Here is a 70,709-nt window from a genome sequence, read left to right as displayed (position 1 = left end):
TTGGCTGAATGTGTCCAGGGGTTTTCGCCTTCTTCTGGATCAACAGTTTTAGAGATAGGGACCTAATATAGGGATAGTTATTAGGGGGCTTAATCCAGGGTCCTAGGACTGATCGCCTTTTCCCGGGGTCGAGAAGGAATTTTCCCCCTGTGACACGAATTGGCTGAATGTGTCCAGGGGTTTTTGCCTTCTTCTGGATTAACAGTTTTAGGGATAGGGACAGGGATCAGGGGGCTTGATCCAGGGTTCTAGGACTGATCGCCTTTTCTCGGGGTCGAGAAGGAATTTTTCCCCTGTGACACGAATTGGCCGAATGTGTCCAGGGGTTTTCGCCTTCTTCTGGATCAAGACCTTTAAGGATAGGGATCTAGTTAAATAACATTACAAATATTAATAATAATAATATAGTCGGGATAATATAGCAGGGATAGCATTAGTATAATAGGGGGAATTATAGTAATAATTCTTGTAGTATATAATAAATAATAATAGGATAGTCATTAGTGTTAGTGTAGGAACCCACTTGAAGGAGGTCGCCTTGACGTGGCAAGTGGGCTTATACATTTTGTTAAAAGTGTAAACTAAGAACCTCCTGCCCATGGTTATAGCAGCAGTAGATGATGGTATTACGGTATTACATGTGGATGTGCGTTCCAGGGGATTTAGGTGATCTGTTGACTAATGGTGCGGTGCTTTATCTGTGGGGGGGAGGGCTGAGCCAAAAGGGATTAGCCTGGCAGCAGAGGTGCTATTGGACTGCTGTCCCCCAGGTGTAGTAATATAGTAATAATACTAATATATTGGGTAATTATATTAAGATAATAATGATAGGAATAATTGGTAGAAATAAATGAGCCGTTATCATTAGAACTTTGTGTTGTCTCCATTATTATTCAACATGCCTCATGTACGGTGCAATCACCTGATAGAGAAGCCGTTTGCTGGTTTGTCAGGTGATGAGATAATTATTGGGAAGGAATGTATTTGGCCATTGATTGGTCAGTCGTGGTGATGTGTGCGCCACGTGACACTTTCAGTCTAGAGGAGACGGTAAGCGGTGGACCTCGGAACCGGTCATTAATATCAGATCGGGGGGGTCCGTTAACAGCTCGGATCAGCTGCTTTGGACAGCCCCCAGATACAATGCAGTGGCCGTGCCGGGTACTGCAGCTCAGCTCATAGAATAGGAGCCCTGCCTCAATATGGTGACACCAGAAACTAAAGAGTTAATGGAGCCTTCCATACACTGTATAGTTTCAGCTGCAGTCGGATTGGTGGGGGCCCCAGCAGTCTGCCGCTCCTTTCATTTCAGGGTCTCTGTGGGATTGGTGGGGGTCCCAGCAGTCTGCTGCTCCTTTCATTTCAGGGTCTCTGTGGGATTGGTGGGTGTCCCAGCAGTCTGCCGCTCCTTTCATTTCAGGGTCTCTGTGGGATTGGTGGGGGTCCCAGCAGTCTGCCGCTCCTTTCATTTCAGGGTCTCTGTGGGATTGGTGGGGGTCCCAGCAGTCTACTGCTCCTTTCATTTCAGGGTCTCTGTGGGATTGGTGGGTGTCCCAGCAACCGGCTTCTCCTTTCATTTTAGGGTCTCTGTGGGATTGGTGGGGGTCCCAGCAGTCTGCCGCTCCTTTCATTTCAGGGTCTCTGTGGGATTGGTGGGGGTCCCAGCAGTCTGCCGCTCCTTTCATTTCAGGGTCTCTGTGGGATTGGTGGGGGTCCCAGCAGTCTGCTGCTCCTTTCATTTCAGGGTCTCTGTGGGATTGGTGGGGGTCCCAGCAGTCTGCCGCTCCTTTCATTTCAGGGTCTCTGTGGGATTGGTGGGGGTCCCAGCAGTCTGCCGCTCCTTTCATTTCAGGGTCTCTGTGGGATTGGTGGGGGTCCCAGCAGTCTGCCGCTCCTTTCATTTCAGGGTCTCTGTGGGATTGGTGGGGGTCCCAGCAACCGGCTTCTCCTTTCATTTTAGGGTCTCTGTGGGATTGGTGGGGGTCCCAGCAGTCTGCCGCTCCTTTCATTTCAGGGTCTCTGTGGGATTGGTGGGGGTCCCAGCAGTCTGCTGCTCCTTTCATTTCAGGGTCTCTGTGGGATTGGTGGGGGTCCCAGCAGCCTGCCGCTCCTTTCATTTCAGGGTCTTTGTGGGATTGGTGGGGGTCCCAGCAACCGGCTTCTCCTTTCATTTTAGGGTCTCTGTGGGATTGGTGGGGGTCCCAGCAGTCTGCCGCTCCTTTCATTTCAGGGTCTCTGTGGGATTGGTGGGGGTCCCAGCAGTCTGCCGCTCCTTTCATTTGAGGGTCTCTGTGGGATTAGTGGGGGTCCCAGCAGCCTGCCGCTCCTTTCATTTCAGGGTCTCTGTGGGATTGGTGGGGGTCCCAGCAACCGGCTTCTCCTTTCATTTTAGGGTCTCTGTGGGATTGGTGGGGGTCCCAGCAGTCTGCCGCTCCTTTCATTTCAGGGTCTCTGTGGGATTGGTGGGGGTCCCAGCAGCCTGCCGCTCCGTTTATTTCAGGGTCTCTGTGGGATTGGTGGGGGTCCCAGCAGTCTGCCGCTCCATTTCATTTTCCTATTGCAACGAGTTCATAGTAGGAGAGAAGTATAGGAGATGTAACATAGAGGTGCTCCTCTGTATTCAATGTATCACACCCGGGGGAGGGGGTCAACAGTTACCAGGCATGTCACCTGGGGTGCACATGAGAGGAAGTCACCCCCCCCCCCCCCATTCACTTAGTGCCCCTCCAGAGGAAGGGATGATAGAACATACTATATGCAAAAACCATCTAGCCACCTATGTCCCCCAATGATGGTATAGGGGGAAATATATGGCATCTAATATATGGTGGTGCCATGAAAGGACCCTGATTAGGAGCACCATCTTCAGATGTACAACATAAAATCACCTTCCTACATGTGTTATTCCTCCACTCTTGGTCCTCCTGTCCCCCATGTTATGGTTTACCGGGTACAACCAATAAAACATGAAAAAGAAATGCTCATTTTACCCCAGAAAGGACAGTCTGAAGCCGGAAAGTCCATTGGGCCTCTTTCTGTATAAGCTTTTTGTCAAAATCACCCCTGCGTGTGAGTCATCTAACAACTTTGAGACCTTGATAGCAAATTCAACCAGTGCCACCATGATGACTATCTACTACGTGGAGTGCAATGGTAGCATCAGAACGGTTTTGAACATCATTATGGTCTTGACCACAAGTACACGTCACAGGGTGAACTAGTCCACTTGTCTTACAGTTAATGGAGGTTTTTATGTGGAACGTTGTCTAGGTGGACATACTGGTAAAGGTGTTCCCCTTGAGGATAGAACTCCACGCCAGGCCAGATTTTAGCCTCATCCATGTTGGGGGAGACTGGTAAAAGCTGTGAACCGGCCTGTCCTTCAAATTATGACCCTGACCATAAGTAATAGCGGAAAAAGCTCAGCACCATATGTTCCATGTCAGGATCGGCTTGTAGGATGCCCTAATATTATGGTAGGAGTTCTCCAACCTCATTGTGGGCATCATCATAGGTTCCAGATTAGGAAGAAACCGCACGGCACTTGCCTTAGGACAAATCCACATTCTATTATTCACTCCACAACGGGTAGCTATCTGTCACGGATGAAGTTAGCAGATAGCTGGAACATATAAATAAACGAGCGACTGGCTTGATCCCAAACTAAGGAGCTCTTTAGGTGAGCCCTATAAAACCCTAAGAGCTCTCCCTGACTGCTATGCACATGCAAGGGTCTGTATGGTAGACGATTGCATGCCCGTGTACCTAATACTGTGTGACACCTGAAAACCCTATAATAGTGATACAAACCATCCTCTGAGAGCTGAATCCTCTAATATCAGAGGCAAGCAAACCCAGCTGCATGGCCTCCTCCTCAGAGGGGATTGAGAGAGACTGAGACCCCTGCACACTGAATGAGACAGCCCCACTGTCCTTGGGCTGAATATGACAGGAAAGAGTAGTCTCCTCTCTCTCTCTAAGACGCCTGTCAATACGAACAGCTAGAGACATGGCTGACTCTAATGACGCTGGTCTCTCATGAAAAGCGAATGCATCTTTCAATCTTTCCGAAAGACCATGGCAAAATTGACTTCGGAGTAGAGCATCATTCCAACCAGTGTCAGCTGCCCAGCTCCGAAATTCAGTACAATATATCTTTGCAGACTGTTTACCCTGGCATAAAAGACGCAGTTTAGATTCAGCCAGAGCAATACGATCCGGGTCATCATATATCTGCCCCAGGGCTACAAAAAATATTCATGCACCGCAGATGACACTAAACTGTGTAAAGTAATTAACACAGAAGAGGACAGTATACTGTATATATACTACAGAGGACAGTATACTGTGTATACACTACAGAGGACAGTATACTGTATATATACTACAGAGGACAGTATACTGTATATACACTACAGAGGACAGTATACTGTATATACTACAGAGGACAGTATACTGTATATATACTACAGCAGACAGTATACTGTATATATTACTATAGAGGACAGTATACTGTGTATATACTACAGAGGACAGTATACTGTATATATATACTACAGAGGACAGTATACTGTATATATACTACAGAGGACAGTATACTGTATATATACTACAGCAGACAGTATACTGTGTATATACTACAGAGGACAGTATACTGTATATATACTACAGAGGACAGTATACTGTATATATACTACAGCAGACAGTATACTGTATATATACTACAGAGGACAGTATACTGTATATATACTACAGCAGACAGTATACTGTATATATACTACAGCAGACAGTATACTGTGTATATACTACAGAGGACAGTATACTGTATATATATACTACAGAGGACAGTATACTGTATATATACTACAGAGGACAGTATACTGTATATATACTACAGAGGACAGTATACTGTATATATACTACAGAGGACAGTATACTGTATATATTACTATAGAGGACAGTATACTGTGTATATACTACAGAGGAAAGTATACTACTACAGAGGGATCTGGATTGACCGGAGGCTTGGGCAGATAAATGGCAGATGAGGTTTAACACTGATAAATGTAAGGTTATGCACATGGGAAGGAATAATGCAAGTCACCCGTACATACTAAATGGTAAAACACTCGGTAACACTGACATGGAAAAGGATCTAGGAATTTTAATAAACAGCAAACTAAGCTGTAAAAACCAGTGTCAGGCAGCTGCTGCCAAGGCCAATAAGATAATGGGTTGCATCAGAAGGGGCATAGATGCCCGTGATGAGAACATAGTCCTACTACTTTACAAATCATTAGTCAGACCACACATGGAGGACTGTGTACAGTTCTGGGCTCCTGTGAACAAGGCAGACATAGCAGAGCTGGAGAGGGTCCAGAGGAGGGCAACTAAAGTAATAACTGGAATGGGGCAACTACAGTACCCTGAAAGATTATCAAAATTAGGGTTATTCACTTTAGAAAAAAGACGACCGAGGGGAGATCTAATTACTATGTATAAATATATCAGGGGTCAGTACAGAGATCTCTCCCATCATCTATTTATCCCCAGGACTGTGACTGTGACGAGGGGACATCCTCTGCGTCTGGAGGAAAGAAGGTTTGTACACAAACATAGAAGAGGATTCTTTACGGTAAGAGCAGTGAGACTATGGAGCTCTCTGCCTGAGGAGGTGGTGATGGGGAGTACAATAAAGGAATTCAAGAGGGGCCTGGATGTATTTCTGGAGTGTAATAATATTACAGGATATAGCTACTAGAGAGGGGTCGGTGATCCAGGGAGTTATTCTGATGCCTGATTGGAGTCGGGAAGGAATTTTTTTCCCCTAAAATGAGGAAAATTGGCTTCTACCTCACAGTTTTTTGCCTTCCTCTGGATCAACTTGCAGGATGACAGGCCGAACTGGATGGACAAATGTCTTTTTTCAGCCTCATGTACTATGTTACTATGTTTATTACATTACAAAGAATATAGACGGTCATAGAATAATTAAAGGGGACAGAACCAATCAGTACTCAATTATGTAAAATACTCTTACAACACATCAGCCAAACTGTTTTACTGCTGCGCTGCCCTCTGGTGGAGATGAGAACAGACGTGTACCATAAGGTAGTGTGTTACAATAGTGATGACTAGGATTACTAAGAGCAAAAGGCAATAAAGTCTACTCACTCTGAGGCACTGGATGGTATTGTGTGTAGTAATCCAACGCATTTCCACCTCTCACAACCCAGCATTAGTGATCTACAGCAGAATGGGTTAAGCTTCATTTATATCATATACCACAGCGCCACCTAATGGCAAGAAATGCACCTACATGCTGTATAGTCACTGGACCAGCAGGAGGAGCTGTATATTTATAATTATCCTAAAACGTCCCCTGCCAGCTCCTTCCATTGCTGTGAGTTGTTTCTATATTTACATAGGGCTGTAAATAATTTTTTGGCCACTCATGTGCTGCTGAGAAATCGCCGGAGAGTTTACTTCACTTCTCATTGTGAGGAGCATCGTGTCTCCAGTCATGTCCAAAGCTACATTTACAGAATTGTACTTTCTACACACCTCCCAACCCTTGGAAAGCCCAGGAATGGACAATATCAGTGACAGGTGTAGCATGAAACCCCCATGAGCCCCCTCATAATAGAAAGCTCCCATAAGTGCTCCCCACACATTATGGGGCCCTCACAAGTGCTTCCCCCCACACAGTATGAGGCACCCAAAAATGCCTCCCACACAGTATGAAGTAACTATACGTGCCCCCCCCCCCCCCCCCCAAGTATGAGGCCACCATAAGTGCAGCCCCACATAGTACAAGGCCTCCATAAGTGCCCCATGCACACACAGCCATTGTGAGTCCCAATGAAGAATCTTCCCATTTTCCCAGTGGATCACTGGTGCATGAAGGCAGAGCCATGGTGACCTTAGCAGCAGAGGACTGATAGATTCAGGCAGAACATTGAATGAGATGTTCCCAGAGTAAGGAAGTCCCACTTAGAGGTCCATGGACACAGTGGCATATTGAAAGCAACCAAATCACAGGAACAGTCAATTTTCTGCCTTGACATGACAGGTTCTTACAAAGTGACCCACCGCAGTATATTGTGTCTACGCTGATGCTCCTCCTCAAACACTTTGACTCTGTGAGGGAGTCAAGGGAGAATGAAGAAAGGGCTTCTGGAACAATGGTGCCAGACACGGCATTTTCCTCTCTTGGGTCATCTCCTTCGTTGTTCCCTGAAACACATATTAGTCTAATTAGCTAATGAGATCAGATCATTAAGGGTATGTGAAAGGTTCGATATGTGTCCTCGCCTACTATATGCTATTTTAAAGTACTTTAAATGAACTCCAATTTTAACACAAGTCGTGGTGCTGGAGAATTTCTTGGACCAGCTCCGAAGAGAAGGTATAGAACTAGATAGCGTATTGGCCAACTGATTGCCCTGGCGAAAGCTGAGTAAAGCAGAACCTGCAGAAGCTGCTTGACAAAGCTCTTCAAAGATCTTATGGAAGGTCTCTAGGAATTGTTGGAGGTTATCAGTGAGAGAACCCCTTCTCTCCAAGAGGGGCTTGGCCCAAGCTATAGCTGCTCCAGATAGAAGAGACATTATGAAGGCAATTTTAGCATGGTCAATGAGGAACTGATGAGCCAGCAGTTCAGGAAGTCCTGGGAGGACTTAAAGTCTTCATCCTAATGTGGTAACAGGAGTAGGTGAGCTCCAGTACCACTGCAAAGCAGGGTAGGCTGTAGCAAAGGGGGCTTAAGCCGCTTATAGTGGAGTTGGAGCAGATGTAGAGACAGTCAGCATATCCAGGTAAGCAGAAGTGGTGTCTAGATATTGCAGTAGTTGCCCCTGGTGACTGCATTGATGGGTCCAGTACTTAAACACATCTTGCAATCACAGCTTTCAGCCAGTGGGATCCATGGTCTGAGCAAAATTTAACAAATGCAGATAAATTTCACTTGGTGTATGACTAAGGCTGTTCTCTAAGTGCCCCCCTTGGTTTTCACCCTTTAACCCCTGTACAGGAATTTGGTCTTCACTGCAGGGGTACCACCAGGCCACTACCTCTTGGAACAGTCAAGAGACACTGAACATTGAGAGATCAGGCAAAACCGTAGTCAGGGACATGCTGAGTATGTGCACTCCAGTAAACAGTTCGAGGTCAAGGCAGGGAGCTCAGGGTCAGTACAGAGATCAAGACGATTTCAAGTCAGCCAGGGAAGGGTCAAATCCAGAAGTCAGGCAAAGTTAGGACATGGAAAGGGGCAAACAAGTTAATGCCATGCCTTTGCAGGAAACTAGCATACTAGAACTTATTTCTCAAGCACCCTTCCACAGGGTGAGAGGAGAAGAGTATTGACAGGTCCAAGCCAACAGAGACCTGGAGCACCACAGCAGGTAAGCCATGACCAATGGATGAAGCAGAGCAGCTTCTGGTAGGGACCATTGCCATAATATCTCCCTTCCCCTCTCTTAGCAGGAAGTCACAGCAAACAAAAATGACAAGCCAATTAGCTGTATGTAACTGAATGGTTCTGGGATGATAAAAACCATTTTTCATTGAGTTAGGAGCTAAAAATGTTATAAATGTCGATGGTCCATCACATTGACTTGGAGAAGAAACTGCTTAGGCCATAGGTTTTCAGGGAGGAGGACAAATCTTGTGAACTTCCTGTGTGCATGGCTATTCTCATCTTTTATGATGGTGTCCGCAACTGACCAAATGTTCATATAGGAATAAAGTTTAGAGAAAATATATAATTTTTGGGTTGTTTTTGTCCTTCTGTAACACCCCATGGTGTCCCCAGTGAGGTGCACATGTCCTTGAAGAAGGGTTATATTGGGAGAATTCACATAATTTTGGGCTGTGACTTCATAGATCAGGGACAGCTGAGATCACCATGCAGGGACCTGGCCCTGGCAATCAAAAACAAGAGGGAGGGTTAGGTGGCAGAGGAAGCAAGAGGATCAAGGGTGCACAGAGTGGTTTGTGCCTGCCCTTGGTGCACTTAACTGCTCATTTGCATATGGATTCAAAGTATGTTTTCTTCAGAATGAAGCAATGGAATGGATGATTAAGTGAAAGGTATAATTATAGTAGTTCCAAATTATTTATATATATTTGGATTGAAAGTACGTGATCTCAGATTACCTGGATTTCTTCATTGATTAATAACAAATTCCCGATTATAGACAAACACAATTTAATAAATTTAGTAACAAAAGAGCTATTGTGCTGTTAAAATTTTATTGAACACCTTGAGTCTGGGATCTGCACTCTCCAAAACAAGCCCCTAAAAGTGAAGAAAAGTGCGCTGTTCGTGCGTGGTATGCTCTCCATTCTTCCCTATGGCAGTTCTAAAAAAGGCTTGACTATTTTTGGAACTGTCATAGAAATGAATGGAGGTCAGCCGCGGATGCGTGGCTGCTCATTTTTCACTTCGGGGATCCTTTTCTGGTGCTAGTCCCACCTCTGTTCTCTGGAGATAGATGTTGGTCCCACCTAGCGATATGCCACCAATGTCTCAGATGAAAGAACAACAATCTGCTTTGGCCATTCAGAAACATAGACCCATATTTTTAACAATTTAGTTGATTAACTTGTGTGCCTTTATTTTTTTTTAACAGCAAGAAAATAATAGTTACAAATCAGTGGAGTACATAGAGAAGTAAGGGCCCCATAGCAAGGATCAAACAAAGCCCCCGACACAGGACTGAAGGGTTTCCGCCTAAACCCCTTTCAGTGACCTTTGGGCCATTTTTCCACTGCCTCATTTGCCAAAAGTTGTTTCTTTAGAAGGTAGAGTCCTGACCAAGTTTTCACCCCAAGTAGAAGAGGGGATGATCCCAACTGGGCCCCCTCTTGCCCAGGGCCCCATAGCAGTCGCATGGTCTGCCGCTATAGTAGTTACACCCCTGGTTACAATGGTATATACATTTAAAGAGGAACTCAAGCTTCATCACTGAGGTTATTTCTACAAAGCCCCACAATGCATCCAACAAGACCTGGTCTTATAGGACCTAAAGGACTAGAAGTGACCTCCAGCCCATGCGATCTAAGATTGACTACATATTCTGGTCTCCAGGGCTGTGCCTCATGTGATCAGCTTGGCTTTTCTGATTCACATTGAAGGACGGGACAAACAATTTTTTTTTTTATTGCTTTAGATTAGGATATAATATCTCCTCTAGTTTTATCTTATGAAGATACCATACATTAAGGGGTACTTGTGAAAAGGGCCTCAGCCCTGGTTGCTTCCATCTAGTTTGCTACTGGGTGGAGGAAGCCAGTTCAGGATTTTCCTCCTCAGAGGACCTGATTGTTAGTAAAAAAAAAAAAAAAATGGAGTGGAAGGGACTTATTTTGATCCTTGTAATGTACACCACCTAAGGTATTGGTTCTTCCTAACAGTTATATATCTGTATATTTAACAAAGAATTATAAGTATTTGTCGATGTACAAACAGACAAATCATATAAATTTGTAAAGCACATTAATGGCATCAACAAAATGTCTTCTGGGGAGCAGAGGACACTACGGCTGTTGGCTTGTTAGCCACTTCACAATGAGTAGGCCCAGTATAATCGCAACAAGAATAGAACCCACAGATTGTGGGAACACATTGCTCAGCATAGTAACGACCAGGAGAAACATAAGACCAAGGAAACTTGTGTAGAAGACTCTGTTCTCAGAAGGGACTTGTGGCTCTAGAGCATTTTCTGGAGTTCCTTCACTTGGTGACTCTGCTACACTACAATCCCCAATACAATTCCCATCTTCATTGGAATCATCTTTGGAATCTGGATATACATCAAAATTTTCATCAGCAGTATCGCAGTCTGCTTTCTGGTCAGCAATATCTATTAAACCAACATCAGGAAGCTCAGCAAGAGATTCTGTAGTTTTCAAACAACCATCAATGTTTCCCTGATAAGTTGTTCCTGAGTCATTGTTGCGGTCAATCTTAGATTCAACACCACCTATACCCTCTTCACCACTCTTGTCTTCCACTTTGACTAGTTCACCAGGACTGCAGTATAGGTTAGGTTGTGCCCCTCCATATTCATCACTTACTGTTGTGAGGATCACCTCAAAGGAACTGATGCTATCATCTAAAGAAGTGCTTGAGGAAGATCTGTTACTGTCTACAAGTTCTGCTGCGGGTTCCTCTGGGCCTTCTTCTTCCTCGCTATCTGTAGTGGGTCGGTCCGCAATGGACTTGGCTATAACTGCGGCCAAGATGGCCACCAAAATACCAAAGCAACATACCACTTCATCACCCTCTAAAAATACTTGTGCACTTAACCACTTTTTGAACATTTCCTTTTGAAACTCCTTCAAGAATATCTGTTTACATATCTTGCTGCAGATGAACCTCTCAGCCAAGGTAGACAGTTCATGAATGATCTCCTTTCTTTGATTTTTTTCTTTCAAGAAAAGTTCTATCTTATTTCTCCACGTTGAGGTCATCTATAATAAAATGAGGAAAAACCAATGATTAAAAGATGGAACAAACAAAACAGATCAATATGTTCAAAGGTGGATGGGGGGATCCGTCACCATTAGGACAGTAAGCTTCTGAAGAACTTATGGAAATCTCCAGCCAACATGGAATTGGCTTGGGCAGAGCAATGGAGCTGATTGACAATGGCAATCAAAGAGGGAAGGAGGGATGCAACCCTAGAATTTGTATGACCTGTAATTGTACCAAACAGAAAAGTTCAGGTTCCAGACCTCCCCATCATCAATTTTCTGCAGTTCGGTTCCAATTTGCAGATCTCAACAACATAGGCGCTCTACATTAGGAAATGTGTATGTAACCAGTGCTACAAATTAAAATACTGGCATGTTGACTTCAGAGGTCCTTTGGGACTACTTCATGTAGGTCCAGGAACCTTGACTTTTGAGGACTAAGGTTATAGAGACTTCAGTATTTATTAACACAGAGCCTTCCAGGATAAAAAATACTTAGGTCCTCCTGTATGTAGACCACCTTGACAGCCAATGTAAGTGTAGGGTATCAATAGGTTTAAGTTCCCCTAGTATTGTCTCAAGATGTTTCACCATAAATAATTAGGGTGTGGTCAAAGTATCTGAATGTGACCAGGGCTTGTATATGAACCATTTGCTACATCTTTTGCCTTTTAGTAATCTTTAGACGGTTAATATGATGAACAGCATTTACCAATAAATGTTCAACTAAGGCAGGAAGGTGGAAGACGGAGATGAGGTCGTAGGATTCTTGCAAATTTTGAAGAAATTGTATCTGTAAAATAAATCGCTAACAATTTCAGGATATTTTCCATAACCACATAGACATTTTCTAAACCAAACGTTATTATAATAATATAATGTTATAAGAAACATAAAAAAATCAAAAAATCTTCAAAAGATGTAATACACGTTTAAGCTCTTGAGACCAGATATTTTCTTACGCATCATTTTCTTCCTGTGAAGTGACCTTTCTATGTTGAAACAACCAATACACTATTTCAACCTTCGGGGGTGGTGGCCATACTTTGGTAGATCTCTCAGTGGTTGTCACACTCTCTAGATCAGCCAGCTTAGTTGGTGTGAGAAGAGTGTGGATTTCATCCATATCAAATCAAAATTTAAATCAACTCCACAGTGTACCAGAGAGACACCAAGAAATTAATTAGCAGCTTTAAAACTTTAGGTGGAATTTCCCTTTAACAAATATCTATTTCCTGCAGACCGTCAGGCCCTTCCTGAAGCGAACGGTCGACCAGGTCACTTTCTTTGCCCATCCTGGAGGTCCAGAGCTGCCTCAAATCACAGAAGCCACGTAGATCATATGCATATGATAGGTTTATTGGCAAAATATACTGTGGCACCGGTTATCTTACCTCAGACTCTGCTTCAGAGATGGAAACCACCTTGTGACTTAATCCAAACACAAACGTTTCTCCAGAATGAGCAAGTGTCTTACCTCCCGATGCCTGGAGAGATGGGAAAAGCGGTGAATACCATGAGTCTGATTTTTAAAAGACAGAAAATTCTGTACAGATCTTCATGACACGTTACCCTTAAGTTGAGGCTGTTCTATTACCCGTTAGGCTAATCATGATGAAAAAGCACCACTATAGCCCACTCAACTCTGGACCACACCTATGACTCGGGACTGTTGAACGGAGAACATGAGGCTCCTACTTCTACAATTCAGTGCCGAGAAGGAAATGGATATTTATTGGTTCGTTGTATTGGAGAAAATCCAAATGACCCTTAATATAAATGGAGTCAAAACATTGCCCAAATCAATATGTCTGATTCTGAGAAATATATACTCACCCAGTTATCTGGACAGGGATTCCTAAATAAAATCTGCAACCTCTTTCTTTGGTGTGATACAGATAACAGATCCACCATCACATCGAAAACCTTGACCATCTCTTGAATCTAAAGGAAAAAATGGCATAAAAATTTATAACCAGAGTTGCCCGCAGTAGGTATTTACTGTGAATCATACACCATTGTTATGAATATCACTACAAGTCACTGGATTTGTTCTGTAAGAATCGGTAAATGGAAGCCCCGTTTAGATCTTGAGTCTCACCTGCTCTCTCTGATCCTCCTGAGTGTTTTCCTTCTTGGGTCTATAGTCAAAGCTCCTAGTACCTCCAGATGATGCCGCCAGCTCAGCAGCCACCAATGCCACCAGGGCTCCAAACACCATGGAGTTCATTTCCTGTTGACCAATATGTGATGCCCCAACTTTTTCAGTCAAGAGCCTATTGAGTTCCTTACAATAGTCATTGACTATACCGTCTTCAGTGAAGCTGAGGAACTGAGCGGCTGCCATGCAGAGCTTCTGCACATCACAAAGGGGTGATAGAGACTTTTGATACTCTTCCATTGTCTGCAGGTTACAAGAATGAAAATGTCACAGAGAATTGTGAAATCTACTGGAATTTAAGGGACGTGGTCATCTGACACACTTGCCATGAAGTCAGATCAAGTTCCTTGTCTATAATTTGGCTCTGGTATTGAATCTCAAGGGAATAGAGTTAAGCTGCAAATCCAGTGGAGTCTTGAAGAAGGCAGCCACATTTTTCTAAAGACATTCTGACCTGCTGGAAACTGCAGAACGGTGTCAGAGACCCGGGGGAAATAATTTAGCTCAGGCGCTTTTGATTGTTTCTCATGGGAACATTTTGGTGTTCTGGTTGAACCCACCAAAAGAATGTCAGGTAAATTACGGTGGAATTCTCCTTTAGGAGGGAGATTACTATTACTTAAAAAATTTGTATCATTCTTCTGATATACTCACCAAACAGGCTTTGACAAAACCTGTCAAGTTGAAGTTCGAGGACAGACGGGAAATTTCCAAAGGACTGAGTAAAACACGGACCTGTAAAGCAGAGAAAATAGGGTGAGACAAGAAGAGGACAGTTGGGTATTGCTGGATCTAGGAGAAGACTGAAAGAACCATGCCTCTCCTTTCAGAACGGATCTTCCCACCCTACATTTAAGTGCTGGCAATCGCACGGCATCGCTAGCATTGACAAACTCATCAGCGCGCAAACACGAATGGTTAAACCGCTCCAGGACCTGCAGAAGGAATACCCACATATAGTTTTCCCCTTTTTCCCGTACTTACAAGCGAAAAGTCATATCACTAAAGTAATTTCCGCCATGGCGGACTCCGAATGGAGCCCATATTTTAGACGATGGTTCTCGAACCTCAATAAGGGGAAGAAACAGATTTCATCAAACTACCAGTTCCTCCATGTACCAATTGACTACTCCGCATCTACAGCCCCTATGACTAGATGGCAGGCGGAGGTGCCACAAGCTACCCCATCAACGATACTCCGGGCATTGGAGTTCTCATACAAACATTTACCCGTAGCAAGATACACAGAAATGATCCTACAAATCTGCCACAGGTCCTATCTGACTCCGAGACGGGGGTTTAGAATGGGCATATACGATTCCAACAATTGTTTTAAATGTGGGGCTTCGGATGCAGGACTTTACCACTGTCTATGGGACTGCCCAATGATACAACAGTTCTGGGACAAAGTCATCACCTTCACTAACACACACTTAACCACTTTTACCCCGCGCGACCCACTTTGGGCGCTGTTCAGTTATTTAGATAAGGATAAATATAACTGTACCCCAGGGTGTAGGAAGTTGCTACATTTTGTGGCAGTAGCAGGAACTAAGGCGATCCTACAAGTCTGGCTACAACCCACAATTCCCCCCTTCAGATTGTTCTTGGAGAAACTCTCCTATATCATGCGTATCGACTGGGTGGAGGCCTCGCATCAAAAAGACAAAAAAGTGGAACACTTCTTTCAGGTGTGGGAAAGTTTTATTAATATTCTGCCGTTGCACGTCCGTAAGGCCATACACGAATGCTTTTCAGGGACTACTTGGTTCCTGCAACAGACGGTACTGGGCGAACTACCGATTCTACTGTCATGAGCTGGGGGAGGGGGGGCCCACAGCGTCCAGATACTCCCGAGCATCTAGGTTCTTGTTTTGGTTTCTTTTTTTTCCCCTTATCTGTTTGTGTTGTTCTATACATTACTTTCACGAGGTATCACTGCCCATTAGGTTAGAGAAGATTTCACTGCTTTGACCTCGGGAACCCACTAGGGACTGTATTTGGTTAGTATGTTCTGGTTTTCTCTGGGACATCTCCCGTAATATTTTGCGGAGATGATTGTCTGATACTGTTAGCTTCGTTGGACTTCTGTTACTATCCGTATGCTCATGGAAAAGGCATTTGACAAATAATTTTGCACTTGTACAAACGGATATTATTGATGGCGGTGAGACATCGCTCTTGTTTGTATGTTTTTTCTTCAAAAATTTTGAAAAAAACAGTTTACGAGAAAGAACCATGCCTGGAAGATGCCCATTTCTTGAGCACCATATCTTTGTGTCTCCTAGGCAAGAACTACACAGGTTACAAAATCTCATGATCATGATTATGGGAATGATTTTCATGAAATTTCACATCATAGTGCCAGACATTCGGATGTCGGTCCTCACCTCCCAAGCAGTCCCAGCAGTTGCATCCATTATGGAAAGCACCTTGGTCGACATTCCATGTTGGAAGATCGTCTTCTTTTGGAAAGCATCACCACCCTGTAAATACAAGAAGACATGATTATCTTAAAATGCTATTGACACCTTTGATCCCTTCACCAATGAGAATGACCTAATCTCATTGTGATATTTGCTGAATTGCAAATTGCCACAAAATGTAAATTTTACCTGCCTGAGACCCTAAGTATTGATGCAAGAATCTGCCCAGTTGTGGCATTCACTGACATGAAAAGAAGAAGCTTTTGGCCCAACCCAAGTTTGCACGACAATGGTGCCTCTCATGTAGATGGCAACAGCAGCTAATACACGCCGTGCCTAAGGGCCCGACAGTTGTAGGTGACACAAGTGCCCATTCTGTCCCAGGCACAAGATGGGCCCCAATTGAGGTTAGAGAGCCAAGGGACTAGTAGAAGGCAAATTTTTGATATTTGCACCAGCTCCCACTTTGTTTGACCCCGTCTTTGAGGACATATTCCGCGCACAGATCTCTTACCTCCTCTGGTCTTGGACTTCCCACTGGATGGTTGAGAAGATGCAGTTGAGTATTTTGGTTGGTGACAACATAGAGGCGACTTTTATTGACTCTGTTGAACGTCAGAGGAACCGTATGTTGTTTTACTGAGCAATCCTTCTGTAACTCGAAAACCGTGACCATAGAGTCCATCTGTACAGCAATGAGATGGTCAGAATGATTGACAGGCTTCATGTATGACCATTATCTGTGTATCTAATCCTGTGTGAGACTATCTACTGAGCTTTGTATCTCATCCTATCATGTGTGATACTGTCTGCTGAGCTGCTGTATCTAAGCCTATCATGTGCCATACTATCTGCTGATTCCTTGTATCTAAGGCTCTCGTGTGATACTGACTACCACTCTGGTGTATCCAAGGCTGCGGTCTATTGAGCTGCTGTATCTAAGCCTATCACTTGTGATACTGTCTGCTGATCCTGTGTTTCTAGGCCTCTCATGTGTGATACTGACTGCTGATCTGGTGTATCCAAGGCTGCTGTATCTAAGCCTATCACATGTGAAACTGTTGGCTACGTTGATGCACTGTATCTAACCTTATCGGGTGTGACACATCTGTACACATATACACTATAAATGGTCACACCCATCTGTACACACATACACTATAAATGGTCACACCGCACACATCTGTACACATACACTATAAATGGTCACACACATCTGTACACATATACACTATAAATGGTCACACATCTGTACACATACACTATAAATGGTCACACCCATCTGTACACATATACACTATAAATGGTCACACATCTGTACACATACACTATAAATGGTCACACCCATCTGTACACATACACTATAAATGGTCACACATCTGTACACATACACTATAAATGGTCACACCCATCTGTACACATACACTATAAATGGTCACACATCTGTACACATATACACTATAAATGGTCACACACATCTGTACACATATACACTATACATGGTCACACACATCTGTACACATATACACTATACATGGTCACACACATCTGTACACATATACACTATAAATAGTCACACACCGCACCCATCTGTACACCTATACACTATAAATGGTCACACCTGCACACTTATAATACACACATATACACAATATACACATACATGACCACACAGTGCACGCAGACATCCAGCGTCGTCGTGTTGTACACTTACGTCTCTTCTCGCTGTAAAGTCTGAAAGCAAGAAAATGGAAGCTAGAGGATGGCTCGGGGGCAGAGTTAGTTTCTCTTTCATTTCTTTTCCTGCACACGCCTTTAACCCTTTCCATACTAAGTGCAGCCTAAAAGGGAATTTCCAATACTTTATACTCAAATCTTCAGGATAGAGCGAAAACAAAAGACAGCGTTAGTCAGCAGATTCTGTAAAATGCGCATATAAGGTGCACGTCGCCATGGCTGAAAACACAACAGTACAAGAAAACACAATGCAGCAGAGAATACACAACGCTATATTCACCACATAGGTATATATTCACCACATAGGTATAGCAAATATTTTATGTGCCCACCCACCACGGCAAGGTGACCTCTTTTGAAAGGGAACCTACTCTATACATCTCTCCTTGTGCCGACTGTCCTCAAATTAAGGGGGTTATCTAAACTATAAAACATGTCCCCAATACCAGGGCCCCTCATAGCGATTATACTTACCCTGCCACCTACATTCATCCCGATTCCCACACGGCAGCCTCTGCATCTCCCCATTGCGCGGATCAAAACATCTGGAGATGGGGGGCGCAGCCAATAGCAGGCCAAGATGGGGAGGAGCCTCTCTAGCATTGCGGGTGCCGGAGAGCGGGGTAAGTATTATCTATATAAGGGACAGGTTTTATAGTTTGGATAACCCTTTAAATAAAGGTAAAGCAGGGTCCAGCTATACGCTGCACTAATTGACATCAGCCTGTGGGGAAGATGGGTTTGTTAGGATCTGAGCCGGAAGTACACAGCTCCGTCCATTTCTGATGTATACGGAGCTGCTTAAATATGTTTCTCACTGCACAACCTCCTAATACACACCTCAGCTGCTGCACAACCTCCTAATACACACTTCAGCTGCTGCACAACCTCCTAGTACACACCTCAGCTGCTGCACAACCTCCTAGTACACACTTCAGCTGCTGCACAACCTCCTAATACACACTTCAGCTGCTGCACAACCTCCTAATACGCACCTCAGCTGCTGCACAACCTCCTAGTACGCACCTCAGCTGCTGCACAACCTCCTAGTACGCGCCTCAGCTGCTGCACAACCTCCTAGTACGCGCCTCAGCTGCTGCACAACCTCCTAGTACACGCCTCAGCTGCTGCACAACCTCCTAGTACACGCCTCAGCTGCTGCACAACCTCCTAATACACACACCTCAGCTGCTGCACAACCTCCTAATACACACACCTCAGCTGCTGCACAACCTCCTAATACACACACCTCAGCTGCTGCCCAACCTCCTAATACACACCTCAGCTGCTGCCCAACCTCCTAGTATGCACCTCAGCTGCTGCCCAACCTCCTAGTACACACCTCAGCTTGGTACTTGAGTTCAGTACCAAGGTTTTTTACAGTAATAAATTTATTCACAAAGTTATTACACAAAGTCTCACGAAGTAATAACTTCGGCTCATCGGAGACAATACATTCTAAGGCCTCTCACACGGGCGAGTTTTCCGCGCGGGTGCAATGCGTGACGTGAACGCATTGCACCCGCACTGAATCCTGCCCCTTTCATTTCAATGGGTCTGTGTACATGAGCGTTGTTCTTTCACGCATCACTTGTGCGTTGCGTGAAAATCGCAGCATGTTCTATATTCTGCGTTTTTCACGCAACGCAGGCCCCATGGAAGTGAATGAGGCTGCGTGAAAAGTGCGGATGCAATGCGATTTTTACAGATGGTTGCTGAGGAGATGATGTTAATTAATAATTAATTAATTGTCCGTTGAGGGTTAAAAAAAATAAAAAAATAATAACTCACCTCATCCACTTGATCGCGCAGCCGTAAGGCTGGGTTCACACGAGTGGATGCCGTGCGTGACATCCACTCCGTGAATGACAGCCAAGACCCGATGCAGACTGCAGAAGCACTGAGCATTAACATGACTGATAATACTCCGTGCCTCTCTGTGACCTCTTTACTATGAAATCACAGGGAGATAAAGTTGTCACTGTGATTTCGTAGTAAAGAGGTCACAGAGAGGCACGGAGTATTATCAATCATGTTAATGCTCCATGCCCCTGCAGTCTGCATCGGGTCTTGGCTGTCATTCACGGAGCGGATGTCACGCACGGCATCCGCTCGTGTGAACCCAGCCTTATCGTCTTCTTTCTTCTTCTTGCAGGACCTGCAAAAGGACCTTCAATGACTTCATCGCGCTCACCATGTGCGATCAAGTGGATGAGGTGAGTAATTTAAAAAAAAAAATTTTTTATCCCTCAATGGACATTTTACTTAACTTTCTGTATTAAAGAATGCTATTATTTTCCGTTACCGTGTTATAATGGAAAATAATAAAATCTACAGAACACCGAACCCAAACCCGAACTTCAGTGAAGAAGTCCGGGTTCGGACCTGGTAACCACATTCTGTTTTTTATCACGCGTGTGCAAAACGCATCAAAATGTTTTGCACTTGAATGGAAAAACTGAACAACGCAACGCAATTGCAGACAAATTGTGTGCAAACTCACACGGGTTTCTCGGAACCCACCCGGCCCCAATCCGCTACGCCCGTGTGAAAGAGGCTCCTGCTCCGTACAGTATTACAACAAAGTTTTATGTGAATCCACTAAAGTGGGGAAAATTAGCTTCTACCTCACAGTTTTTTTTTTTACACTTCAGCTGCTGCAGAACTGCACACACCTCAGCTGCTGCAGAACTGCACACACCTCAGCTGCTGCAGAACTGCACACACCTCAGCTGCTGCAGAACTGCACACACCTCAGCTGCTGCAGAACTGCACACACCTCAGCTGCTGCAGAACTGCACACACCTCAGCTGCTGCAGAACTGCACACACCTCAGCTGCTGCAGAACTGCACACACCTCAGCTGCTGCAGAACTGCACACACCTCAGCTGCTGCAGAACTGCACACACCTCAGCTGCTGCAGAACTGCACACACCTCAGCTGCTGCAGAACTGCACACACCTCAGCTGCGACCCCATTCATTTCTAAGGCTGCACTTGCAGCCAGCCAGTCGCAAGGGCAACACGTGAGGTGCACGGTGGACCGATGAGGGGCCAAATAGTATGATACACAGTTGATAAGTTTACTCACGGTTAGCAGATAGCCTCCCTGGGCTGGCAGCACAGTGTTGAGGTGGACAGCATGAAATCCTCCGGGGCACGCTCTGTGGTAGGAATCATCAGCCAAGATGGTGGTTGAGGTGCCCTTGATGTTAAGGGTGCTTGTTGCAGCTGAGTCCCTTGATAGTTTTTGTCGTGACGCCAGTACCGTTAATGGTGGTACAATCGTTAATTTCTAACGATAATTTGTTTTCCCTTAGTCCCAACAGCAGCACAGATGGGGGTTAACTGCCCCCCGTGGACTAGTAGGACCGGCGGAATTTTTAATGAGCCCAAAGAATAACCAATAGAAGAACTCCAGCTCCCTTAAAGGGAGGGGTTCGCCACCCAGCCCAGCGTGTTTATACCAAGAAAAGGTACTTAGGGCGGGAAAATTTGTGTGCTGCTGTTGGGACTAAGGGAAAACAAATTATCGTTAGAAATTAACGATTCCCTTACGTCCCACCAGCAGCACAGATGGGGAGATAGCCCAAAAGCCGAAAACGCTGCTACCTTAGCATCTATTCTATAATGAGAGATGAAGGTTGATTCAGAGCTCCAGGAAGCCGCCTTACAGATCAACTCTAGGGGGAGAACACTTCTCTCCGCGACAGAGGTAGCTACGGCCCTAGTAAAATGGGCCCTCACAAACTCCGGAGGATCTAAGGATTGGGAGGTGAAAGCTTCCCTAATGGCTTCCTTGATCCAGCGACTAATAGTAGTTTTAGACGCCTTGCGGCCTTTAGACTTACCGGCAAACAGGATGAAGAGGTTCTCATCTATCCTGAATTCTCTGGATCTATCCACATAGATCTGGAGGCATCTCGATATGTCCAGTGGATGTCGGACTGGAACATCAGAGGAGGAGGCGGAGAATAATACAGGTAGAGAAATTACCTGATTGATATTTTGAAAAGTTGGAACCTTAGGTCTAAAATAAGGTAGAAATTTTAAAAGGACTCTGTCCTGTAAGAAAATGATGTATGGGTGTAAAGCGGAGAAAGCTTGTAGCTCCGAAATTCTTTTGGCTGAGGTAATAGCCAGAAGAAAGACCATCTTGAGTGTTAGAAATTTAAAGCTTGCCTCCTCCAAAGGTTCAAAGGGGGGAGATGCTAACCCCTTGAGAACTACTGATAAGCCCCATTGGGGAACGGGTTTCAGTATCGTAGGCTTCAATCTTTCTGCTCCCTTAAGGAAGCGTTTGATGAGCGGGTCCCGAGAATATGGCCTGTTGAGACAGGCCGAGATGGCAAAAACTTGGACCTTCAGGGTAGAAGGGGAGAGACCTCTTTCCAACCCATCCTGGAGGAATTGTAAGATCGCAGAGAGGGGCTGATCTGCAGACGCCACCTGGTTGGAACTACACCATGAGGTGAAGATCCTCATGATCCTGGAGTAGGCCTTTTTGGTAGACTCTGCTCTAGAATGCGACAAAGTTCTCAGGACCGACTCAGAGAGCCCATCCACTCTGGGAAGGGACTGATCAACCTCCAGGCTGTCAGGTTGAATCGCAGAGATGCGTGTCCGACGACACCAGGGTCTGCTCCGGGGGGAGTTTCCAATATTGTCCCCGACTCATCTGAATGAGCTGGGTAAACCAGGATCTCCTGGGCCAAAATGGTATGATGGCTATTACCGAGGCCTGATCCTGACGTATTTTCATCAATACCCTCGGAATCATGGAAAAGGGAGGGAGGGAAGATGTAAGCCAGCCTGAACCTCCACGGTATTGTCAGAGCATCTATCGCCAGGGGGTTGTCCTCCCTGTATAGGGAACAGAACCTCTGTACCTTGGCATTGAACCTGGTTGCCATAAGATCCACTTCTGGCATACCCAATTTGAGGACTAGCTGCTTGAAGATCTCCGGGTGCAGTGACCACTCCATGGTCGGTAAGCCGCGACTTAGGCGATCCGCAATGAAGTTGAGGGAGCCTCGAATATGAGTGGCAGATAGATGGGATAGGTTCAGCTCTGCCCACCGTAGAATTACCCCAATTTCTGAAAGAAGGGGTAAGGATCTTGTGCCTCCCTGCTTGTTTATGTAAAGCACGGCAGTCATGTTGTCTGACTGGACTTTCACAGCTTTGCCCCGAATCTGAGGGGCGAAGTGAAGGAGGGCTAGCCGGATAGCACGCATCTCGCGGAGATTTGAGGAAAGATGCTGCTCCTGAGGAGACCAAGATCCCCGAACTGGGGATCCGTCTAAATGGGCGCCCCAGCCTACAAGGGACGCGTCCGTAGTCAATATGAGCCAAACTGGTTGGGTCATAGACTTCCCTGCTGGTAGATGGAACCACCATCTGAGGGAATTCCGGGTTTGGTTGGATAGGGAGCACAGGGAATCTAGCCCCGCCGGGCTGCCGTTCCATTTGTTTAAGACCTCCGACTGAAGAGGTCGGAGGTGCCATAAAGCCCAAGGGACTGCATCCGCAGCCGCTGACATAAGCCCCAACATCTTCATGAGGGTCCGTATGGAGACTCGTCGTGGTACGTAAAGGAACCTTGCCAGGTCCTGAATCCGCGCTCCTCTTTCTGGCGTCAACTGGAGGGACATCTCCAGAGAGTCAACTACGAATCCTAGATAATGGATAGAAGTTGAAGTGCTCACGTTCGACTTCTGCCAGTTGATAATTCAGCCTAAGCGGAGCAGAAAGGAAATTGCGACACGAAGATGATGGGAAAGTAAAGGGACTGAAGAGGCTAGAAGCCAATCGTCCAGGTAAGGGACAATGGTCAGTCCCTGGAGTCTCAGAGCTGCTACCACCGATACTACCACCTTGGTGAAGATAAGGGGGCAGATGAGATTCCAAAGGGAAGGGCGGCAAATTGATAGTGCCTGCGCACTCCTGAAATCTGGACCGCGATCCTGAGAAATTTCCGTGAGGAGGGATGGATCGGGATGTGGAGGTAAGCATCCTTGAGGTCCAGAGTAGCCATCACGTCCCCAGGACTGAGGAGGTGACTGACTGACCTTATGGTTTCCATACGGAACCTGGTTCTCCTTACGAAACGATTGAGGAATCTCAAATCTATGATCATCCGGAGATCTCCTGTCTTTTTGGGTACCAGGAATACTGGAGAATAAATCCCTAGACCCCTCTCCCCTGCCGGTACCTCCTCCAGGGCTCCCTTGGAAATGTAGTCCTGGATATAGGACTCTAGGATCCTTTGTCTGGCCGGCAAAAAACTGCGCGTGGCGAGGAATTTTTCTGGGGGGAGAGAAGCTACTATGCTTTGGACCCATGGATCTGAGACTTCCTGGGCCCATACGTGTTTGAAAAAGGAAAGACGCCCCCCTACAGGGAGGTGAGGGAGGGGTACGGGAAAATCTAGAGGCGTAACAACAGGGGTAGCAGGGTTTATCCAAGAGCCTCTGAGAGGCCCATAGTCAGGAGGGCTTTGCCTCCCTGGTGGGTTTACGGGAGCGTCTAGAGAACTTTCTAGACGCCCCCCCCCCCCCCCCCCCCAGTCTCTACGTCCAACCTGCTGTCCTGGTCGGCCCCCGCGAGCTTGTCTACCCCTGCCCCGAAAGGGCTGTTGGGGGAGACTTTTTCCCTTTTTATCCGAGAGACCCTCCATAATGGAGTCTAATTCTGAACCGAATAAGCGGTTTGGTTCAAAAGGAAGCCCACAGAGGTTATATTTGGAAGCATTGTCGGCATTCCAGGGCTTTAGCCACAGAGGTCTCCTAGCAGCAGACACTAGAGCCATTGTTTTGGCTGCCAATTTCAGCTGTAGCTGGGACGTGTCGCACAGGAAATCCATGGCCAGATTGACGGATTTGAAAGCGGCCAGGATGTCGTTTCGGGAGACACTCTGGTCGACATCCGTTTGGATTTGGTTCAGCCTGGCTCTAAGGAAAGAAGAGACCTCTGTGGCCGCAATGGAGGTTGAGGCCGAAGCTGCGGCCGCCGAGTAACCCCTTCTTAGGGTGCACTCTGCCCTCCTATCTAGAGGGTCCTGCAGACTAGACCCATCATCTGCAGGAACCAGAGTGCGCCTGGACAGTTTGGCTATCGCCATGTCCACCTTAGGTATGGAACCCCATGATTCCACTAAGGGTTTAGCCATCGGAAACATTAACTTAAATTTCCGGGTGAGGACTGGGCCTTTTTCTGGCTTTTTCCATTCTGTGCGCATCACAGAAAGAAGGGTCTCATCTGCCTTAAAGACCAGCTGAGTCCGGCAGGCGGGATCGGAAGACTCCCCTATGTCGACATCATGGTCCCCCGACCTGATGGACTTTAGTAGCTTCTGTGTCTTTTCGGGTGGAAAGAAACATGAAGTTGATTCCTCCTCATCCGAGGAAGATGACCCCACAGAAAGGGGCATAGGTCTGTCAGTGGGGGCGACAACTTCCATTGGAGTCTGAGAGGGAACCGGTAACCTCTCATTTAGAAGGCGTACTACACCCTTGATGGAGTCGTCTACGTACGTCTTAGCCCACTGGTACATATCCTGCATAGACGGTTCAGTAGCGGTGCCAGAACGGCAGCTGTCGCACCTGGAATAGGGGCAACTCTCGTCAAGAGGCGTGTTGCAATCATAACAGGCCAGGTGTTTCCTCTTGGCCACAGACTTCCGTTGCTGGTCTGACTCTCTAGGAGAAGCCATAGCTGAAACGAAAGAAGAAAATTAAAACATCCCTGAATTAAAAAACTAAGGGAGTAAAAGACATTGATTAGCGGTACGAACCAGAGGAGAAAAGTCAAGCACTTTGAAAAATAAAGGCTGAATGGAATTCAGATGATATTAGACAACTCTCACCGAACACAGGAGACTCTGGAGCTTGTTAAAGCAGCGCAGCCAGAGACAGACTGAAGCTGTCAGGGAGCTTAAGAAGGGGACAGCTCCACCCATGGGAGGGGCCCAGCCACTAGCACTCCCCCCGGAGTCAGAGTAACAGCTGTACCTCTTTAAATATTAGTGTGGTGAAGGAATACATCTTAACTGCCTTTACAACGCCCATCCCTCCTGAAAAACAACCCCCCGGCAGGAATTAGTTTGCTTTAGGCTCCATTCACACGTCCGCAACCTGTTTTGCGGATACACGGAGCCACGGATCCGCAAAACACGGAAAGCGGCAATGTGCGTTCCGCATTTTGCGGACCGCACATTGCCGGCACTAATAGAATATGCCTGTTCTTGTCCGCAATTTCGGACAAGAATAGGACATGTTCTATTTTTGCAGATCCGCAAATGTGGATGCGGACAGCACATTCCGTCCCCATAGAGAATGAATGGGTCCGCACCCTTTCCGCAAAATTGCGGAAAGGATGCGGACGTGTGAATGGAGCCTTAAGCAGAAAGAAAAAAACGACATCAGCCGAAAGACCGGAAGTGACGCCGCAGCAGGCAGCGCGTCACTTCCGGTCATGGCGGCGCCGATGCCACGCCGAAGTCTGAGCGAGCCGAGGCATCCAGGAGGGGAAAACTCAGTAACACATCGCCCCCAAAAATCGCTAAGTTCAGCAGCTGAATGGGGGAATGAAAGAATAATCGCAGGTTAGAAAGAGCGCTAGATGTAATGGACAAAAAAAGGAGACCAATCTGGAACATTGGAATAATGGTCTCCAAACTCCCAGAGAGGGAGAGCTTCGCCAGTCCACCTGTCCAAAGGACAGAAAACAACATTGCTTACCGGTAATCGTTTTTCTCGATACCCATGACGGCACCCAGTGCGACTCAGGACCTCCCATCAGGACAGGAAACCTGAGAAGATAAAAAGGACACACCTCCACCCAACACCAGTGGAAGAAATAAATTGTTCTCCGGAGAGAGAAGTGATAAGGGATTAAAGACCCTCTTCTTTTTTTTTTTTTTTTTTTTTTAAATCTATATTACTTCATATAGACCTGACTGATACCTTTTAAATATTTATAAATGTATCTGTATATGTATCTATATATGGGGAGGGAACTATCGGGTGCCGTCATGGGTATCGAGAAAAACGATTACCGGTAAGCAATGTTGTTTTCCCCTCACCCATGACGGCACCCAGTGCGAGATAGACTATAAGTAGAGTCTAGGGGGGGGCCACAGCCTGCAGGACCTTCTGCCCAAATGAGGCGTCAGAATGGAGCTGCAACCTATAATGTTTGAGAAAGGTATGTGGGGAACTCCATGTAGCTGCCCTACAAATCTGAGCTAAGGACACGTCAGCCCTTTCAGCCCATGAAGTAGACACTGCCCGAGTAGAATGGGCCCTAAACCCAGAAGGAGGGGAAAGACCCAAGGAGATGTAAGCCTTTGTTATGGCCTTCTTCACCCATCTGGCAATAACCCCGCAGGATGCTTTCTTACCCCTATTCCCCCCTAAAAACTGGACAAGAAGGTTCTCGTCTTTCCTCCATGAAGACGTAACATCCAGGTAAACTAACAAGCATCTTTTAACGTCCAAGCAATGAAAACTTTTTTCCCTGCTATTGGAGGGGTTAGGAAAAAAGGAAGGCAACACAATGTCCTGGCTCCTGTGAAAATCCGAGACAACTTTGGGAAGGAAGGAAGGCAGGGGCCTAATTACTACTTGATTGTCCTGGATGATAGTATATGGTGGATGTGCAGAGAAGGCCTGGATCTCCGAGACCCTCCTAGCAGAGGTGATTGCCAGTAGAAAAGCCATTTTAATGGACAGGATGTCAATTGGGATCTCTAACAAGGGCTCAAATGGCTTATCGGTTAGGGCTGTCAAGACCCTGTTTAAATCCCATGGGGGGGAAAGAGGCCTTACAGAAGGATGGATTCTGGCCGCGGCAGAAAGAAAACGTTTGACCCAAGGATGCATAGCTAACTGGTAGTCGAAAAAATAGCTCAAGGCTGATACTTGTACTTTTAGGGTGGAGGCTTTGAGTCCCTTGTCTAAACCTGCCTGCAAGAAGTCTAAAACTTTAGGTATTTCTGGAGGTTTAAATGGATCAGGGCTAGACCCTAGAAAGGAAGCAAAGATATTCCACACTCTATTATATTTCCTGGCTGTTGTAGCTTTCCTACTGCCTAAAAGGGTGGAAACAACCTTGTTAGAAAGCCCTCTACTCAACCAGATGCCCCTGTCAAACTCCACACTGCCAATTGTAGAATCTCCGGATTGGGGTGGCATACAGGCCCCTGGAGAAGGAGGTCCTCCCTTGGAGGGATCGTCCAGGGGGGGCTTTTGGCTAGATTTAACAGGGTGGAGTACCAGATCCTTTTGGGCCATTTCGGGGCTACCAGGATTATAGAGGCTCCCTCCCTCCGTACTTTCTTCAGTACCTGTGGAATTAGGGAAATAGGTGGGAAGGCATAGCCGCGTTCTCGGCTCCAATCCTGGGCCAGACTGTCCACGGCCGTGGGGTTCTCTGTGTGATTTAAGGAGAAGAACCTCTCTGTCTTCCTGTTCTTCCGGGTAGCGAAGAGGTCTATAGTTGGGGTCCCAAACCTTAAGACAATCTGGGAAAAGACTTCTCCGTTCAGACTCCATTCCGCCTGGCTGAGTTCCACTCGGCTTAAAAAGTCGGCCACCGTGTTCTCTTTTCCCTTTAGATGTATTGCAGATAGGAGCAGGTTCCTGTCTTCTGCTATTTTGAAAATTTCCTGGCAGAGGAAGATTAGGGATGGTATTTTTGTTCCGCCCTGGTGATTTATATAGGCCACTGTTGTTGAATTGTCCGAGTAAAAGACCAGTTTTTTTGTTCAAGACATCTGGAACTGCCACTCTTAGAACTCTTTCTACTGCCCTGAGTTCCTTGTAATTTGATGTGCAGGCTCGGGTTCTTAAATCCCATCTTCCCTGCCAATATTTCCCATCTGAATGAGCCCCCCAACCCCACGGACTGGCGTCTGTTGTTATCCGTATGGGTTCTATGAAGGACCAGGGCATACCTGCCGAAAGATTCTTTTCGGATGTCCACCATAGGAGGGAATACCTTGCTCTGGAGGAGAGATGAAATTTTTCCTCGAGTGTTTGTGGAAGACCATTCCATTTCTTTAAGATATCCCACTGTAACGATCTTGTGTGAATCTGAGCAAACGGCACTGCGGGAATCGTAGCCGTCAGGTGCCCTAATACTGCCATCGCCTTCCTGATGGAACATCGGAAGGAGCGGAAAAGGATCCAAACATGTTCCTTTGTTGAAACTATTTTCTTCTGAGGAAGGAATGTTTTCTGAGCCGTGGAATCTAGCTGCATCCCTAAAAATACGCAATTTTGAGAGGGGGTTAGGCAAGATTTTTCTCGATTGACCTTCCATCCCAGATCTTTCAATAGAGAACACACCAGGACAAGATCCGTCTGTAACTGTACCTTCGTCTGGGCTATGAACAAAAAATCGTCCAGATAGGGTACTAACACTATCCTGGACAATCGGAGGAATGCCACCATCTCCGCCACAACCTTTGTAAAAATTCTCGGGGCTTGTGAGACCCCAAACGGGAGGGCCCTGTATTGCAGGTGCAGAAGCTGGCCCTTTACTTGGACTGCCGTTCTCAAATACTTTTGGGAGGAGGGATGAATAGGGATGTGGTAATAAGCATCCTCTAAGTCTATACTTGACATCCAGCAATCTTTGTATAACAGATCTATGGTTGTCTTTATCGTCTCCATCCGGAATCTTTTGTACTTCAGGAACTTGTTTAGTCGTTTTAGATTTAGAATCATTTGAAAGGACCCATTGGGTTTCTTTACTAGAAAGAGTGGGGAGTAATACCCCCTGCCCTCCTCTTCTATGGGAACTTGGCAAACGACTCCTTTGTCCAATAACAACTGAACCTCTGCCTCTAAAACTGTGGATTTTAAGGGATCTTTCGGAGTTGGAGTGTGGGTGAAGAAATTTTGGGGGTAGGAGAGAAACTCCAATCTGACTCCCTCTGCTATCCCTCCCAAAACCCATTTGTTTTGGGTGACCTTTGACCAAGCAGGGAGAAAGGAAGAGAGTCTCCCCCCAACCTGGAGCCCGACGTCATTGCTGCTTATCTTTTTTATTATCTTGGGATTTGAAAAGAAAACCGCTAGATTTCCTCTGAAATCGATCTCTCTCTTTCCTATCGTAGGGCTTGCCCCTCTGCCTTCTAAAGCTCTGCTGGGGCCTACGAAAAAAGGGGGGCTTCTGAGGGACAGGAAACCCCCTTTTTTTGTCAGAGGCCTTCTCCAGGATGTCATCTAAAGATGACCCAAATAATCTGTCGCCTTCACACGGAAGGGCACAGAGTCTGGCCTTAGATCCCTGGTCACCTTTCCAGGATCTAAGCCAAATAGCTCTTCTAGCCGCGTTTGACATAGCAGAGGCTCTGGCGGAAAAGCGCATCACATCAGTGGAGGCATCCGTTAAAAAATCAGCTGCTTTTGAGAAGGTGGGGAGAGAAGCTAGGAGCTCTTCTCTAGGTCTTTTTTCTTTAAGATGTGACTCTAGCTGGTCAATCCATAGTCTCAGCGACCGGGAAACCCAGGTGGCTGCGACTGCCGGCCTGAGACAGGCGGCCGACGTCTCCCAAGCCCGTTTAAGATATATGTCCGCTTTCTTGTCTAACGGGTCAGAAAGACAACCTAAATCATCAAATGGGAGGGCAGACTTTTTTGCAATCTTGGCGACTGGTGCATCCACCGTAGGGGCCCTATCCCAGCTTGAGGACACTTTTTCTTCATAAGGGTATTTTCTTTTAACAGAGGAAGGTATGAAGAACTTTCTGTCAGGATTCTTCCACTCTTTTTTAATAATCGCCTGCATGCTTTCATGCATAGAAAAAACCCTATGCTTTTTAGGGCCTAATGCCTGAAAGGCCTGATCCGCAACTGATCTGGTCTGCTTAATGTCTTCCAACTGCATAGTTGCTCGGACCGCTTTTAATAATGGCTGCGTATCCTCAGGGGAAAAGAAGGACTTCCCTGAATATTCCTCGTCCGAGGAATCTGAATCACTGGAATCTAGCTGCCCGGATTCTCTGGCCTCACTATCGGATGAATCCATTTCCATACTATCACATTCTGTGGCTTTATCCGGGGATCTGGCACGGCCTTTACTGAATGTCTTGAAGGATGCTTTGATTAAGGACCTCATAGATCTTGTAAGGGTCTGGGACTGTTCCGCTACCAGTTTGTCTATACATGCCGTACACAGAGGCTTCTGATAGGATGCAGATAGAGTCGTCTTACAATCTGCACACTCTTTGTGTTTTGACTTGGAAGACGACTTTTTTGGAGGCTTTGGGATCTAAGACAGAAACACCTTATTAGTAAAAAAAAGGAACGTTCTCACCATGTGAATTTTTCCTTCCCCATCCTTAGGACCAGTACCGGACTTGCAGGCCTCAAGGGGTCCAGGGGTTCAGCGCGTCCATCTGTAGGCTCCGACATGCTTGCTAGCTGGATCCTACTTCAGCACACTGTGCCTCCGCTGGCTGCCTGCACCTGCCGCCGCATTTATAGATTTAAAAGACGCGCCTCGGCCCTCACTTCCGGGTCCTGCGCGTCGAGGGAGAAGCCCCGCCCCCCCGACGTCATCGGCCGGCCCACCGAAAGATGGCTCCGCGCATGCGCGCTCAGACGCGCGGGCGCCATTTTCAAACTGGGCAAGCCGGCGTGGGGAGCCGCCTGAACACGGCCACAGCGGCTCCCCGCAGGACCGGCAGCGAGTGCGGGCGCAGGCAGACTTGTGGGGAGCGGCTTCCGGCACGGCCACAGAACTACCGCTCCCCAGGGATAGGTCTTCCTACGGCAATGCCACAGACCCCCCCCAGCGCTGGCTTCTTCTTTGAGGTACGTCCCGCAGAAATACTGCTGCTTCTCAGGAACTCCCATCCGGAGGACAGGAAACCTGAACTGGTGTTGGGTGGAGGTGTGTCCTTTTTATCTTCTCAGGTTTCCTGTCCTGATGGGAGGTCCTGAGTCGCACTGGGTGCCGTCATGGGTGAGGGGAAAAAAACACGCTGGGCTGGGGGGGGCGAACCCCTCCCTTTAAGGGAGCTGGAGTTCTTCTATTGGTTATTCTTTGGGCTCATTAAAAATTCCGCCGGTCCTACCAGTCCACGGGGGGCAGTTAACCCCCATCTGTGCTGCTGGTGGGACGTAAGGGCACCATAGGTAGTAATAATGAGGTAGACAGTGGTAAGTACAAATATGCAGTCACCAGATGGTACGGAGGTAATTCTGCAAATCCACTGTTTTAGGCTTGTCAGGTTTCTTGGTTTTGGAGCAGTAGGTTAGGTGTACCTGGTTCCTTTAGATGCTTTGGATCCTATGCCTTGTCTTTCCCTACAAGCTGAATATTTTTAGACAGGAAGCGTCAATTTTGACGTAAATTTGTTTTCCCTTAGTCCTAACAGCAGCACAAGTGGGGTATTCGCCCCTGTGAAGCTGGTCAGGACAGGCGGAATTTTTGCTGAATAAAATTCTGCATCCCAAGTAATTAATTAATTAATTAACTCCCCCCTCCTTATATAGGCCGCCCTACACAGGGCTAGTTGCTTTTTTAACAAGTAATAATAACAGCATAGAGGGAGGGATATTTGTGTGCTGCTGTTAGGACTAAGGGAAAACAAATTTACGTCAAAATTGACGCTTCCCTTTCGTCCTAACCAGCAGCACAAGTGGGGAAGTAGCAAGGAACCTCGCACAAATTTTGGGAGGGCTAAAGGACTAATACTAAGCAGCTGAATAATCCCACAGGAGTTAGAGAGCTGACCTATGGACGAGCAGCATCTAACACGGACCGTCCAAAGGCTGTTCCCTCAGAACGCCTATTCTCTAGGCGGTAATGGGCAATAAAGGTGTTTTGCGTGCTCCACGAGGCAGCCGCACAAATTTGCTCTAAGGGGATTAGCTTCCTTTCCGCATATGATGTAGAAACTGCCCTTGTAGAATGGGCAGATAAGAAAGATGGCGGTGGTAAGTCTTGGGACGTAAAGGTCAGCTTAATAGCGTCCTTAATCCATCTGCTCAAGGTGGGCTTGGAAACCTTGAGCCCTTTATTGTTCCCCGAATAAGAGATCAGCAGGTTTTCTGATCTCCTGAACTCTTCCGTTCTATTCAAATAAATTCTAAGGACTCTTGGGATGTCCAAGGAAAGTAATCTCTCCTCCTCAGGAGAGTTAGAGGTAGGAGAGAACACCGGCAGTGTTATCGTCTGGTTGGTGTTCACAAACGAAGGAACCTTTGGTAAAAAGGTAGGCAGAAATCTTAACAGGACCTTGTCCTGCAGAAAACTTAAGTATGGTTCCGCTGCCCCCAGAGCCTGGAGCTCCCCAACCCTCTTGGCTGATGTTATGGCCAAGAGAAAGGTAACCTTGAGGGAAAGGTACTTTAAGTCTACCTGTTCCAAAGGCTCGAAGGGGGGGGAGCACAACCCCCTTAGGACCACTGGCAGCTCCCACTCAGGGATTGGTCTCTGGATGCTGGGCCTAAGCCTCTGAGCACCCTTAAGGAACCTCTTAATTAGGGGGTCCTGAGAAATTGGCTTACCAAGGCATGCTGACAAGGCAGCGACGTGAGCTCTCAATGTAGATGGGCTTAGACCCTTGTCTAGACCATCTTGCAGGAATTGAAGAATCTCAGAGAGAGGAGGATCTGAGGAAACTACCTCTCTATCCGTGCACCATCGTATAAATATCTTGAATATGCGGGAATATTTCTGATTCGTAGAGTCCGCTCTGGAGTGAGAGATTGTTCTCAGGACCTCCACCGAAAGCCCTCTAGCTTCTAGAAGGGACCGGTCAGTCTCCAGGCTGTCAGACTGAGCCTCCTCAGATCTAGACAGGGACCTGTGTCCTGATACACAAGGTCCTGTATTAGGGGAAGTCTCCAATAATTGCCCTGACTCATCTGCATGAGCTGGGTGAACCAAGACCTCTTCGGCCAGAATGGGATGATGGCTATCACTGAGGTCTGGTCTTGCTTGATCTTCATCAATACCCTTGGTATCATGGAAATTGGAGGGAATACATAGGCCAGCCTGAACCTCCATGTTATGGACAGAGCATCTATCGCTACCGGATTGTCCTCCTTGTACAAGGAGCAGAATTTGCTTACTTTGGCGTTCAGACGGGTTGCCATCAAATCGATCTCTGGAGTCCCCCAGCGTTGGACTATCCTGGAGAAGATGTTGTCGTTCAGGGACCATTCTCCTGGTACCGGAAGGCCCCGACTTAGGCGATCTGCTACTATATTGAGATCCCCTCTGATCTGAACTGCCACTAGATGAGATAGATTGTTCTCTGCCCAAGATAAAATCAATCCCACCTCCCTCAGGAGGGTCCGGGATCTCGTTCCTCCCTGTCTGTTTAGATAAGCAACCAGTGTTGTCGGTCCGTACTCTCACGGCTTGACCTTGGATGAGAGGTGAGAAGTGATTGAGGGCTAACCTCACCGCCCTTAGCTCCCTCAGATTGGACGACAGGAGTCTCTCCTGAGGATTCCAGGTATTCTGAACTGTATTGTGTCCCAGATGGGCTCCCCAGCCCAGAAGGGAGGCGTCCGTGGTCAGGATCACCCAAGTAGGTTGGGTTAGAGGCATTCCATCCACTAGGTTCTTCCACCACCTGAGGGAGGAACGGACTTCTGCAGACAGGGAGTGGTTTCGATCTAGGTCTCTGGGTTTGCGATTCCAAACCGCTAAGACTTCCTCTTGTAGTGGCCGAAGATGCCACAAGGCCCAAGGTACTGCCTCTGCAGACGCTGACATGTGGCCTAACATCCTCATGAGAACCCGAATAGACACCCGTCTGGGGGGTAGGAGAAACTCTGCAGCTTTTATTACCTTGTCTCTCCTCTGTGGAGACAGATATAGGGTCATTAGTTGTGAATCTATCACAAACCCCAGAAACCGCCTTGTGGTAGAGGGGACCAACTCTGATTTGTCCCAATTCACGAGCCACCCCAGGTTCTGCAGAGTGTGGAGAGCTTGTTGAAGCTGGGCTTGTAAGATGTCTGCGGACGCGGCTTTTAAAAGCCAGTCGTCTAAATAGGGGACGACTTCTAAGCCGAGGAGTCTTAAGTGGGCGACCACAGGAGCCACAACCTTTGTGAAGGTGTGTGGCGCAGAGGAGATGCCAAAAGGCAACACAGCAAACTGGTAGTGCTTCACTACCTCTTTTATGCAGACAGCAACTCTGAGATATTTCCTGTGGGCCGGACAGATAGGAACATGAAGGTAAGCGTCCTTCAGATCTATCGTCACCATCACGTCTGCCGGGTTCAGGATGTTGAGGACTGAGCGAATGGTTTCCATCCGGAAACGCTTCTTTCTGATAAACCGATTTAGGTAACGCAGATCGATAATCATGCGCCAGTCTCCTGACGGCTTTGGAACGAGAAAGATGGGAGAATACACTCCCTGACCGAGCTCTTGAGGAGGAACCTCCTCTAAGGCCCCTTTGACAATGTACAGGAGTACAGAATCTTCCAGGATCAGTTGTCTGCTGGGTGTTAGAGGTCCTGTGAGGACGAACCTCTCTTGAGGTTGGGAACTGAAATCGATCCTGTAACCGGTGCTGATGACCTGCAGCACCCAAGGATCTGGAATTATTTTCTCCCAAAAATTTCTGAACAAAAATAAACGACCTCCTACTGGAGGATTCAGGCAGGGAGATTCGTGTGGGAGTGAGGGGGGTGGGGACGGGGAGGTGTCGGGCTGCCAAGAGTCATTGCTTAGCCCTGCGGTTGCCGCGACCTCTACCTCTCTTGTTAATTTCGGAACGTCTCTGGTTCCTCTCTCTTCCTTGGAATCTCCCCCCTCTGCCTCTCCCACGTCCTCGAAAGGATTGCTGAGGGAGTGATTTCCCCTTCTTGTCTGCTAGACTCTCCATGAGGCGGTCTAGCTCGGAGCCGAACAACCTGCCAGGCTCGTAAGGGAGGGAGCACAAATTAAATTTTGACATGTTGTCCGCTACCCAGGGCTTCAGCCATAAGGGCCGTCTGCTGGCAGCAGACAAAGCCATTGACTTGGCAGCAAGCCTTAGCTGCTGCTGAGACGCATCCGCCAAAAAATCAATGCCTAATAGAAGGGTCTTGAACTGATCCAGAATGTCATCTCTGGCGATTCCCGAGTCTATGTCTGCCTGGATCTTCAGCGTACGGGCGCGAATGAACTCAGACACCTCGGTACCGGCTATGGCTACAGAGGCAGAGGCGGACGCCGCAGCATAGTTGCGCCTAAGCGAACATTCTGCGCGTCTATCCAGGGGATCCTTCAGGTTACTCCCGTCATCGGAAGGTACCAAAGTTCTTTTAGAAAGCTTGGCTATCGCCATATCCACCTTAGGTGGAGGGACCCAATCCAGGGAGTCCCCGTCCTGTAGGGGGAACATCAGCTTAAACCTCTTGGTTAAGACCGGTCCTTTTTCTGGATGTTTCCATTCGGTCGCCATTAGTTTTTTAAGCGACTCGTCCACTTTGAAGGCCCTTGGCCCCCTAGCGGTGGAGTGTGGAGCTTCCCCATGCTCAACATCCTGGTCCCCTGACCTGATGGAGCGCAGTAATCTTTGTGTCTTCTCCGCCAGAAAAGAAAAGACCGACTCCTCTTCCTCAGAGGAAGAATTCTCGCCAAGCGAGATCACGTCTTCTGACATAGGAACAGGTCCCGGCGAGGCCTGCCTGGGTCTCTTGTTGGAGACCGCCCCCTTGATCTCTGCGACGGAGGTGTCCAAGAACTCCTTCATCCAGGAAAACATTTCAACAACCGTCGGCTCAGGATTGGCTGGCCTAGGGCGGCAGCCTGGACAACGATGAAACTCGTAGCCGTCGGGTAACGGGGTGCCACAACTGGAACAGGCCAGGTGCTTCTGCTTGTGGGCGACTTTTCCTAGAAAAGAAGTAGGCACTATTAAAGCTGGTTTCAACGCGCCCAGAGGGTCAAGCGCAGACGTCAATCTTACCTTGAGATGGTGACGTCATGACTCTAAGAATTCTGAACAACCTAGAACCTTCTGATTAGAGTAGGTACTCTCACAGCCTTAGCACTGGATCAGCAAAAGTCAAGATCAGCTGCACACAGGAACTGAGTGCAACACTGACCCTGCCAGCAGCCTGGCCTTATATAGCAGGAAGGGGAGGGCCAGGGGGAGGAGGAGTAACAGCTCCTCCCCCAAAAATCTGCAGGCTCCCCACTGAGGGACCCATTATAAAAAACGAAATTTTATTAGCAACTTAATCGAATTCGCTCCTCCCCCCCCTCCTCCACAAGCACATCAGCTAATTTGCGCTAATTTTTATTGCGGCGGCGTCTCATATATATTTTTTTTTCCGGACCGGAAGTGACAATGACGCACTTCCGGTCTCGCGTCCGATACACCGGAGCTGAGAACGATCTCAGGGCCGGCCGCTGATTACAGAGGAGGTAGGAGGGGAGCGCAGGAGCGGAGCGGAGACAGGGGGGAGGGAGCTCACAGCTCCGCTTACTGAATACACCCTGTCAGAACTTACCGGCTACCTGCAGCCAGACCGTCTCCATACTTACGCTCCCAGCCAGGCAGGGGACCCTGTAAAAGAAAATTGTAACATTAAGACAAAATAAAAGCAGAACTTCAGCAAGTTTTTCCCCCCAACTACTGAGGGAGAGACTCTGAATAGAGTCATGCCTGTCAGACCAACACACAGGACAAAATAAAAGCAACTAGCCCTGTGTAGGGCGGCCTATATAAGGAGGGGGGAGTTAATTAATTAATTAATTACTTGGGATGCAGAATTTTATTCAGCAAAAATTCCGCCTGTCCTGACCAGCTTCACAGGGGCGAATACCCCACTTGTGCTGCTGGTTAGGACGAAAGGGAAAACTCAACTGTCTCTCAGAAGGTTGGTGTGGCTGCCTGAAGCTATAAAACCTCCACCATGCAAAGGTGTCTGTGGCCCTCAATAAATGGCTCTTATCACTGATGATTCCTTAGGAAAGCTTGTTTCTTTGCCAGGGAGGCAAACTCTTCTCCTACCGAAAGCACAGGGCTCAGATCAGTTGCTATAACAGCCTGGAGCCTTGTGAAGGTACACAGGCCTCATCATGAGCTGTGAGATAATCCTTGCCTGAGGAACAGACTGCTAGTGAAAATCCCATAGACTGCAAAGATATTCTATTGCAGTCTATGGTAAAAGCAATCAGAAGAGGGACAGTTGAAAATTTTTATAAAATAAAAAATGTAAAATCCAAATCACCCTCCATTTCCTCTTTTACACCTAAAAATAAACATGAACGTATTTTGGAGTCCAAAAAGAACCTAAGTTACTTTGTGTGCATTCCATTTAAGTATGTCCGTATTTCCCTTCTGCAAAAAAAAAATAGAACATGTTCTATTACTGTCCGCATTTCGGGGGAAGGATAGTACTGTACTATTAGGGGCTAGCTGTGCCATTCCGCAAAATTCCGAATGGACGTCATCCGTATTTTTTGTGAACCGCAAAATACATATGGTCATGTGCATGAGCCCTAACAGCTATCGCCATGTTAAAAAGTTTTTCCTGCACAGTAAGTGTCGTACCGGAAAACACACAAACCAAAAAACTTTTGGTGACCTTGAACTCCAAATTTGGTATCGCCGTAATGGTACTGGCCTACAGAATGAGGTCTAGGGAAGCCCTTATCTGCTTCCTTCTCTTCCAGGCCTGGGCTGCTTCGCTGTGGTTCCTTGCTGATGCCTATCGTTGGTTGCAGCGGAGACCAGCTCTCCTTACGGTAATCACAAATGATCATGTGACGTAAAGGGGGGGTGCAGGTTACTGCCGGAGATTAGCTGCAGTCGGCATTAAAACTGAATGTTTACAGCAAGGAAGCCAAGCGCAGAAGCCCAGGCCTGGAAGAGAAGGAGCGGGAAGCTTCCCTTCACAGGTCTGGTCCAGGTGGGCTGCACAATCTACTCTTTCTACATATTATTCTGGGAGGGTCTGCCTTTTTTTTTTCATGCCAAAAAAATAAATAAAAAAAATGCACATCCACCATATTGCAAGTCCTAAATCACTGACCAATCAGCCCCGATCTCCGCCAATCACAATGGACACTGGCCAGGAGACTTCTTGTGTAATCCATAAACCCAGCAGACACTGGATATCATTTCTGTTCATAAGAAGGACACAATAGGGTTTCATCAAAATTTTATTCCTACATGAGCATTTGGTTAGTTGTGGACACCATGATGCAAGACGAGAAGGCCCTTCTTGGTCCATTCTTCAAAAACGTAAATCTAACGAGCCATCGATATTTATAGCTTTCGACTCTATGACAAACGGAGAAACGTTTATTGTTCTAGAAGCAGTTTCTACAGCTAATTGGATTGATGTTACTGGTGTGTGCTGGGACTTCCTGCTGGGAGAGGAGGAGAGAGCTGCTTTCCTTCATAGTCTGTAACTATTATTATAGCCTTCATACTGCATTTCTATTTCACGGGTGGTATGAGACCCCAGAAGTTGTACTCGGCATTCACAGTATCGTTAAATGCAACTCAAATTCGGATTGTTAATTTTTATTTCACATAAGGAAAGGATGAAGATTTACTGAATTACAGGGTAGCAAAATGAGGCCGACTAAGAAGCTTAGCGGAGGAGCGGAGTCCGCGGCACAGGATGGACAATAAGAAAAATAATAGGACGATTTAATGACCGAGACCCTAACGGAACTGTAGGGGGCTGATCCTCAAGCCGATGACATCTTTTCCGATTTCAGTCACCTATGAAAATAAAATAAAAAGTTTAAAAAGTTAGAGGGGTCGAACAAGGACATCTTGCTCTGAAGGTGCGGACATTTTGTGTATTGCCTCGTTTCTCCTGTGGGGGCACTGCAGAATTATCAGGTTCCCTCATACAGTAAAAGTTGATCTCTGGAGATCTCAGCATCGTGATGCCCTATGATCAGTTCAACTGATCCTAACAGAGAGTGATTGTCTACCGTGGACTACCCCCCCTTTAAGAACCTGGTTTAGCCTTGGAAATGTATTTTCACCCCCCACTTACCGTGGTGACCCTGCAGATCTGTCCTTTATACTCGGGGCTGTAACAAGCTCCACTGAGAGGACATTTCTCCACTGGTTTGCCCCTGTATATGGGCCGGTAAGAGGCGGCACAGATGTCGAAGGGGTTGTGCATGTCGTAGTTGAGCTGGTAGGTGTCGGTAAGGTTTTTCTCGCAAGCGGCGAGAATCTTACGCGTCTGTCAGAAGAGAAAAAGGAATAACATTTTAGTTGTCAGAGCGGTCGATTCTTCTACAGTCCTGTTCCACAGCAGCGACTCACCTGCTGCGCCACTTCAGGTTTAGGCCCTAGCTCCAGCAGTCGCCTGGCGAAGGAGGCGGCCGTTTTGAAGTTCTTCAGCTTGAAGAAGAGGTTAACCGCTGTTCTCAGGACCAGGATCATGTGGACCGGCTGAAGGCTGGAGTGTGTGAAATAGGCTGCCATCTGCCAAAGGACATCACCACGGTCAAGGATACAATCATGAGCACTGCCCCTAGTGGGACAGGAAGCGCATTACATGCATGAGTGTGATTGTTCTACTCTCACCTCACAAATACGCTTCTGCTGCTCCAGGGTGTCCTTGGGAAGCTTCTTTCTCTCGATTTCCATGGACAATCCCACTATATACTCTCTGCAGATTGTGATCAGCTGCTGGGCCTGCAATGGATGATGAGACAGCATGAATTCTAGGTCTATAAACCCCTTCATATACTCCAGGTGGGAGGGAACGGCCCCGCACCTCTGCAATCTCCTGCTTGTTGTCTACGACCAGAAGGGGAACGCTGAGGAGGATCAGACGGAACTTCTCCACCGCTTCCTCAAACTTGCCGGTTGTGGTCAACTGGTAGCACTGCTGAAGACGCTGGATCAGGTCGCTGAGCTTCAGGCCGATAGCTGGGAGTCCGTTCTTCAATCCAGAATCCTTCCTGGAGGAGAAAACCCCAAAAATCAAAATCTGCCAGTCAGAGGGATGTACTACAAAATGACGAACATTTCAACTGGAGAGAAAAGTTCTACCTGTCAGCAGTCACCACTAGGGGGAGCTTACGGCACACACTCCTACATGTTTAAGGTGCTCCCCCTAGTGGCAGCTAACAGAATGTTCACTGTACAGCTATGCAGGAGAATTTCAAGCTTAGTATCAGAAAATCACAACCTAGAACATAAACTGTTGTGTAACGTTGGACCAAGGATATGTCTAGTGAAACATTCCAGCCTCCCAGTAGAAAAATAATTGATAAGCCCTTACCAGTTCCGCTGGGGATAACCGTACATAGCTGGGAGTCCCGGCAGTGCCTGGTAAGTGCTGCGCCCCCTGGAGAAGGTGTGCAGAAAATGCTGCTTATAAGCTGCAAAGTTCACCACCCCCACCTGGTCATGGAGAAGCTGAGGAGAGAAGACGCTGTGGTTACCTTCAGACACTGGCACAGAACCCACAACAGACCCAGAGGGCATTGGAAACGCCCAAGTATGATGCTTATGTGAACTTACCCGCATTGCTGTCTCAAAAGAGCCTGCCAGAATGTGATCCACAGGGAGCTGAGAGTTGTTACACCAAGTCTGGGGACAAATAGAGAGAGATGCTACTGACACTACAATAACCCCATCTCAAGGCACCCTGTGTAACAGAGTAGGTCTTACCTGTGCTGGACTACTGCCCTTAGTAGGTGGCACGAAGAAGCCATCTTCTCCAGAGCCAGAAGAACCAGCAGCAACATCCTGAGAACACAAAGTCCATGTTTAGGTGGGAACGTCTGAAGATGAAACCTCCGATGGACCAGATCTACTCACCAACTCAGGAGGAAGATCCAAGTCTTCTTCCACATCCCAGCCACCTCCTTCTTCCTGTCCTTTTCCAGTAGCCTCGTCTCCAAATGTTTCGCCAGCGTCCACAAAGCCATCTGAAATGAGAGGATGAGGCTGTAAAGGTTCACACGTTTATAATCCACGACGAAGGGAGGTTAACTAGAGGCTGCGGCCTTCACCTTCATCCAGGGCAAGCTCAGCATCTTCTCCCCAGCCTTCTCCTCCCACCGCATCCACATCGATGTCAGCCGCCATCGCTCCTTTACCTGGTAGGAGATAAAGTGAGATTGTCCAGGATTAGAAGAACATGGCTGGTTTTGTCCAAACAAAGCGCCACAACTATCCACAGGCCATGAGAGGTACTGCAGCTCAGGAATCTATTAGAACATCGCAATAATTCTGTATTCTCTGTAGTCCACCCTCCCGACATCGCTGTTTTAATAACCTTCCAATAAAAGAATCCTGTCTTACAACTCTGCATTGGCACGCCCCGGTTATCAGTCCTGGAAAGGTTCAAACTGATAACGGGGAATACCGGTTGGGCCGTTTCCCCATAGTCTGACATTGTCCAATCAGTGCCGCTAGTATGGGACATTTGACAAGAGAAATAGAAGCCCCCAGTTGTCAATAATTAAAAAGTTTCCAACAGGAATACAGGGCTGAGCTCTAAGTAATGGCACACGTTCTTCAGACAACTTACCTTTACTGGATATGGATCCTTCAAAGAAGCCTTTCGACATGGTGAGCAGAGGCCAGTTAGTGTCCAGGGGCATCACCGGAGGAGGGGGCAAGAGCAACTTTGCATCGGGATCCACCTCGGGAATCTAGACAACGTTAGAAAATATTTAAAGGGGCATTCCCATATGAAGTACCAGATCTGTCATAAGTGCCTGATGGGTGGTAGCCCCACCTCTAGGAGCCCACCAATCGGGAGAGCTGCGCTGTGCCGATTATGGGAGTTTGACCCCCACCTCCCTTTCCCTGGTATCACAGCTTGTCCCGTTCACAAATACAATGTGACCCATGGATGTGACACCACAGGACGAGCGCCCCAGCCCCTTCCATCAGCTGATCCCCGAGAGCTATTAAGCCTTCTGTAAGCATGGCCACCTCTCTACTAATGGATACTTTGAGTTGGCAAACATGGAGCAGGGACCCCCCCGTCTGTCAGATGCGCTCTTCACGTTGACCTTTCTTACGAACTTACAATTTCTTTTTCGGGGTCGAAAGTCTCCCGTAAATTTTCTTCCTCCTCGGTGATTCCGTGGGTGGCAGCGGTGAGATAGGCCAGAGACTCTGTGCAAGAGAGGCGTTAGTTAACCAAGAGAGGGAGGAAAATGGATATCCCCCAAAAAAAACCTGCAGGGCACTTACTCTGTCCACAGTTCTTAAGGATCTTCACCCGCTCCTCCACGTCTCCAAGGTACAGAGCGTTCTGGTACTGACCACTGAAATCTTTACGGATCTCAGCTAAAAGTGGAAGGAAAAAAGAAAGATGACGTGTACTAAATGGTGCCACCTACAGATATCCTGTAACCCCCACAACCCCGGGTCTTACCAATCTTCATCATCTTGCGCAGTTTCTCCAGGTTACCAGTGATCAGGTACAGGAAGGAGAGCTTGTCGAAATTTTTGGTGCGCTGGTAGCACATCTCTACAATCTGATGGTTGCCCTGCAGCAAGGCCACCTCGCCCAGCTTCTCCCAGCAGTACTTATCATCCAAGGCTTTGGCAGCTTCAAGAGCGACCTGTTGAGGACCAAGAAAGGCGTCATTAGTGGTAGGATACAGAGGAATACATTCTGAAGGCCTGAGGAAAACCATACTATAGAATAACTCAGGTTGGTAAGACTGCGGCCGCTGGAGGTCCTCATTTGCAGTGGCGTAGCTATAGGGGTCGCAGCGGTCGCAATTGCGACCGGGCCCCTAAGTCAGGGAGGGGCCCACGGGGAATACCACCCTCCCAGACGTAAACAATGAAAGCGCTGGCTTTAGCACTAGGTCCACATATAGTGTGTGATGACTTGCATACAATACAGGGTCCGTAACACAAAGTTCACAAGTCACAAGTCAACCAATAGGGTGAGAGGGCGTGCAGGTGCGTGCCGTCCCGTCTGCAGACAGTGCTGTGTGTTGTACGGGGCCGGGACGTGGATGATGAAGCTGCAGGCAGTGAGTGAGGTGTGAGGTCCGGAGCAGAGATCTCAGCCTCTACAAGTTATAAGACTGAGGAATGGGGCCTGGGAGATAGCAGCAGCCCTCCTGTCCTGACTGATGTGCCAATGAAGGGCGGGTCACTCCTGCTACAGGCTGGCTGGCAGGGCCAGGGGCCCAGGACCTAGTTGCTGCTTAGTCTGTGTACAAAGTGGCCAGTTTCTACTGGTTTCCCCAGATTGTGCTGGCCTGGGTTCTAGGTTCTAGTCACTGTGTGAGTGACACTGCTGTAATGTGGCTGTACAGCATGTCACCTCAGTTTTAGGGGTACACTGGGCTTTTGTATCCATGCCTCTGCCCCTTAAAATATATTTTCTGTCTTTGGCCACATCTTGTGGAACGCAGACCCAGTGAAGTCAATGGGTCCGAGTCCGCACCATGATGTTGTGTTCACACAGTTGGTGCTTTGCAGATCTGAGGTTTTCAATGCAAAGCACGGGCATGGCAGCGCCATAGCCATGTGAACGTAGCAGCCTAACTTCAAGTCAATTATCCCTTTAAAGAGGTTGTCTCATCATAGACAAACAATGGGGGCATATCGCTAGGATATCCCCCATTGTCTTATAGGTGCAGGTCCCACCACTGGGACCCGCACCTATATCGAGAACGGAGCCCTGCAAGCTGATGGCTGGAGGCGTCCGGTCCGGCCATCACCAAGGCGGCTCCCCATAGAAGTGATATGGAGCGCACCGCGCATGACCTGCCACCGCTCCCATTTACTTCCATGGGCTCGACAGAAATAGACGAGCCAGCGCTCGGCTATTTTCGCCAACCCCATAGAAAATGAATGCAGGGCAGCTACGCATGCGCAGTGCGCCCTCCTTCACTTTTGGGTCTCCGTTCTCTATATAGGTGCGGGTCCCAGTGGTGGGACCCACACCTATAAGACAATGGGGGCATATCCTAGCGATATGCCCCTATTGTCTATGATGAGACAACCCCTTTAACCCATATGCTTTTAGATGGCATGCTTATTATTATGCACTTAAGTCTTATTGGATTAAAATGTATTTTCTCAGTGAGATTTTAGTTCTGCCATTGGGCATGGTGGGCGTGCAGGGGTCTGGTGATGTTAGGAAACGGTATCGAGGGTAGGGGGGGCCCCAAACTGAACTTTTGCACCAGGGCCCATGAGTCTATAGCTACACCCCTGGACAGAAGAAATACTGCATCACATTACCTCAATGTTACCGCACTCCAGGGCCAGGCTGAACCTTGTCTTCTCGTCTTTCACAAAGTGCAGCGCCACCTCAGGGTAACCTTTCTTCTGCAGGTAGGCAATGATGGACTGGCCCACCAGCTTGGCATTTCTCACCATATGCAGGACCTAAGAGCAGGAGATTAACAGCTTTACTCGGCCTGTAAGAGAAGCCCCATCTGGGTAGGGCGCCGGGTGGTGGGGCATCCACCTCTTGAATTTAGGAAGTAATGGGGAGGACCACCTTGGCCTGACACAAACAGTGTGTGGGGGAAGTGGAGCACCTCAGCCTGATGTAGACAAGGAGACGACCACCTGAACCCACCTCATCATACTTCCTGTTAATTAGCGCCAACTTGAACTTGAACTCTGTTGGGTCGATGGTCAGCACCCGAGGACGGCACTCCCGGTCCAGGCAGTAGACGTTGTTGCCCTTCACTCGTGTGATATAAATGGGCAGATCAAGGGTCCGGATGATGCCGTAGTCTCTGAAGTGACACAATGAGGATGACGAGTTAGTCACCACAGCACCATAAGACAGCCCTCTCTCCTATGTATCTTTCAGCTCCCGTTTCTATTGGGCGGCTCGGCACATACCCGGTGGTGAGCGCGTATTTGATGTGGTTGCTGGTGGTGTAGATGAAGACTCCACTCTCGTCCCAGGCGCCGCTCTTGACTCGGATGTTCTCGTGGATGTTACATAGAGATTCCAGCTTTCTGTTGCAGATCATAATGGCTGCGGATGGAGACAGAGGAGACCGGTCAGCAGTGCTGCCCACACCCATGGGTGCCGTGGTAATAGATCAGCAAGGAGCTCACCGTGTTTAGCCAGAAGAGCCACGTGAGACATGTCCGATGACCAGATCACATACTTCACTTTGGAGATTTTCACAGAAGCGAGCGTTCTATATGGAGACATAAGCGTGTAACATGTATGGACTTTCTACCCAACAGTCCCTAGCAACCAGTCTCATTACTGTACACTGCAGCGTTTCTCACTTTGAAGTAGAAGTCCTGACCTGTATTAGAAATTACAACTCTGTAATACTTCATTTGTCCTATGGTGGCGCTGCAGGAAAAATGAACACATTGGGAAATCCCTACTTGTTAGTAGCAGATCTCCTAAGAGGAGAACCCCTTTAACCTCATCTGTATCAGATCGAGGGGGGTAAGACTCCTAGCACTCAGGCATTTAAAGGGCCACACACTCAGTATTGCAGCTCAATCCCATTTACTTGAAAGGGACAGAGTTGCGGTAAGGTCATGTGACTGATAGACTAGGAGTCCGCACCGTGGCCGATCGTCAGGGGTCACTAGAGTCACCAGATATGAATGGCCTATCCTGACGCTAAGCCATCAACGTGTTACTCCCGGAAAACACCCTTCAAAGTCTTTACCGCTTCTGCTGCACATCAAACAAGGTGATGGAATCGGCGTCTCGGAGCAGCAGGTTCCCGGTCCCCGAGTAGAAGATCTCATCGCAGTTCGGCACCTGGACCTTCTTGGTGATCTCATTCTTCAGGTTCTTGATGAGGATCTGCAGGGGAGGAGACGCGACAGTAAGGACGGGGCGGCTGAGGCCGGAGTCACACATGTAACACACCGGAGAGATACAAGGACCGCCACTCACGGAATGCATGCGATCCAGGACCGCAAACCGATTACGAGCCACCCACACAGCCGTCAGGCCGGAGGAACGCTTCCCCTCTGGGGCTGCGGATAAAGGAGGAAGAGAGGATGAGTAATGTAGTGCACAGGGACGTTCTCAGCCTATAGTAGCGTCTACTCCAGAGCTGCATTCACTATACTGCAGGCTTCAGAGCTGACATTTGGGGCTCAGCTAAGGCGTCTCTGTTCACAAGCTTGCTGACTGTTTCCTACAGCAACTACCGAAGATGTCAGCACGTGAACGGCCCCCACAAGGACATCATCCTATACATCTACATATTAGCTGTTTTTCATGGCTCTTACCATCAGGATTCTGGGAGTCGGAATCCTTGGGGATGGTGTACAGGTCATACGTGCTGTTCTCCAGGTTACTGGCCCTCTGTCCGGAAAAGGGAAAAAAAAAAAAAAACATTGATCCAAAGCCGATTGGTTCTGACATCCTAACGATTCGGAACCTGAAGCCAGGTTTGGGGCCCCCTGGTACCTTGGATTGCTCATTTGAAAAGGTTTTTAAAAGATGTAGAACTAAATACAGAATTTATCCACGGAAGTAAAAAGTTCAACTTTGGGTAAAAATAAAATTTTACCTCGGCGAATCACATACGTTTTAATGCTGTCCGAAAAAACGTCTCCGTACAGCATTAAAACCAATCGACTTTGGGTCTATGATGCGAAATTCAATTGGCTGAACGCTACTGACGACCTATCCTGAGAAGAGGACATCGGAGTAAAGCCTAGTCCTAGTAATACACCGTCTCCTTTAGACAGGACAATTTTTTTTTTTTTTTAAATAAAGCAAAAAATCCAATGTTTTCTTACCGTGCAGAGCAGGACTGCGTTCTCAGCCGGGTTATAGGACATGTTGAACACTGGGAACTTGGAGCCGCTGGAAAACGGGAGACGGATGGAAAGAGAACATGTGACTCAGGTCCTTGCCGTGTCAAGCAAACATTTCCGTATATATATATATTTTTTTTAAAGGCGACTGTCGCAGACCCAATATGGAATAGGGGCAGCGGCAGGACATTTAAAAGGCAAGCATGTCTGATTCATTTTGCACAGACCCCCCTGCCCCCAATACTTCTCACAGCTGAGGGTTTGCTACAAGTCTCCACTCTAATCCTCTGAAGGCGGCAGCACAAATCTCCCATAAACCCTGAAGCGCAGAATCAATACTACTGTAAGAAACACTCTGCAAAGGTTTTAACTGGAATGTTTCCATTCACTGACAGCAAGCAGATATCCTGCTCTTGCCATTGGCAGCATTTGAGGACCCCCCCCCCCCCCCATTGTGGTGATCATCCCCAATTCCGCACCATAACCCCTTTTCGCTTTGTGGCTAGAGGTCCGGCCCCCCAGGTTTCTGGCGTGGGTCTCACCTCCTGAGCTGCATCACGGCCACGTCCTTAGAGCTGTTGAAGTCCAGCTGCCGCAGGAAACGGTCCTTCACATAGTACAAGATGTTCCCATGCACGGCATAGGCAGGGCGCTCCCTCTCCAGCTTGAATACGATCATTCCCCCATCGTGTCCTGACGGGGAGCAGAAACATCTCAGCAAAGCTCTACAGCTTCAGTCATCTCCTAGCTGGGTCACCCCAGCGGCTTCAGAACTACCTCTCCCATCATGCCGCAGGCTGGGAGCTGTAGTTCTGAACGAGCTGGAGCGGCACAGGTCGGAGATTAATGCTGGCATCTTACCTGCTGCAAAGAGGTTCAGGTTGGGGTGAGCAGCCAGGACCCAGAAGCGGTCATGGTCTCTGCGGAACGTTTGGACTCCGGTTCTAGGTTCGAATGTGGAAAAACAAAAAAATACTAATGAATAAATAACCTACTGGATTTTTCAGACTGCAAGAAAAAAATCTTGCTAAAAGCGTCTGTATCTTATAGTCCGCAGTCACTGTGTTTATGTACTGGCCCAATGGCTCCTCAGCGCTTGAGGCCTTGCTCGCGCTTTCAGCAAAAAGCGCTCGCTGTCTGCAGAGCTCAGGCCGCAGGGTGAGGGCTGTTTAAACCAGGCGCTAAATATGGTTCTAGTCTTCTTGGAAAGCTGACAGCCTAAGCTTTAAAACAAGACCAGAATCACAGCATTGTCTCCATTACATTGGGAGATATAATAGCAGGTGAGAGAGAAACCTTGCCTGATTTCTAACATCAATATCTCCTGAAGTAGTGGAGATAGTGCTGTGAATTCCGGTCTTTAGGGTGTCATTCATTATAAAATATGACCTTGTACACCACTTACATGGCTCTCTAGCACACCTATCCAGGATTCAAAATGGTACCTTTGTAATTTTCTTCAGACTTTCACCAGCAGGAAAAGCGACGTTTAATCCATATGTAAATGAGGGCTCGCAAGTGCCAAGGGGCGGCGCTCGGCGTGTAGGAGCCCAGGCTGCTGTGCCGTCTTGTTACATAACTCCTCCCCAGCCTCTTCCTTGGCCCGCCCTGCAAGTCCCTTGCTTCATCCACAGGACTGGCCGATATGCCGCGCGCAGTGCGCCGCTGGCCCGGGCACGCCCACAGTGATGCCCATTGCTACATGTAGTGCGCATGCGCCAGCAAACGCAGTGAAACCAGTGACAAGGGGGCGAACCAGGATGACTGGAGGAGGCTAGCAGAGGGTTAACTGGTGAGCTTCCTCTACCATATTGGCGATTTTGGATGTAGCGGAGCACTGGAGCTCACCTCTTAGACATGTCCCAGACACGGATGCTTTTGTCCTCAGAGTTACTGAGGATGAGCTCCTGACGAGGATGGAAGACGGCGCAGGAGACGTTATTGTAGTGTCCGCGACAGGTGTCCACTTCCCAGGCCTTGGACTCTGCACAAAGGAGTCAGAACAATGACATCGGGACAAAGACTAAGCAACCAAGACGTAGCAAAGCATGTTGGGAGTTATAGTCCTAAATCAATCACTGCAGACCTCACACATGTAATAGAAGGCAGGGGAGGGGGATGAGGTGCTAAAACACACATAAAAGCAGCTAATACTCCATATAACACCACTGCAGAAAGCATGGCGCCTGTAGCGTTACTGCCCCCAGTGACTCCGCCCTCTGTGTGCATTTAAAGGGGACCTCCCAACTGGACATCAAGGGGTTCTCTCAACAAGTATGCGGCCCCATAAAGCTGAATGGGGAATTAATGGCACCTCCCACCTCATGGATTGTTAGGATCAGATGATAAGGGAGGGGGGTCTGGGGTCAGTAAAACTACAAGGCCCTGCACCCACACACATGCTACACAGGGCAGCGGGCATGCGTGCCGACACCTCTAGTCATGTCTACTGAGAACTGGCCTGTAGCGGGCGCAGCACAGTCTGGAAAACAGAGATACAGACAAAAAGGTGAAGCCGTCTCCATCCGGACCACTCCGATCGCCAATTAACACATGTACGTAACTTGTTGGGAGACCCTTTAAGACAGCCATGCTCAACCTGCGGCCCTCCAGCTGTTGCAAAACTACAACTCCCAGCATGCCCGAACAGCCTACAGCAGGGCATTGTGGGAGTTGCAGTTTTACAACAGCTGGAGGGCCGCAGGTTGAGCATGCCTGCTTTAAGAGGACTGGAGGCGGCCATATTGAAGACCAAGACATCAGAGAGGTGGCCTGTACAAAAGGGAGGCGATGAGAAGGGAGCACTTACCGTTCATCCTCCAGATCTTGACCTGGCGGTCATCCGCCCCGGACACAATTAAAGGCATGGTGGGGTGGAAAGCCGCCCAGTTAACCCCACGGTCATGTCCCTATCAGGATGAGAGAAGAAAGGAAAAAGTCATCGCCCATAAATCCTGATAATCCATGCCGTCCCGTGTGGCGGATCCTGAAGAAGTTCCCATCGGCCAGATCTCCACTCTATCACCAGCTAGTGGCTGAAGGAGGAACTGCAGCTCCAGGGCGGAATTAGTGGATAGTCTGCAGCAGAATCCCCTTTACTCACCTCCAGAACGTGCTTGACCACAGCGTCGGTGGTGCCGAATAAGTCCACCCCGGTGATCCCTCGCACGTCCGTCTCCACCGCCCCCGGGGACAGGTTCTTCTTTCTTAGGCCTTTCCGTGGGAGAAGAGCGAAGGACGGACAGGTTAATGACATGCATGCTCATCATAATGGAGGAGAGTGCAGGTCCACGCTCTGCCGGACACACTGTGACAACACTTCTACTGTTCTAACGGCACAGTCCCATTGAATTACCCCGGTTTACAGGCGGAGGGCTGCTCCTCATCACTAGGAGTGATCATACCCATGAAACCTGGTTGAGACTTTGAGTTGTTCCAAGTCTCAAAAAGGACAATTTCAAGATCTCTGCTAGCAATCGGAGAATGAAAACACATTTGTTTACATTAAGTGGTTGAAATCCTGCACAGACCTTATATTCTCAAAGCTGAGGGCTTGTTACACTTTTATCTAGTCTGGGCCGCCAGCCTGATCGGCGGGACCCCCCTTGCCGGGCCGCCAGCCTGATCGGCGGGACCCCCCTTGCCTGATTTACGGGGCGCCCGCCAGGATTCCACTGTATGAAACGGTCAGCTGTGACAAATCTAAAGCCTGTACAGCCTTCAGAATACACAATGTTTCCATTCACTGACAGCAAACAGACATCTCAAATGGTGAAAATATATTTAAAAAGTTGCTGAACGATTAACCCTTTGAATAACCAGGTGCCCTTCATGACCCCGGGTGTAAGTTCCACCCCTTCCCCCCTAGTACAGGGGTAGCGGGTGGCATGTAGAGAGCCCAGCTCTTCCTTTGCGTCTCTGGCTGATGGATGGAGCGCAGATGCCATAAGCATGGCGGGTGCAGAGGACGGAGATGTTGATGAGCGTGCTAGACGCGGCAGTAGCATGAATGGAAAATGTCTGTGACTGCACAAATAAAGAGGGCGGCGAGGGCACCGACGACGGACCAGTGCACTGGGTGGGGAGGGGGTTACATGGTTACTGCAGGACAGGCAGAGAAATGGATTAGTTCAGACATGACATGCTCAATGCGGACCCCCCTTCAATGACTGGATCATCATGCCATGACCTACGGGGGTGGGGCCCGTTACACTGACCCCCAACCTGTCAACCAGCGGTGCCCACCCCACCTCTCAGGACCACGGGGGAGCCTGTCTTCTGACACCTTTTATCTCACAGGACACCATTTTTCAGCCCCATGTTAAGTGAAAATGTAGTATTGGTGACAGCGCCACCTAGCGCAGTATTAATAAGTAAACTATGAGACGGGACGTGCACATACTAATTGCTACCCGGCCCACGAACCCCACATAGCAACCAATATGGACTTCCCCTTTAAGAGCTCCCATAACATCATATTAATACATGTAAACCTCTTCTACCTGCAGTTAGTGGGGGCTGACCGTGCCGACCCTCGCATGCAGCTCACAAAGGGTTAAACACGTCATGCACAGACAGTTACAGGAAGGCAGGTAGACGGCAGCGTTAGCTTCAAAGAGGGGAGAAGTGTTCCCTCCAAGTTCATGCAGATTATGACTGAGGCGAGAAAAGCTCCCCGAGGTCCTTCCCCCTCCTCAGTCATATTCTCTCATCGCCTGGTCGCCTCTGCCGTGTACTCCGCAATGTGAGCGGTGGCGAACCTCACTCAAAACTGCAGCAGACAGAACTGACCGGGTGTAACCCTACAAGTCTCAGAAAGCACTACCATTATAAAGCTAAGCTAATTTCTTCATAACCTAAAAATGAGAAGCCTGCATTATACTCCAGAGCTGCACTCACTATTCTGCTTGTGGAGTCACTGTGTACATACATGACTTACCCTCTATTGATCCTGAGTTACATCCTGTATTATACTCCAGAGCTGCACTCACTATTCTGCTGGTGCAGTCACTGTGTACATACATTACTTATCCTGTACTGATCCTGAGTTACATCCTGTATTATACTCCACAGCTGCACTCACTATTCTGCTGGTGCAGTCACTGTGTACATACATTACTTATCCTGTACTGATCCTGAGTTACATCCTGTATTATACTCCAGAGCTGCACTCACTATTCTGCTGGTGCAGTCACTGTGTACATACATTACTTATCCTGTACTGATCCTGAGTTACATCCTGTATTATACTCCAGAGTTGCACTCACTATTCTGCTGGTGCAGTCACTGTGTACATACATTACTTATCCTGTACTGATCCTGAGTTACATCCTGTATTATACTCCAGAGCTGCACTCACTATTCTGCTGGTGCAGTCACTGTGTACATACATTACTTATCCTGTACTGATCCTGAGTTACATCCTGTATTATACTCCAGAGCTGCACTCACTATTCTGTTGGTGCAGTCACTGTGTACATACATTACTTATCCTGTACTGATCCTGAGTTACATCCTGTATTATACCCCAGAGCTGCACTCACTATTCTGCTGGTGCAGTCACTGTGTACATACATTACTTATCCTGTACTGATCCTTAGTTACATCCTGTATTATACTCCAGAGCTGCACTCACTATTCTGCTGGTGCAGTCACTGTGTACATACATTACTTATCCTGTACTGATCCTGAGTTACATCCTGTATTATACTCCAGAGCTGCACTCACTATTCTGCTGGTGCAGTCACTGTGTACATACATTACTTATCCTGTACTGATCCTGAGTTACATCCTGTATTATACTCCAGAGCTGCACTCACTATTCTGCTGGTGCAGTCACTGTGTACATACATTACTTATCCTGTACTGATCCTGAGTTACATCCTGTATTATACTCCAGAGCTGCACTCACTATTCTGCTGGTGCAGTCACTGTGTACATACATTACTTATCCTGTACTGATCCTGAGTTACATCCTGTATTATACTCCAGAGCTGCACTCACTATTCTGCTGGTGCAGTCACTGTGTACATACATTACTTATCCTGTACTGATCCTCAGTTACATCCTGTATTATACTCCAGAGCTGCACTCACTATTCTGCTGGTGCAGTCACTGTGTACATACATTACTTATCCTGTAAAGATCCTTAGTTACATCCTGTATAATACTCCAGAGCTGCACTCACTATTCTGCTGGTGCAGTCACTGTACATACATTACATTACTTATCCTGTACTGATCCTGAGTTACATCCTGTATTATACTCCAGAGCTGCACTCACTATTCGTTTGGTTGCCATGGGAAACAGTCAGACAAGCCGCTAACAGCTATATGAAGGGGCAGCTCATTTATCTCACATCACATGACTGTGCAGCTACTAAGAACGGAAATCTCCATAGCGAGCAGGGAACGCTAGGAGATTTCAGCTCTGAAGCCTGCGATTCTGCTACTGACATCACATTATATGTATTTTTATAGTTTTCTTTTGGGTGGGGGGGCTTTAAGCTGCTGCAGTTTTGAGTGAAGACGACCGCGCAGGGGGCCCCCTTGACCTGGGCAGCTCACCAGAAATATCCCAAACGCGCACTGTCTGGTCCAAGCTGGCGGACACTACCAAGTCCTCGGAGGGGTGGAACTGGGCGCACATCACGTAGTGGTTGTGACCGGTCAGGACGCTGTGGGGTGAAAACAGATGCGTTAATGGGGGACACACAGATTTTAGACCCCCGCCCAGACAGGAGACAGAACAGACGGGTTTTGGGGGTTTACCAGACACAAGTGCGAGACTGCCAGTTCCAGATGCGGATGGTCTGATCGTCGGAGGCGCTGAGGATCCAGGGGTATTCCTGCAAAGCAATGACACCAGGATTAATACGGGGGCGCACTGCTGAAATATTCACACCCCTTCTGGCCACCATAGACCAGGGGGTGTAAAGATAATCGCAAGCAGAATCTCGGCGACTTACGTGATGGAAGAAGGTGGTGCGGATATAGTCCAGGTGACCCAAGAGGGTGAAGAGACATCGGCGCAGCTTGTAGTTCCAGACCTGACGGGGACAGACAAATGACATCAGCCCCTCCGCCTCCGAATAACAGGTGCGAGGGGGGGGCAGACACCTCACCTTAATCTTGTAGTCGTCCCCTCCGGAGACAAAGAGGGGCTGCTGCTTGTGGAAGTCAATGCCGCGCACCGGGCCTGGTGGACAAAACAGGGGAGTCGTTATGGGGGCACAGTGACGTCACATGCCCGCCCCGATCAGCACCCACACTCACCGTCATGCTCGTCGAACTTGTCGATTAGGGTGCACATGCGGTAGTCCCACAGCTGGATGACGCCATTGTGCAGGCTGGTGAGCACCCAGGGGCGCTTGGGGTGAAAGCTCAGGCCTAGGAGGGAAGGAAAGGAAGACTTAGCGCAGGTGGAGCGTACCACAGTGCGGGGAACGGGGGGGGGGGGGGCACAGTAATGTAGAGGAGCACAGTGCTGATATTGGGGGGGGGGGGTCACAGTAATGTAGAGGAGCACAGTGCTGATATTGGGGGGGGTCACAGTAATGTAGAGGAGCACAGTGCTGATATTGGGGGTCACAGTAATGTAGAGGAGCACAGTGCTGATATTGGGGGGGTCACAGTAATATAGAGGAGCACAGTGCTGATATTGGGGGGTCACAGTAATATAGAGGAGCACAGTGCTGATATTGGGGGTCACAGTAATGTAGAGGAGCACAGTGCTGATATTGGGGGTCACAGTAATGTAGAGGAGCACAGTGCTGATATTGGGGGGCACAGTAATGTAGAGGAGCACAGTGCTGATATTGGGGGGCACAGTAATGTAGAAGAGCACAGTGCTGATATTGGGGGGGGGGGGGGTCACAGTAATGTAGAGGAGCACAGTGCTGATATTGGGGGTCACAGTAATGTAGAGGAGCACAGTGCTGATATTGGGGGGTCACAGTAATGTAGAGGAGCACAGTGCTGATATTGGGAGGTCACAGTAATGTAGAGGAGCACAGTGCTGATATTGGGGGGGTCACAGTAATGTAGAGGAGCACAGTGCTGATATTGGGGGGGGGGTCACAGTAATGTAGAGGAGCACAGTGCTGATATTGGGGGGGGGGGGGTCACAGTAATGTAGAGGAGCACAGTGCTGATATTGGGGGGGAGGTCACAGTAATGTAGAGGAGCACAGTGCTGATATTGGGGGGGGGGGGTCACAGTAATGTAGAGGAGCACAGTGCTGATATTGGGGGGGTGTCACAGTAATGTAGAGGAGCACAGTGCTGATATTGGGGGGGTGTCACAGTAATGTAGAGGAGCACAGTGCTGATATTGGGGGGGGGTCACAGTAATGTAGAGGAGCACAGTGCTGATATTGGTGGGAGGTCACAGTAATGTAGAGGAGCACAGTGCTGATATTGGGAGGTCACAGTAATGTAGAAGAGCACAGTGCTGATATTGGGGGGGGGGGGGGGCACAGTAATGTAGAGGAGCACAGTGCTGATATTGGGGGGGGGGGGGCACAGTAATGTAGAGGAGCATAGTGCTGATATTGGGGGGGTGTCACAGTAATGTAGAGGAGCACAGTGCTGATATTGGGGGGGGTCACAGTAATGTAGAGGAGCACAGTGCTGATATTGGGGGGGTGTCACAGTAATGTAGAGGAGCACAGTGCTGATATTGGGGGTCACAGTAATGTAGAGGAGCACAGTGCTGATATTGGTGGGAGGTCACAGTAATGTAGAGGAGCACAGTGCTGATATTGGGGGGTCACAGTAATGTAGAGGAGCACAGTGCTGATATTGGGGGTCACAGTAATGTAGAGGAGCACAGTGCTGATATTGGGGGGGCACAGTAATGTAGAGGAGCACAGTGCTGATATTGGGGGGTCACAGTAATGTAGAGGAGCACAGTGCTGATATTGGGGGGGGGGTCACAGTAATGTAGAGGAGCACAGTGCTGATATTGGGGGGGGGGGTCACAGTAATGTAGAGGAGCACAGTGCTGATATTGGGGGGGTCACAGTAATGTAGAGGAGCACAGTGCTGATATTGGGGGGGGGGGGGGTCACAGTAATGTAGAGGAGCACAGTGCTGATATTGGAGGTCACAGTAATGTAGAGGAGCACAGTGCTGATATTGGGGGGGGGGTCACAGTAATGTAGAGGAGCACAGTGCTGATATTGGGGGGTCACAGTAATGTAGAAGAGCACAGTGCTGATATTGGGGGGTCACAGTAATGTAGAGGAGCACAGTGCTGATATTGGGGGGTCACAGTAATGTAGAGGAGCACAGTGCTGATATTGGGGGGGCACAGTAATGTAGAGGAGCACAGTGCTGATATGGGGGGGTCACAGTAATGTAGAGGAGCACAGTGCTGATATTGGGGGTCACAGTAATGTAGAGGAGCACAGTGCTGATATTGGGAGGTCACAGTAATGTAGAGGAGCACAGTGCTGATATCGGGAGGTCACAGTAATGTAGAGGAGCACAGTGCTGATATTGGGAGGTCACAGTAATGTAGAGGAGCACAGTGCTGATATTGGGGGGTCACAGTAATGTAGAGGAGCACAGTGCTGATATTGGGGGGTCACAGTAATGTAGAGGAGCACAGTGCTGATATTGGGGGGGGTCACAGTAATGTAGAGGAGCACAGTGCTGATATTGGGGGGTCACAGTAATGTAGAGGAGCACAGTGCTGATATTGGGGGGGGGTCACAGTAATGTAGAGGAGCACAGTGCTGATATTGGGGGGGTCACAGTAATGTAGAGGAGCACAGTGCTGATATTGGGGGGGGTCACAGTAATGTAGAGGAGCACAGTGCTGATATTGGGGGGGGGGGGGGGTCACAGTAATGTAGAGGAGCACAGTGCTGATATTGGGGGGGTCACAGTAATGTAGAGGAGCACAGTGCTGATATTGGAGGTCACAGTAATGTAGAGGAGCACAGTGCTGATATTGGGGGGGGGGGTCACAGTAATGTAGAAGAGCACAGTGCTGATATTGGGGGTCACAGTAATGTAGAGGAGCACAGTGCTGATATTGGGGGGGGTCACAGTAATGTAGAGGAGCACAGTGCTGATATTGGGGGGGGGGGGGGTCACAGTAATGTAGAGGAGCACAGTGCTGATATTGGGGGGGGGGGGGTCACAGTAATGTAGAAGAGCACAGTGCTGATATTGGGGGGTCACAGTAATGTAGAGGAGCACAGTGCTGATATTGGGGGAGGTCACAGTAATGTAGAGGAGCACAGTGCTGATATTGGGGGGGGGGGGGGTCACAGTAATGTAGAGGAGCACAGTGCTGATATTGGGGGGGGGTCACAGTAATGTAGAGGAGCACAGTGCTGATATTGGGGGGGGGGGGGGGTCACAGTAATGTAGAGGAGCACAGTGCTGATATTGGGGGAGGTCACAGTAATGTAGAGGAGCACAGTGCTGATATTGGGGGGGGGTCACAGTAATGTAGAGGAGCACAGTGCTGATATTGGGGGGGGGTCACAGTAATGTAGAGGAGCACAGTGCTGATATTGGGGGGGGGGGTCACAGTAATGTAGAGGAGCACAGTGCTGATATTGGGGGGGGGTCACAGTAATGTAGAGGAGCACAGTGCTGATATTGGGGGGGGGGGGGGGGGGTCACAGTAATGTAGAGGAGCACAGTGCTGATATTGGGGGAGGTCACAGTAATGTAGAGGAGCACAGTGCTGATATTGGGGGGGGGGGGGTAACAGTAATGTAGAGGAGCACAGTGCTGATATTGGGGGGGGGGTCACAGTAATGTAGAGGAGCACAGTGCTGATATTGGGGGGGGGGGGTCACAGTAATGTAGAGGAGCACAGTGCTGATATTGGGGGGTCACAGTAATGTAGAGGAGCACAGTGCTGATATTGGGGGTCACAGTAATGTAGAGGAGCACAGTGCTGATATTGGAGGTCACAGTAATGTAGAGGAGCACAGTGCTGATATTGGGAGGTCACAGTAATGTAGAGGAGCACAGTGCTGATATTGGGGGGGTCACAGTAATGTAGAGGAGCACAGTGCTGATATTGGGGGGGGGTCACAGTAATGTAGAGGAGCACAGTGCTGATATTGGGGGGGGGGTCACAGTAATGTAGAGGAGCACAGTGCTGATATTGGGGGGTCACAGTAATGTAGAGGAGCACAGTGCTGATATTGGGGGGTCACAGTAATGTAGAGGAGCACAGTGCTGATATTGGGGGGTCACAGTAATGTAGAGGAGCACAGTGCTGATATTGGGAGGTCACAGTAATGTAGAGGAGCACAGTGCTGATATTGGGGGGTCACAGTAATGTAGAGGAGCACAGTGCTGATATTGGGAGGTCACAGTAATGTAGAGGAGCACAGTGCTGATATTGGGGGGGGTCACAGTAATGTAGAGGAGCACAGTGCTGATATTGGGGGTCACAGTAATGTAGAGGAGCACAGTGCTGATATTGGGGGGGGGGTCACAGTAATGTAGAGGAGCACAGTGCTGATATTGGGGGGTCACAGTAATGTAGAGGAGCACAGTGCTGATATTGGGGGTCACAGTAATGTAGAGGAGCACAGTGCTGATATTGGGGGGGGGGGTCACAGTAATGTAGAGGAGCACAGTGCTGATATTGGGGGGGGGGGGTCACAGTAATGTAGAGGAGCACAGTGCTGATATTGGGGGTCACAGTAATGTAGAGGAGCACAGTGCTGATATTGGGGGAGGTCACAGTAATGTAGAGGAGCACAGTGCTGATATTGGGAGGTCACAGTAATGTAGAGGAGCACAGTGCTGATATTGGGGGGGTCACAGTAATGTAGAGGAGCACAGTGCTGATATTGGGAGGTCACAGTAATGTAGAGGAGCACAGTGCTGATATTGGGGGGTCACAGTAATGTAGAGGAGCACAGTGCTGATATTGGGGGGGGGGGGTCACAGTAATGTAGAGGAGCACAGTGCTGATATTGGAGGTCACAGTAATGTAGAGGAGCACAGTGCTGATATTGGGAGGTCACAGTAATGTAGAGGAGCACAGTGCTGATATTGGGGGGTCACAGTAATGTAGAGGAGCACAGTGCTGATATTGGGGGGTCACAGTAATGTAGAGGAGCACAGTGCTGATATTGGGGGGTCACAGTAATGTAGAGGAGCACAGTGCTGATATTGGGGGGTCACAGTAATGTAGAGGAGCACAGTGCTGATATTGGGGGGTCACAGTAATGTAGAGGAGCACAGTGCTGATATTGGGGAGGTCACAGTAATGTAGAGGAGCACAGTGCTGATATTGGGAGGTCACAGTAATGTAGAGGAGCACAGTGCTGATATTGGGGGGTCACAGTAATGTAGAGGAGCACAGTGCTGATATTGGGGGGGGGGGGGCACAGTAATGTAGAGGAGCACAGTGCTGATATTGGGGGAGGTCACAGTAATGTAGAGGAGCACAGTGCTGATATTGGGGGGTCACAGTAATGTAGAGGAGCACAGTGCTGATATTGGGGGGGTCACAGTAATGTAGAGGAGCACAGTGCTGATATTGGGGGGTCACAGATTTGGGGGTACACACCGCCCAGTAACTAGCACAGGCCTCGCCCTCATCCCTCCGCACCCCATACCTTTCACCCTCGCAGACTTGGTCTCGAATTTGGTCAGCATTGTCCGGACTACTCCGCCGTCTCCGCCGCTCCTGCTCTCCGTCACACGTCAGCCTCTCTCCCGGAAGTGCCGCGTTGGAGCAGGCTAGCTTCTCCTACGCATGCGCACGGCTAGTCCTCCGAGAAACCATCGAGTTCAGCTCTCCACTCCTTCTCCGGTCAGGGCGGAAGTGACGACAATGACTGGCGGAACTCGGCTGTTTTTGTCACCATGGCCGCTCCTTCGGACTTCCGGTTAGAGAGTATAGGACGGAAGCAATCGCTGGCTGGTGAACATGGCCGCTGCTGGAGAGAAAGGGGTCTCCCGGCTGGGATGGGGGAGTATCGGGGTGTCACTGGTTCTGCTGGCAGGTGAGAGCCGACCGGTAGAGATCCCCTGCTTGTGTCAGGCGACGGTTATTCCTCCAGCTTGGAGGACCCAGCTATTCTGCAGGTCTATCCTGTGATACATGTCACATATCAGGGCCGGCTGTGCTGTGAGAACACTGCTTTACGTCTCTGTTCACACACATGTGGTGTATATATAGGAACTACGTATATATCATCCCTGATCTATAATGTGCACTATAGTGATGGCGGTGATCATGTGACTGCGTATATATCATCACTGATCTATAATGTACACTGTAGTGATGGCGGTGATCATGTGACTGCGTATATATCATCCCTGATCTATAATGTACACTGTAGTGATGGCGGTGATCATGTGACTGCCCGTCACTGCGTATATATCATCACTGATCTATAATGTACACTATTATGGTAGGTAAGTGTTTCTGGAGCACCCTGCTACGCCGTACAGCGCAGGATTTTGGCAGGGATTGTAGTGTTGTGTCCTGTCCTCAGGGATGTCAGTCCCGCTGAAGTGCGGACAGTTGGACTTTGCTCCTCCGAGTCTCCACCTGTTCAACTCCAAACAAATTACTTGCGTCCGGTCAGAGCAGAGTCAGACTGGAAATCACAAGCTGCCTGTATAGGGAATCTGTGAGTCCTGTGATTACAGCAGCATCAGCACTGATTGGGAAGGAAGGAGATGGAAGCTAGCTTGCGGACTGAGATCTACTTTTCTACTAGGTGCATGTATGTTCATACAGGACTTGTGTCATCTTCTCTTATTACACTCCAGCACTATTATAAGCCCTCAGCGTCTCCGTTACTCTCTTGTTTCTGTCTTTCAGCTTTGTGTCGGGGAAACTCTGTGGAGAGGAAGATTTACATCTCATTAAACAGCACAGCCCCTTGTGTCCGGCTCCTCAACGCCACCCACCAAATAGGCTGCCAGTGTGAGTCCTCGTTCCTTCCACTTCTGTAGGGCTTAATACTTTCTATGGTGGCCACAGCGTGGTCTCCAATTTTTTCTAATTCAATGGGAAAACACACCCTGATAATACAATGGATGTAGAGCGTGCTGACAGCCACTTTATACTGTGGTCAGGACTGGTAATAGGGGGAAACGTGGCCAGTGGAGCCATCACTGCGCGGTATGATTTTGTTGTTATTTTCCAGCCTCCAGGAATGGCGACACCGGTGTGATTCATGTTGTGGAGAAGGAAGAAGACTTAACCTGGGTGCTGGAGACCGGACCGACCCCTCCATACATGGTGCTTCTGGAGGGCGACTTGTTCACCAAGTAAGACGCGACTGAGAAGTCTTTTGGTTGCTTAAAAAGAACAATGTCTGCAATCATATCGTAACGGCACCACGTTGATGAATGTTTCCTCTCCAAAAGGGACACTCTGCTGAAGTTTAAGGAGAGCTCTAGAATAGCAGGGATAGCGGTAATGTACGCCAATCCACCACCACCTGAAGGCTTTTCCTTGGACCATTCATGTCCTAATGATGGCTTTGGTGAGTTACCTCCACAAGTAATAACATCTGTATACTGCCCCTATGTACAAGAATATAACTACTATAATACTGCTCCTATGTACAAGAATATAACTACTATACTAATATAACTACTATAATACTGCTCCTATGTACAAGAATATAACTACTATAATACTGCCTCCTATGTACAAGAATATAATTACTATAATACTGCTCCTATGTACAAGAATATAACTACTATAATACTGCTCCTATGTACAAGAATATAACTACTATAATACTGCCTCCTATGTACAAGAATATAACTACTATAATACTGCCTCCTATGTACAAGAATATAACTACTATAATACTGCTCCTATGTACAAGAATATAACTACTATAATACTGCTCCTATGTACAAGAATATAACTACTATAATACTGCCTCCTATGTACAAGAATATAACTACTATAATACTGCCTCCTATGTACAAGAATATAACTACTATAATACTGCTCCTATGTACAAGAATATAACTACTATAATACTGCCTCCTATGTACAAGAATATAACTACTATAATACTGCCTCCTATGTACAAGAATATAACTACTATAATACTGCCTCCTATGTACAGGAATATAACTACTATAATACTGCTCCTATGTACAGGAATATAACTACTATAATACTGCTCCTATGTACAAGAATATAACTACTATAATACTGCCTCCTATGTACAAGAATATAACTACTATAATACTGCCTCCTATGTACAAGAATATAACTACTATAATACTGCTCCTATGTACAAGAATATAACTACTATAATACTGCCTCCTATGTACAGGAATATAACTACTATAATACTGCTCCTATGTACAGGAATATAACTACTATAATACTGCTCCTATGTACAAGAATATAACTACTATAATACTGCTCCTATGTACAAGAATATAACTACTATAATACTGCCTCATATGTACAAGAATATAACTATTATAATACTGCCTCCTATGTACAAGAATATAACTACTATAATACTGCTCCTATGTACAAGAATATAACTACTATAATACTGCCTTCTATGTACAAGAATATAACTACTATAATACTGCTCCTATGTACAAGAATATAACTACTATAATACTGCCTCCTATGTACAAGAATATAACTACTATAATACTGCTCCTATGTACAAGAATATAACTACTATAATACTGCTCCTATGTACAAGAATATGACTACTATAATACTGCTCCTATGTACAGGAATATAACTGCACCCTTCTCCCCAGGACTCTACACTGATCACCATGGCTCCCAGTACTCGCACTGTAACGGTACACTATGGAATCCTCTGGGTAGTGGGATGTCCTATGAAGACTTTGAGTTCCCCGTCTTCCTCCTGCAGGATGAGAATGAGACGGAGGTCATCAGGCAGGTTGGTGGCGGTGGCTCTGGGTTCTCCTGCTCCTCTGCCGCCATCCCGCTGACTCTTCTCTCTCTCTCCAGTGTTACAGGGAGCACAACATTCCTGGTAACGACTCTGCGCCCAGGCACCCGCTGTGCGCCATGCAGCTGATATCTCCTATGCATGCTGTCACCAGCACCGTCACCTGCATGAGGCGCAATTCCATCCAGATGTCTTTCAGCATGAACCCAGGTGGGTGTGTCTGGGGTGTCACAAGGGATATGTATTACCTTCCTGGCGGGTGCGACATATATTAAAGGGGTTCTCCACCTGAGTATTTACTTCCGCAGTGATACATAGTTAGAGGAGCCATCCGGGTAAAACTACAGAAGTGCCTGAGAGGCGGAGCATGACACAGATTCAGAGAGTAGAATGGCAAGCTCCGCCCATACATTGTAAGACCATCTTAGCATGCCGTGTTCCTTTAAGGTTTTCTAGGACCTTGTCTCGGGGTCACTCATTCTGTGGCAGATCCTGGGTGATATGTGAGCCCCCCACACAGTATATATAATGTATATAGTGCTGTAAGCTCCGCCCCCTGTGTAGTGACATCATCACTCTCCTTTAGAAGTTGTGTGCGATTCTCTCGCTGGACACAACGTCTGGAGCAGCGTCCGACCCATCAACATCTCGGGGAACCTGGCGCCAGAGGATGAGGTGGTCGTGTCGGCCTCCAGGGTAAGTGACACGGTGATTCAGTAGTCTCCAAACTTTCTAAAGATCTACTGTGTCAGTCTTCACTGTAAATTTTAGAATTCTGTTGATTCATGAACCAGGTAGCTCAGGATGAGCCGTACTGTAGGCCCCTCTCTTACGTGTATAGTAAATTGAGAGAAGAGTGTCTAACCCCCTTCAGATTTGTTGATTTGTAGGGTGGAGTTAAAGGGGATGTTCAAATTGGACACGCCCCCTGTGGGGTGACTACTGCTGATAGGACGCTGTTGGCCCAGTGACCACTTTCACGATATCCTTGACATCCGATGTCCTGCCCGTGATGAGGTTGGGCACAGTAGACCTCCCCTCGAAGTCCCGTCCTCTCAGTCTTGTGATCTCTTTACCCGCCCAGCTGGACGGCCGATCCTTTTTCTGGAACCTGGCACCCGCGGCCGAGAGCACCGTCTCCAGTCTGGTGACCCAGCTGGCCGCCGCCGAGGCCATCCACAAGGCGCCCGACTCCCAGTCGTTACCCAGGAATATCATGTTTGCCTTCTTCCAAGGGGTAAGATACATGTGACAGACAACGGCACGAAGAGCAATTCCCTGTGATGTCGCCCACCCCCCAGCATGGCCTTCAGCTCGCGTTCTCTTGCTGTTCAGAGCACGTGTCAGTCTTCACTGAAGTTCCGACGTTCTATTCGGCAACCAGGAACGAGCAGGGGTTCTGTATGCAGGCTGTGAGGGCATGCTGGGAGTTTTGGTTCTTCCAGTCTACCTGGATTCACGTCCCCTTGCGTGTCTCCTTCAGGAAGTGTTTGATTACATCGGGAGCTCGCGGATGGTGTACGACATGGAGAAGGGGAAATTTCCCGTCCGGCTGAGCAACATTCACTCCTTCGTTGAGCTCAGTCAGGTAATTCACCTAATATTACTGTCTGTCCCTCATGCTTTACACTGCTGGTCTGCTCCATCAGGGTACAGCTAGGATCTGCGACTCCAAGTAATCTGCCCGTTTTTTTTTTTTTGTCCTCCAGGTGGCGCTGAGGAACAACTCTGCTCTATGGCTCCACACTGACCCAGTGTCTCGAGGCAACGAGACTGTGAACGCAGAGGTAGGTGCCCTGTTTTTTTTTTTTTTGCTGGAGTGCTCCCTCTAGTGGCAGAGTAGTGGAACAGCACTTTAATGTGTTCTCCTCATCCAGGTGGAGCAGCTGATCGAGGTTCTGAAAACTTCCAGCCAAGACACCAATGTCACCCTGCAAGAAATCAACCAGACCCAGGCCCTCCCTCCAGCCTCCTTCCAGCGGTTCCTGAGGGCCCGGAATATCCCGGGTGTGGTGCTGACCGACCACCGAACAGCGTACCACAACAAGTAAGGCTGCCACTACTCTCATCATCCCTTCTGAAATTCTGTTTGTGCAGGTGGTACTCTATAGTTACCCCTGATCTTGCCCTGACACTTTCCATTCGCTAACACCACTAGGGGGCGATAGGCTGTGTAAGCCCCATAAAAAAACTGTGTTAAATGAAAAGTCCCTAAATGTGCCACTGACCAGCGAGGGTTAACGGTAGGAGCCTAATAGTGTGCTGTCTCATCCAGCAGGTGGCAGTACTGGTAACTGGTCTCTGTGTGCTCTCCTCCTGCAGGTACTACAACAGTATGTATGACACCGCCGCCAGCATCAACGTCAACTACCCCAGCGGACTGTCTAGAGAGGAGGCCCTGGACCATGTCACAGACACTGCTCAGGTGAACGCGGGGACTGTGACATCAGGGCAGAGGGGGGGGATCCCTCTGGAAAAATATGGTTTGTGATTCACACCCCAAATTGCAAAATTTGTTGAAATTTTAGAGTCAGACCCCCCCCCCCCCAGAATAGACCCCTGAATGAGCGAGGACCCCTGGAGCGGACGCCCCTAAATGAGCGAGGAGCCCCTGGAGCGGACGCCCCTAAATGAGCGAGGAGCCCCGGAGCGGACGCCCCTAAATGAGCGAGGAGCCCCGGAGCGGACGCCCCTAAATGAGCGAGGAGCCCCGGAGCGGACGCCCCTAAATGAGCGAGGAGCCCCGGAGCGGACGCCCCTAAATGAGCGAGGAGCCCCGGAGCGGACGCCCCTAAATGAGCGAGGAGCCCCGGAGCGGACGCCCCTAAATGAGCGAGGAGCCCCGGAGCGGACGCCCCTAAATGAGTCAGACTCCAGATAATGAGGGGGCTTATTGACTTGTGTTCAGACTCTTCCCATTTCTCCAGCTAGTCCAAAAACATGCTGATAGACTGACCTCCTCACCACTGTGTTGGGAGCGGGATTAGATTGTCAGCTCCTGGAACCAGGCTACATAATAATGTCTTCAATGTGGCTTCCTCCCTCTCGGCAGGCTCTGTCAGAAGTGGCCACGCTGCTCGCGAGAACCCTGTACCTGCAGGCAGGTGGTAAGAACGCCACCGAGATCAAGGCCGACGTTAAGACGGTAAGAAGCTCCGAGGACAACTTCATGGACTTCTCCACCTCTGCTACGTCTCTTCTCCATTCAGGTCTGAAGCTACAGGCAGCCGTCTGCCACCAGAGAGCGGTGGGAGCTCAGAGGAGTTACCCAGTCTGTTGGCTGGAGGTGGAGCTAAAGCACTGTCTGTTGCCATGGGCAACCGGCAGTTTTAAAGGCGGCTTTGGATCTAAATGGAGAAGATGATAAAATCCTTAAATTTTTCCCACAAACTGTGATTTTTAGACTTGGCGGCCATCAAGTTTTCTGTCTCCCTACAGGTGACTCGGATGTTATACGGGTTCCTGGTGATGTCCAACAATAGCTGGTTTCAGTCCATCATTAGGTCCGACTGGAAAGGACATCTGGGTAAGACTGGCCAAAGCAATAAAGGTCTAGTGGTCTCCAGCTTGTGAGTCTTGGGTAAAAATTTGGTAAAAATTAGAAAAAAAATGAAATAAATAAAAAAAAAATAATGGAAAAATGAAAAAAAAAAATACACAAAAATGTAGTAAAGACTAAAAGGCACAAAGAACAATAAAAAACCAATAGATTAATAAATAAATGCTTCATGACAAAGTAATTCTCTCACATGATATAAAGTATTATACATAAAAGAGCATCTGTCAGCAGAATCAACCCTATTAAAGCCGGCTTGCTGGGAATGATCCTTATTTATTCTACCTTCCTATATGTAATGTAGCCTCCTGGAGTACAGAAGGGCTGGATCGGGCCCTCGCTGCTAAAGACACTGCTTCTCGATTGGCGCTGTTAGTCTGTGTATCGGCGCATGCTCACAGGATGTGCGCCACTGACACAGCAGAGCCACCGTCCGAAACAGCCGCCTCCCCTTCCAGGTGTATGCTGACATCATCGACGCATGCGCAGTAGGTACATGCGGCAGATGAGCTGAGCATGTGTCAGTGACTTGGATCGACGTCGCCGGCTCAGGTTGTCTGACCCGGTCTTCAGCATCGGGGTTGTTGACAATCTGGTGCTCTGAGTTCTCGAGCCAGTCCCTTGGTGCTCCGGGAGCCTAACTCGCATCTTAAAAGAAACCGATTCTTCTCCTGAACGGTGCAGGTGTCATTGGAATCGTCAGGGTTAACCCTATAAGGCAGGCCTTTAAGGGGAAAATTCTGAAGTTGCGTCGGTTTTCTTTTTGTAGCAGACAAACCCTCGGAGTATTATGTGACGGCCTCCTTGATGGGAAGTAAGCAGTCTCCAAACCCCCCAACCAGCTTCCTCATCTCCATCCTCGCCAACCTCACCGGGCAAGTCGTAAACTATACCAAAGAGGAATGCCTGAGCCCAGACAAAGCTACGGATTCTAAGAAGGAGGCAAGTACAGCGATGTGTGTGTGTGTGTGTGTGTGTGTGTGTGTGTATATAAATATCACATTCCAGAGCTGCATTCACAATTCTGCGGGCTTCAGAGCTGAAATCTCCCAATGTTCCCTGTCTGTACAGCGCTTTCTTTTAGATCTGGTCATGTAGGAAGAGGAAATTGCCGTCTGCATCATGGGAGTGAATAAGACGACACACTTGCTGACAGTTTTTCCATAAAAAACTTTAATGACCTTCTTTTTTTAATTTTTTTTTATTTTACAATTTCTCTTTTTTTCGTCTTTAGTTGTATGAATACTTATGGGTGCAGGGTCCACTGGTTGATAATTCAACTACCCGGTCCCCCTACTGTGTGCGCAGCACCCTTCGTAGCCCCGTGGCCGAGTCTCCCGCCTTTGAATTGAACGAGTGGGATTCCACAGAATATTCCACCTGGACTGAAAGCCGCTGGAAGGAAATCCAGGCCCGCATATTCCTTGTGCCCAGTCACGAGCTAGAGGTGGGGGTCGCCAGCCTTCCTGATGTCACCAGACTATAAGATATGCCATGTTTTACGGTCAGTGATGCGTTTTTCTCTTTGCCCGCAGGTGATCACGCTCGTCGCGGGCATAGTCGTCGTCCTTGCGTCTTTCGGAGCAACCTACTTCATTAACTCCAAGGCAGACATACTGTTCGGCAGCACACAAGATAGCGGTAATGTGGCCTACTAGACTCTGCTGCTCCCTGCTGGATGGAGGACTGTGACACCTGCTGCTTGCACTGGTTGGGTGGGAATGCCCATGCTGCTTTCATTATGGATCCACACTGGAAGGGACTTCAATTTTCTTCTCCTTCAATTCAAGTAGCGTCCATGACAAGGAGGACAAATCCTTACCCCACTGATAGGAGAAAGTGCAACGTGATGGCAGCAAGTTTCCAAGACGGAGTCGAGAGCTCTGGGACCAAACTCATCCTCTGTCTTTACCATGCACCTTCCAAAAGGTTAATCATTTTCCTTACTTCCAAAATTTGATAGCGGCCGATTCCTCCCAATTTAATTACTGATCGTTTCCCAATTCAGCTGAAAACCTGAGATCAGATGTTGTGCTGCCTACTAACCAATGGAAAGGCTGGTTGTAGGGGAGTACCACTTGTCGACCAGTGGAAAGTCTCATCCTTAGTGGTGTGCTACCAACCAACGAAAAGACTGGTTAGTAGGGGGCGTGCTGCCAACTTGCCAATGAAAAGACTGTTTGGTAGGGGTGTGCTGCCAACTGACCTATGGAAAGACTGCTGGAGTGGGGGGGGGGGGGGGGGTGCTTACGACTCACCAATTGTAAGACTGGTTGGTAATTTTTCAGATTTTCCATTTCATTGTATATAATTTTCTGTAAAATTTAGAAATTTCCACAGAATTATTTGTCCCCAGTTGACTTTTGAGGATCATTGTAAGTTTTATATGTTGTTGACCCTTTCCCCAAATGTAATAAAAGGACTAAAAAAAAAGCCTAAAATATTCATATAACCTGTAGGGGATGCCAGTTCATTAGCATGAGGCTCATTAGGCTCTGCAAGACTGCTCGGTAGTCTGTAGGTGCGGACGTTTCCACTAAGGACCATGGACAGTCTTGTAGTACCACTATGTAACCTGTAGGTGCTGCCGTTTCCACTAAGGACCATGAAAAGTCTTGTCGTACCACACTGTAACCTGTAGGTGCTTCTGTTTCCACTAAGGACCATGGACAGTCTTGTAGTACCACTCTGTAACCTGTAGGTGCTTCTGTTTCCACTAAGGACCATGGACAGTCTTGTAGTACCACTCTGTAACCTGTAGGTGCTTCTGTTTCCACTAAGGACCATGGACAGTCTTGTAGTACCACTCTGTAACCTGTAGGTGCTGCTGTTTCCACTAAGGACCATGGACAGTCTTGTAGTACCACTCTGTAACCTGTAGGTGCTTCTGTTTCCACTAAGGACCATGGACAGTCTTGTAGTACCACTCTGTAACCTGTAGGGGCTGCCGTTTCCACTAAGGACCATGGACAGTCTTGCAGTACCACTCTGTAACCTGTAGGTGCTTCTGTTTCCACTAAGGACCATGGACAGTCTTGCAGTACCACTCTGTAACCTATAGGTGCTGCTGTGTTCACTAACATTCCTGAAAAAAGGACAGCAGAACCTCTGATGCCACCAGATATAAGGTAACTATAACATAAGTCGGTCCTCAGCCTTGAGGCCTCAAGAACATGACACTTTCCATTTTTGCGTTCTGCTGATACCAGACATCCCTGTCTATGTTAGAATTGCTTATTTTTGTGTCTGCAAAAAACGATATTTTTCGTGGGGCTGTGTTCCAGACAGTACACTGGCTGTCGGCATCCTGTGCGGCCCCGTGTGCTGCATCTGTGTGTTCTCCATTAGAGAAGAGCTCCCATCAACCAATCCCCATCCCTCCGAGCCAGAAGGACTAAAACAAAGGAACGACCAGTGAAGCAACATCTCTTTAAGGGTGAACACAGGGGTGAGAGGCCTTCTTCTGATTTCGGTGGCACTATTTCTCCCCACTATATATTGCTCATGTGGCCCAGGAGCAGCTCAGCCTTACAGAAGGGAATGAGGCTGAGTGCAATACCAAGGATAGCCACTATACAATGTACGGCGCTGTGCACGGTGAGCTGAGAGAACCATGGCTCCAGGTGTAAATGTTAGTAAATTGGCCGGCGGGGCAGGAGTCTCGGAACAGCCCCCGACACGCCCATACTCCGCTCCTATTACACCCAACTGGCGGACATGGCGTA

The 70,709-nt window shown here is 48.1% G+C and overlaps 3 protein-coding genes across 5 annotated transcripts; 1 reads left to right on the top strand and 2 right to left on the bottom strand.

Annotated features, from left to right (window-relative positions):
- Positions 1-10,166: 10,166 nt before the first annotated feature.
- Positions 10,167-18,394, bottom strand: LOC120981737. Its single transcript, XM_040411426.1, has 10 exons — positions 18,280-18,394; positions 17,783-17,943; positions 16,583-16,753; positions 16,033-16,128; positions 14,297-14,377; positions 13,583-13,885; positions 13,318-13,425; positions 12,876-12,968; positions 12,194-12,274; positions 10,167-11,478 (listed from the first exon to the last, which is right to left on the bottom strand). Exons 1-10 carry the CDS (start codon positions 18,323-18,325, stop codon positions 10,543-10,545), a joined length of 2,076 nt encoding a protein of 691 aa, XP_040267360.1. The 5' UTR covers positions 18,326-18,394; the 3' UTR covers positions 10,167-10,542.
- Positions 18,395-39,296: 20,902 nt separating this feature from the next.
- On the bottom strand, positions 39,297-60,274 carry COPA (COPI coat complex subunit alpha). The gene is made up of 33 exons (XM_040411408.1): positions 60,121-60,274; positions 54,792-54,905; positions 54,641-54,714; positions 54,485-54,565; positions 54,288-54,364; positions 54,084-54,193; positions 50,621-50,730; positions 50,327-50,426; positions 49,366-49,501; positions 48,379-48,461; positions 48,060-48,210; positions 47,500-47,566; positions 46,984-47,059; positions 46,643-46,725; positions 46,410-46,549; positions 45,832-45,917; positions 45,610-45,748; positions 45,338-45,500; positions 44,995-45,141; positions 43,160-43,349; positions 42,976-43,071; positions 42,809-42,897; positions 42,302-42,425; positions 41,781-41,867; positions 41,587-41,696; positions 41,437-41,514; positions 41,287-41,355; positions 41,045-41,181; positions 40,535-40,721; positions 40,342-40,452; positions 40,078-40,239; positions 39,800-39,994; positions 39,297-39,516 (listed from the first exon to the last, which is right to left on the bottom strand). Exons 1-33 carry the CDS (start codon positions 60,158-60,160, stop codon positions 39,457-39,459), a joined length of 3,672 nt encoding a protein of 1,223 aa, XP_040267342.1. The 5' UTR covers positions 60,161-60,274; the 3' UTR covers positions 39,297-39,456.
- An 87-nt stretch (positions 60,275-60,361) lies between these two features.
- NCSTN (nicastrin) lies at positions 60,362-69,417 on the top strand. 3 transcript variants are annotated; one of them, XM_040411424.1, is made up of 17 exons: positions 60,363-60,510; positions 61,338-61,442; positions 61,666-61,789; positions 61,889-62,007; positions 63,271-63,416; positions 63,488-63,638; positions 64,018-64,124; positions 64,513-64,665; positions 64,912-65,016; positions 65,138-65,215; positions 65,306-65,475; positions 65,751-65,853; positions 66,481-66,573; positions 66,867-66,954; positions 67,754-67,926; positions 68,219-68,431; positions 68,520-69,417. In XM_040411424.1, the coding sequence occupies exons 1-17, from the start codon at positions 60,435-60,437 to the stop codon at positions 68,640-68,642; spliced, it is 2,127 nt and encodes a 708-aa protein (XP_040267358.1). In that variant the 5' UTR covers positions 60,363-60,434; the 3' UTR covers positions 68,643-69,417. The 3 variants fall into 3 exon arrangements, with proteins under 3 accessions (XP_040267359.1, XP_040267358.1, XP_040267356.1); XM_040411422.1 differs by having other exon boundaries at positions 64,015-64,124; XM_040411425.1 differs by lacking the exons at positions 66,867-66,954; positions 67,754-67,926; positions 68,219-68,431; positions 68,520-69,417 and adding an exon at positions 66,674-66,807 and having other exon boundaries at positions 60,362-60,510; positions 64,015-64,124; positions 66,481-66,637.
- The last annotated feature ends 1,292 nt before the right edge of the window (positions 69,418-70,709 follow it).

This window comes from Bufo bufo, chromosome 11, assembly GCF_905171765.1.
Source record: "Bufo bufo chromosome 11, aBufBuf1.1, whole genome shotgun sequence".
NCBI classification, from domain to species: Eukaryota; Metazoa; Chordata; class Amphibia; order Anura; family Bufonidae; genus Bufo; species Bufo bufo.
This window is presented reverse-complemented; position numbering and strand designations above follow the sequence as displayed.

Bases quoted from the DNA above. Each gene is read 5' to 3' on its own strand.
- COPA (XM_040411408.1), bottom strand. From the start codon at position 60,160: ATGCTGACCAAATTCGAGACCAAGTCTGCGAGGGTGAAAG. The intron at 54,194-54,287 runs GTAAACCCCCAA...TTCACCCCACAG, and splicing joins CAGTCTCGCACTTGTGTCTG to CGTCCTGACCGGTCACAACC. The intron at 46,726-46,983 runs GTAAGAGCCATG...CTTTATCCGCAG, and splicing joins CGACTCCCAGAATCCTGATG to CCCCAGAGGGGAAGCGTTCC.
- NCSTN (XM_040411422.1), top strand. From the start codon at position 60,435: ATGGCCGCTGCTGGAGAGAAAGGGGTCTCCCGGCTGGGATGGGGGAGT. The intron at 63,639-64,014 runs GTGGGTGTGTCT...ACTCTCCTTTAG, and splicing joins GTCTTTCAGCATGAACCCAG to AAGTTGTGTGCGATTCTCTC. The intron at 64,125-64,512 runs GTAAGTGACACG...TTACCCGCCCAG, and splicing joins TGGTCGTGTCGGCCTCCAGG to CTGGACGGCCGATCCTTTTT.
- LOC120981737 (XM_040411426.1), bottom strand. From the start codon at position 18,325: ATGCAGAGGCTGCCGTGTGGGAATCGGGATGAATGTAGGTGGCAGG. The intron at 16,129-16,582 runs GTAAGAGATCTG...TTGTATTTACAG, and splicing joins GAAGTCCAAGACCAGAGGAG to GGTGGTGATGCTTTCCAAAA. The intron at 13,886-14,296 runs GTGAGTATATCA...TGTAACCTGCAG, and splicing joins GTTTTGTCAAAGCCTGTTTG to ACAATGGAAGAGTATCAAAA.